The following is a 72089-nucleotide window of genomic DNA, read 5'->3' as shown; positions in this document are numbered from 1 at the left end:
TGATTTAAGGCCTAACTGCATGATTGCTAGCGCAGACCCAAAGATCAGCTCTCATTTTTCTTTCATGCAGACGCTTTAGATAAACGTCATCGATTGTTTTTCCCCGTTGGAATTTTATAAATGCCTTCAATGATCTTTCTCTTACGTAATCGCCATATTACCCCTCATCCTCGTGACCGCGTAATGACACTCAGCAGATATTAGATTCCCGTGTGGTTTTAGATTTTTTTTCTCGGCTTTTCGGTGGCCTGTTTACTTCTTCCGAGCTGTCTTTTTTATCAGTTCAGGGAAGAGATCGAATTTCCCTCTCACGAAATTCACGCAGGCATTCCAGGCAATCATTCTCCATGTCATATAAAGCCATTCCTATATAGCTATATAGCTCGCTGCTCATAAGCTATGGGTCCTCATGTTTCACTAAGAAACCACAGTTTTACACATGACCACATGCACAAAGCAATGCCCCCCTCAAACTGGGTAGCAGATGCTTGGGGACTGGTTATGAAGTTGATGACCTTTCTATTGCTTGAGGATCACACGAGTCGCAGATTCAAACCCGACCTTGGGCAGGGAATTTGTAAATTCCCCCGCTCTTACTGTCCTTGGGGTCTTGATGACAGCAAGCGGGTGACTTGTGTAGCCGTTTGCACAACGTCCATTAATTAAGGCCACTTTTACCAATGTGCATTTGCTGAGCACATCTGTGTACGTCACATGTGGAAAAATTCGTCTATATCGTGCCCAAGGTCGGTGGTTTACCCAGGCCCACCGCATTTCTCTACCCTTGAAGCTCACCGCCATCGTATAAGTGAAAAATTCTTGGAAAAGGGTCTTTTCTGTGCACACAGAAAGAACCCTACTCCATGGAAATTAGCCTACTTCATACAGTTAGTATACTTATGAAGAAAGAACCATGTTCAACTTGGAAAGCATATAAAGAACCCTACTCCACGTGGACAGTGTATAAAGAGCCCTACTTCATATAGAAAACAGTCTAGTTCATGCATAAAGAAGGAATCCTACATATACGTCATGAGGTCAATCTCATTCTAGCTTACATCGATCACATTTGGATGAAGCCCTTTTGAAACAGCCTCCAAATCTAGTTAGAATCAAGAGAGAACATGAAGATGCAGTCTTGTTCGGTGAATATGACCCTGCCTTCGCTCCGATTTGGATCTGTGTAGATTGCATTACAATCGAACAGGTTGTTGAAGGACTGCAGCTATAGCTATCGACATAAAATTCGCCTCATAAAACTACATGTATCTTGTTCAAGGCAGTTTTGGTGTCTCGAACACGAATTGCACAACCACTTGTTGACAAACGCCCGTCAAATTAACTCACGGACCGATGTGACCCTGTTCACAGAATATAACTCAGCTAAGTCCCTTTTAATCAACAGTGCGATGTAACACTCACCATATGGGGTTGTTTAGTCACGTGGTGTTCTGGGGATTCCTCAGCTGGTTTTCATTTACAACTTACCCATCGACCGGACGCTCTCGCAAATCACGTGACTTCTCCCCATTACGTCATATCACCATTCCGGATTTCTTGACTTAGTGTTTCTTGAATAAGTGTTGGATTACCCAAGATTGTTCTCGTTTTCAAAGTGTAAACTATAAACATGGTTCAAGGAGAGGGAGGACGGAGGGGCGGGGTCTTATGGGGTTGATATGGGGGCGGTGGTTGGAGGAGGGATTTATGCGATATTGCATTACGACAATGTGAGTGTAACCATCACTATAGCAACAGATTTACAGTGCAGACCCTGTTATCCGAGAGTTAACATTTACCGCTGGCCAGTAAGAAGATATAACTCATCATACAATATGATTTCTTTGCATATATTGCTCATGGCATCATAATGTCTCTGCTTTTAACGCCCAGCCATTAGGTGATGAGTATATTGGTAGGCCTAGTTCCCATATTCTGTGACTAGATCAGGTGTTGTCTGATGTTTTCAGTGAGGCAGCATTATACATCTGACGGCAATGAGGCAGCACTATAAACGTGACGACCTTGAAGCCGCATTATAATGTGAAAACAGTGAGGCATCATTGTAATGTGACGACAGTGAGGCAGCATTGTAAATATGACGACAGTGAGGCAGCATTATAAATGTGACGACAGTGGAGCAGCAAATTGCTACGACAGTGAGACAGCATTGTAAATGTGACGACAGTAAAGCAGCAAATTGCCACGACAGTGAGGCAGCATTATAAATGTGACGACAGTTAGGAACATTATAGATGTGATGACAGGCATCATTATGAAGGTGACGTCAGTGAGGCAACATTATAAAGGTGACGACAGTGAGGCAGCAAGTTGCCATGATGGTGAGGCAGCATTATAAATGTGATGACAGTGAGGCACATTATAAATGTGATGACAGGCAACATTATAAAGGTGACGTCAGTGAGGCAACTTTATAAAGGTGACGACAGTGAGGCAGCATTATGTGAGGATAGTAAGGCAGCATTAAAAATTGCGACGAGAGTGAGAGCATTATAAATATTACAGCAGTGAGGAAGCATTAAAATGTGACGACAGTGAGGCAGCATTATAAATGTGATGACAGTGAGGCGGCATTTACAATTTGACGACAGTGGGGCAACATTATAAATGCGGCTACAGTGAGGAAGCATTTGTATGTGTGACCATAGTGGGACAGCATTATAAGTTTGATAATAGTGAGGTAGCATTATGACTTGCGACGACAGTGCGGCATCATTATAAATGTGACGATTGTGACGCAGCATTATACTGAGAGAACAGTGAGGCAGCATTATAAATGTGACGACAGCTTGGCATTATTATGCATGTGAAGACTGTGGAGCGGCAATGTAAATGTGACCATACTGAAGAAGCATGGTAAATATGACGATACTGACGCAGTATTATAAGTGAGGTAAGTGACGACAGTGAGGTAACATTATAATTTGAGAACGGTTAGGCGGCATTATAAATGTGCCAATAGAGAGGCAGCATTATAAATGTGACGACAATGAAGCAGAATCATGATTGTGCGGGAGTGATGCAGTTAATGGTCCGTATAGTTCTAGCTTAGAATTTACCCCCAGTGAATATGAAGATATAAGAAACACGCGTAACGTGTTGTAAAACTATGTAACGAAAAGAAAAAGGTCATAGAAAAGGTTCCAGGCCAGGATGCTTTCTCATTAAAATTCCTCGAAACCATCCACAGTGATTTCTGAGGATCACAAAAACTTGTGGCCACGTTACTTTCCTGGTTTAATTGAACGCAACTGGATCGTGCTTAGTACTCGAATTAATCACTGACTGTATTCGCCTGGGGAACTTGGTAGCTATAGACCATCACTCTTTCCCAAAACAGTTCAGGCTACCCCAAGCGAAATCAGTTTCCTCAGGTTTAATCAGGCGAGTTTAACATCCTCTTATGGCCGGCCAAACCTGACCCTAATTACAAAGCTCAGAACACATCCTCTGGAGCCACAGCGTTACTTTGGCCACACAATCACATCTGTGACGTCGGAAATGTTGAACGTTCTTCACTCCTCATACTAGCATACACTTACATCGTCAATTAACGTGACAAAAACAAAAACACTTTAAGCTAAACTTCAGTTTCATGTAATCAAGAATTCACATCATGCACTTTTCTGTTTCTAATGGTACCATTTAGCTGTGGATATTATATAGACGAATAATGATTTGAATGTGGAACAGGGGCCTCCGTGGCTCAGTCGGTTAAAGCGCTAGCGCAGCGTAATGACCCAGGAGTCTCTCACCAATGCGGTCGCTGTGAGTTCAAGTCCAGCTCATGCTGGCTTCCTCTCCGGCTGTGCCCGGTTTCCACCCTGTAAGCGAGCTTAGGAAACGCTGGTAATTCGCTATAGGGGCATGCATGGCACGCATCATACTCTCATATCCATTCGAAAAGGTCGACCGAGACATCAGCTTGTGAACTTATCCAATTTTATAAGTAGGCGGTTGCCTTTTTAATATATTAAATATTTTTTAATATATATCTGTCCATACAACTCTTCTGGGACATCATAGATTTCTGTTCATAGTTGTTACTCTGTATACATGAGTGTTTGAAGGTTGATTGCCATAAACATTTTAGTATCTGTATCTGATTTGCATATAGCTGATCGGTCAGAGATTATTCGAGCAGGTGTAAATGAAAATAACTATCCCTAGATAAGGTTGAATCGGATGTGAATGTGGAGAAGGTACCGTCGGGTTGCTGGCATTTCGTGCCATACGTTACCAGTAATCATCGGTTGTTTATGCCTTTAAAAGTTTTCATGCCTTTGCCTATCACGCAAAGCTAACAAGTCTCTCCATTCAAAATGGCCGAACTGAACGTCAACAAGGAAAAACCATCTGCGGCCGATAAGCGCTGGGATTCATTCTTAGTACTTCGTCACCTATATAGGATGTTAAAATGGCATCTTTCTTTTCTAGGAGTATTAGCCGGAGCAAGGCTCCACAAGGAATTAATCATTGCAAACGAAAGTGATACATCTGACGTAAACCGACTCATCTGCTGACGACCTAGAAGCTACTGTAAGGAATAAGCATGTCGAGGACAGGGAGAAGAGTAGCTAAAGGCTATTGCAAACTGAATGCTAAATCAATTATTTCCAGACTTGTTTGCCCGAAGGAAGACACGGATTCTCAGCGGGCCGGCGATGTTACTGGACATAAATACACGGCTTCTATCCATACCCGTTTAGCCTCACGGAGCTACTGATTTTTATTGCTCATTTATGGCTGGAAACGAATTATATATAGCTTAAATCGACAGGGGACAGTTATTTTCTGTGGACTCCATTAGGCGTCTTTAAAACAAAATTGATAGGATATCGACTCACGCCATTAATTTAACCGAGGTTCCTTTGCACCGACCCAGCTATATCAAAGTAAGGCGTCTCCAGTAAGGAAGCTCGTTGTTACCAAATCTGTTTCTTGAAGTTTTTTTTTCCGAATGCGCAGATTTACTCCAAATGGTGTTTCTCGAACAGAAATGGAACAAAAACAAACGAAAGTGATTACCGAAGGCTGGGGTGCTTTATACAAAATTCCTTAGCTTTGCAATTTCACGCAAAATGAAAGCCACGAAAATGCGCAAATAGGATTATTATGAACATGTAATGGCACATTTTTTACATTATCGAGATATTACATCTCTCTAATAACCATTTTAATTATAAAATAAAGAATGACGAAGACCAAAGACTGTTTAAATACCACCATAAAGCGTTTTAATATTTCATATTATTCATTTCTCTTTCCGGCTTAAAAACGATTACAGATTTTAACCCTTATGTCATGGTCCCAATTTTTCAGTTAAATCCAATTTGAGTCAAACCACAATGTAAATAATTCAGATGTCGACGTCTTTTTTTTCATCGTACAATTTATGTATTATCCCATCACAACAATTTTCTTTGTCTTTAGGTAACGAATATACAACCAATGACACGCTCGCTCACATTGATACCCAGACGAAGCTCTACCACAAGCTTATGGATGGCTATGAAGAGCATGTGCGGCCCGCCGCCAATCAATCGAGTCCGGTTTTAGTAGGATTCGGTCTTAGCCTCTTGAGGCTAGTGGATCTAGTGAGTTGGCTTACTTACCTTTTGAGAGCGCTTGATAAAGGTTCTTGTCTTTTAATTACTAGGTCACCCAAGACGTCAGTTCAAATCCCAGGGAATTTTCAAGATTTTCCCGCTTCCATTGTTCTAGATGTCTTAATTGATGCTTCGAATCGGTTGACCTGGTTTTCTTCATTGGATTTACATATTCGCTGACATATATCAATCCAAAACATTCTGTAAATTTGATTACTGGACTTATGACAATTGTCAATGTGGTCCGTAAAACGCATATCTGTGGAACAGAAATTCAAGAGAAAAATATAGTTTTTTTGTGTTGCATTAGATGAATATTCCATTTTTTCTTTTTCACTGAACGAAGTAAGAGTTTGAAAAGAGGGTTATAATTGTAGTAGTTTGTCCTTGTGATGTCTGATAACAACTTTTGATTTGACTGTTGGTTAAACACACAAACTCAGTACATGTTACAGTTATCATCGTGTAGCAAATTTGACGTCACATTGTTTCTAAGGCACAAACTTAATACATGTGACATTTATCTTGGTGTAGCAAATTTGACGTCACCTTGTTTCTAAGGCACAAACTTAATACATGTGACATTTATCTTGGTGTATCAAATTTGACCTCAAAATGTTTCTCTCATTTTTCAGAACGAGCACCTCCAGGAATTGGTACTTGACGTAATGCTTAGAAAGGTGAGATATGTCATTAGTGATTACGTAAGAATGTGGACATTTTTTGATACAATTCAACTGACTTCTGGTTTCATTTCCATGCAGTGTTTCCATATACAAAGTATATAGTGCTAGTCTTTCACATATATACACAACAGAATTCTGTGTTGTGTCTATAATTGTCGCTTAAGCTAATCTTCTACAAACCTTATTATAAAGCTAGATGCCTTTCATTGGGCTTTCACTGTGAGGCTCTCTCGGTGATACATTTTAATCATTTTGATGAACAGTTAGAATAAAATAATAACTGAAATCAGACAAGATAGATAGCCATGGCTCACACCCATTAAGTATGTCCATCGCCCGACGCTTCACCTCCACACACACACAGGTTGTCCTTGTATTATGACAAACCGTGTACCAAAATAACGTCCCAAATAATAAGAAAATGGCCCATGTGCAAATCTTACAAAACGTAAGGCAACAGCCGAGTTAGCGAGAAGCGGATACGACCAAGCAACCGCGCAAGCCAAAGACTAATGCTCTGAGTGTAAATGTGACCGATTTTACACTTCAGCTTGAGGAGCTGACATAACGATTCGCTCCAGTCCGTCTCCCCATTCCTTTCACTTGTTTCACTCTTTCTCCTGAACGCTCTTAACAGGTTTTACGTCACATGCATATTTACTTTGCCATTGCAAAGAACTCGATTAATCAGAAATGAGCATGATAAATTTCTTCTTTTGAATTAAATTTTGCGTCAGTCCGTTTACACGATACCTCTTAAGGTCCTTGAGCAATTTCTTCAAAATTTTACCATATTTTCTAGGTCGTTTGGACTGTGCCTAAATTATCTTGTTATCGCGTGCCTTTGCCTGACCTGTATAACAGTCCACTCCAGTCTGTCTCTGGTGCATTACTCGAATAATAGGATCTCAAGAGACCTCATTATCTGCCACAGAATTCTGCTAAGTCCATAATTGTCTGGACAGTTAGCGTCGCTTTTTGACCAGGGTAATCTCGGACCAAGTACGCATGGGTGGTCGGAGACAAAGTGGTTTCCGGTGTGTCAGACAAGATCCCTCGAGCTATGTCAGTAATAACGCCAATAAATACAAAATAAAGAGTCGCGACCTTTCAAATGGGGCTGGTATATTACTGACTTCTAGATGGATTCCAGATATTTCATGCTTGTTTGTTTGCATGCTATAGCTATATGTAATGTTTGAATATATACAAACACAAAATAACGGTATATTTTTTTACCATTGTTGTCCACTCTGATTTCCAACCCTTTGAAAATTTCGTCAGCCTTTACTGACAAATATTCAGAAGATGTATTTAATATCCAAGTGACTAGATCGCTTCAAGGCTGCTTCAAATCTTGGAAAGCCAGTGTGATTGGGTGTGACCATAACTTTTCCAGTAAAGCTTACATGTTCCATTTATTTCATTTAATGTGTTGTGTTGTGTGCAGTTTTGTAACGATTGGGTAACCTTTTGATAATTTTCGCGTGCAAACTGCTCTTTATGACTGGCGCCACCATAAATTATGGTACATGGTTTGAATACTGATTTCATTCAGTCGCCTAGAACATACCTACAGATCTTCCTACATCATTGAAACTTAGTCACTGCTTCTCTCTTTATGATTCCATCCTATTTTCGCACTTTATACGTTTTTTAAATTCTATGACAGTTTGCGTTAAACCTCGTTTTGGGAATTGGCCTGGAAACTATTGACGTGAAACGCTCATCTTGGTGGGCGCCTGGGATACGAATGTCTGTTTTGACACATAGATTATGACGCTGTAACACAGTGAGCGCATATTTGCTAAGATCAAAAAAATTCTATACGAAGTTTCCTGAGTTTACGATGCTTCATATGCGAAATTTCCTGGAAGTGATCCCAGAAGCGTATCTGTTGTTCACACACTCAAGATGTTTCCTTGCCAGACCTTCAAGGTACTCCCTAAATAGAGTTCTTCTAGCTTTTGTAATTGACAGCCTCTTGACAAATTGCCTAACTTTTTGTCCGTGTAGTAAAAAAAAACCTGCCCCCAAGTCGATTGGATGAATTATTTTCCTCTGGTGAATCAAATTGCCGTCATTATCTCTTTTTTCTCCTTGTTTGAGTAGGCGCCCATGTTACCTAAGGATGTGTATCATTACGTTTTTTTAAATCAATGAACTTTTGTGCAAAGGCTTAACAATCCCTGTTCTTGGACTATAAATGCAACCAGGCCATCACAGTATGAAGTTTTACGTTCGGCTGTTTTGGTAAAGCTGTTCACGTTTGAGTACTCTTTCGATTCGTTTTCTGTCATAAAAGAGTTGTCCCCTGACTTTGTAATTCCTCTAACTTTTTCTCGTTTCCCTTGATTTAAATATTTTATCAGGTTCTTCTGGAAAACAAGTGAATTTTTGTTTCGTCGTTGAAAATTTTTCTGTCGTCATTGTGAAGGTTCTTTGCATCTTTGTTTTGCTGAAAGATGTATGAATGCCTTTATTTTCTCAAACAGGGTCTCATGAAGGCGTGGATTTATTTTACGTAATAATGTCTCATAAAGCAATGCTTTATTAGGGTGAATGATGTCTGACAAAACAATATCTTAAAATATAATTAAGACGTATAGCACAGAGAGTAAGATCGAGCATTGGCGTTCCGTCGTGCTGTCTTAATTTTCATGACTGATGTCTAATGAAGTTGTGTCTTCTCTTTGAATCAAAGCCTTGTCGTTTGTGTGATTGCCTTTTATTTTAGAAAACACCGCTGAATCTTTCACTGTGGCTCTTTCACAATTATTCTACCGAGTAATTGTTATCTCTTGTGCTACAATCTGTCTTTCATCAGTTATCTTTGACCGCCATTCTCCTAATATCTGGAGAACCTGAAAAATGCTACAAGGTTGTAAATCGATGCACACTCTCATACCAGCAATGTTTTTCTTCATCCAGACGTGGGCTGATCCCCGGCTGGCTTGGGAACCCGACGACTTTGACGGCATCGAACAGATGAGAGTGCCCGTACAGAAATTATGGAAGCCAGATATTGTCCTTTACAACAAGTGAGTCCAATGGAGAAGTGCATGTTATTCATTACGTTAACCAATGTTACGTTAGTGAGTGGTAGGTTCTGTCTTTATTGTAGCATTGGAATGGTTGTGGAAGACGTGGGTGGTGGTTGAGCGGTACTTGTTCCTCTGTCGCTGGGACAGGTGAAGTGTTGGTATAATCCCCAAATTGGACAAATAATTGTTAATATTCCATTCTCTTTATGCATTATGTGAGTCTTGGCGGCGATGAGTTGTTTGACTGAACTTTTTAGAAGGTCGTACATGAAGTTCATTTGAAATCATATCCCTCAAGGTGGGAAACACATTTTACTTGTTCTGTGAGTCGCAATCTGTATCTCACATGTCCGTCGATCACTTATTCGCCAAAAGCCGGTGGTTTACTCTAGGCACTCCGGTGTCCTCCGTCCATGTTACTATTATTTATCGCTGTGTAAGCTGTATTTTGAATAATAAGGTGTCAAACCCCAATCAGTCAATCAATGTCTTTTGTCATTTGAGATATCAACCATATATTCTGTGAACTCCACCCAGAAGATTTGTTTCTGTATGTATTCATCCGTTTCATTGAACTAAACTTATTTTTTCTCTTAATTTTTGATCCTTAAGTGCAATGATACATGCATCCACTAAAACTTTTCAAACCGCTGTCTTTATCCATGTACATGTACGAGTATAATCTTTATAAAGCCAAATTTGTCCATGCCTTATCATTTTGCATCCATTTCCTTTGTACCTAACCCTTACCAACTCGTCTATCCATGTGCCCTCCTACCTATAAATGTTGGGATTCACCTATGACCCACTGACCTATATTACAGCGCTGCGGATGACTACAGCCTGATGTACGACCCCTTCGCCACGGTGTACCACACAGGGGTCATCAACTGGATACCAAAGGCTTTGATCAGGAGTCATTGTGCTATGGACATGACCAATTTCCCTTTTGACGTCCAGCAGTGTTACCTGATGTTCGGGACGTGGGCTTACACAGGCAAGGAAGTCAACTTGACCTACAACCCAACGCGGGAGGAATCCGTGGACGTGGAGGACTATACCTACAGTAAAGAATGGCAGTTCATCGACCATTCCTGGACCATCAACAATAAGAAGTACAGCTGCTGTGTGGAAACTTTCCCAGACTTCAGCATACAGATGGTCTTCAAACGTAACCCGACATTTTACACACATATGTACCTGATGCCGGCCCTCTTGCTCGCCTTCATTGCACCGTGTGTCTTCATCCTACCACCGGAGTCCAAAGAGAAAGTCACACTGGGTAGCGCTTTGTATTATTTTAACGTTTGTATATTAAATGTGATCATAACTCAGCTTTTACTAAGTTCAAATCTTATCGATCGAGACTCACAGTCTACAGCCAGAAAATTACGTAAAGAATGCCACTGAATGTAAAGACAGTTAAACTCAAGCTCCTCAAGTGTTGTCGTGACTGCTGTGGACGATGTTGGTTCTGCAAAACTGTGTGATTATAAATTATAAAAGCTTCCCTTATCCAGCCGTAAGTGAGATGGTCTGCCAGCAGCCCGCATATGGTGGTGGGTTTCCACCACCATATTCTGCCCGGTTTCTCTCACCATAATGCTGGCCGCCGTCGTATAATTGAAATATTCTTGAGTACGGTGTAAACACCAATCAAAGAAACAAACAAATATAAAGGTTTCCTTTTGAATACTAAGTGTCAACTGCAGGTCTTTCATATTATCCGCCTCTTTCTGGCAATACTTTGGCGAGATGCACCGGTTTCCAGCTGCGGGCAGTGCCCTACAAGGGTAGTACCTTTAAGACTAACTATTCTTTCTAGAGCATATGCTTTCAGCTGTAAAACAACCTTCGTCAGATTCGTCACTTGTCTGACGAAGGCTGTTACATACATCTGAAAGCTTATGTTCTGGAAGGAATAGTTAATCTTCAAGGTACAACCCTTATATATTTATTTATTATTACATCTGTTAATATACGAGCATGAATTAATAAGCTAATTAAAGTAAACTAAACGTTCTTTTCAGGAGGAATTATCCTTCTTTGTCTTACTGTTTCCATGACGTCACTGGAAGAAATTCTGCCGAGTGAACAGTTCAACATGCCTATCATCGGTAAGTACATTTAGGTTCGGAATCTTCTAAAGAGTTCTTCGTTTTAAGAAGAAACCAGACCAGTTAACTCTCATCACTTACAAGCAGAATATCTACGCTCTGAGAATCTTCAAGCAAACTGTAGAATTACTTAATCTCTTGATAGGTATGTATAACTGAGGAATATTTCACTTACGGTCTTTTTGCCAATGGCCTAGCGGTAGACGAACAATTTCAGCTTGTTGAAATTGGACGGACTTTTTCCAGGCGATGGAGTTAACTTGACGGTGTTAACAACTGAGACCGTGCATGACTTAACCTTAGAATATATAGTCAAGTCAGAAGAAATGTCGTGGCTGAATGCCCGAAACATTAACATTTAACTTCATTGAGCATAAGTGAAAATATTGGCTGCTCCTCTTGGCATGATTTCGTCCTAATTTCGTACTTTATATACTTTCCTAGTTCTTTAATGGAATTGGCTTTACGATTATTGGCCTAGGGTGTCCATATTGTTTGACGGCTGCTATAGGAATATCTGTTTCGACGCATAGATTTAAATATTATTGACTCAGTTTCGGAGTATAAGTCATCAATTACTCAACGGATAATATATAAACGTGTGCATATGATGTCTGATAAAGAGCAAAATCATTGGACACCGAATGTTCCATAGTTTTCGGCTGGTTCACAAGGGTAACGTCTAAGGTATCCATAGATGACGAGAGCGTGTCTGTTTAGAGGTGTTTGGACCCAACTGAAGAACACCTTTTTGTTATTTATAGAGACTGGATGTTAAAGTTGTACAGTTCTAAACAAGAGGTAGCCTCCATGCTGATTGATTGATTGAAGTTTTAATGGAAATCTGAGGACGTATTCTTTTTCTACTGAAATATTTACAGTTCCGTGGACAGTTGGAAGTGCAATAGTATTCAGAATATTCCCTAGGGACATACATTATTCACAGAGTCTAGTCACACACGCACTTTACTTGACTCCGGCGGTGAATATTTATTAGGTCTACGCTTCCCCTTTCTTGCTACTTTTTTGTTTATAGTGCAGCACGCAACTCTCTTGTTTTGCGTAATCAATACATTTTTAGTATCAGTCCGTACTTGTCAATCAATCAACTAACCAACGGATCAGTTAACATACGGGTCAGACAGTAAATGACTGAGTGAATTGATGAATAGAACAACAAATAAATCTATCAACTGATACTAGGAAATTAATAATCTGTGCATCCATTCATGAAATAATCTGTCAGTCAATAATTGAAAGATTCAGTTAATCAGTCAGCCAGTAATGAGTCAATCGATCCATGAAACAATCAGTCGTTGAGCCAGTCAAGAAACTAGCCGTCGAATGAATGAAAGAAGTGAATGTATCAATCAGTCAGTCTAACAAATAATCCATCAATTTTGTCTTTCAGCCCTGTACGAGGCCATCACTATGGTTCTAGTGGCCGTGTCCATTATCCTGTGCGTAATCATCACCAATCTGCACAGCCGGGGACCACGGAAGAAGAAGGTACCTAACATTATTCGACAGGTAGACAATTTTTTATACATCACCATTTATACACGCACTGACACCCGCCTTTCGATCCCCCTACTATATGCATGGACCATCTCTCTTAAAGAATGCACGGACAAAAGATGGCAGAACGGTAAACAACCTCCGAGAAATCTAATCCGAGAATACGTTATTTTCAAGGCATGGAACATGACTCGCTTTTGCCAAGCCACGATTTAGAATAACTTTATATCAGATTTCAGTTTAACTTCTACCACGGCAGTTAGAGTTATATGTGGTGTTTTATGAAGCCGTAATACCCGGAGAACCCACGGCCCTTCGCGACGCACATGACAAATCTCCTGACTCCTTGCTGCAGTGTAACCAACAAGAGCTACCTTCAAGATTGTGACCTCATTGATGCCGATCAACTGCCGCCAGAACAACGTCAGACGTTTCTGTGAAAAAGTAATCTGTTAAGTTTAACACAAAGTTTGTAGCCTGACTGATGTTAAAATGTATATTCTGTAATTGCAGCAGATAATTTTGTTGAATATAGCGCAGTAGTCTATTCATTGTATTAAACTAAGAGGATATTGTGTTGTATATGAAACAGCATTATGTTAAGACATCAGAATACATTCTAGTATTGCTTAGACAGCAGATTTCCTGTTAAAATGAACAGATTATTATTTTGAGTGTATGACCGTATATAGTGGAGTATATAATGGAACATATTTGATCGTCAAATACAGTGTTCATATACATGTATTTACAAAGCGTGTAAACGGTTGAAATCGTTAGATTTCAAGCTTCAGCCTTTGAAATTCCATTTGACTGTTCGTTCCAGAACTCGGCATTGAAAAAATGAGCAGATTCTTTGTGATTTGATGAGCTAGATATAGATTGATTGAAAAGACATGTCGAGGCAATCGTGGTGGGGAACAGCATTTTCCACTATAATGTCAGTGGCATGTCACATTTACATTAATTAATTAACTGCAGTAATCTTATATGCCATCATTAGTACTAGATAATCAGCATGCACCTCAAACCCACCCCTGCAATGAAAACCTCTACTCCATGCAGCTAACATTACTGTTGATATCTAAATTACAATCTAACTTCTATTCCTGTCAAATATTTCGTTTTTTTTTTCTGAAAATGTTTTGAAGGTAAGCGACACTAATGCCGTAATGGGTCTTCGAAGAACTGTATGTATTAGTAGTTCTCTCGACCATTCGCCCTGAAAAAACATTAACGGTCATCTCCATGGAACCTTCCATTTTTGGAATGGACCTGTGCACTGTCAGGCAAAATAAAGATCTAAGCTTCGAGTCGTGAATCACGAATGCCTGAAAAAGTCCATCGTGACATTGTTGGAGCTATGGAGAACCATTGTGCGTGGTCGGCAATGCCAAAAAAAAAAAATCCCTGATAATCCGATGAACCTAAATATAGAAACTCCAAGAACTATTGTCCAAAAAATTAGTTGGCTTCGCTCTTATTGATGTGAAACCTTTCTATGCTCTTCTCTTTTAAAAAAAAAGAGCCCAAATGACGTAATAATTCGTGGAACGAATGGAAAATTCCAAGCTTCAAATTTAATAACGTACACTGTATGGCCAGAATTGGATCCTATTTCAATCTTCTCCGTTGATGTCATAATTCGGCTGCAAAGTGAAACGGATCGTGTACTACGCGCAGAACGACTCCCTAATTTCTGCGTAATAAGTTAAGCATGTTTTCTTTTTTCGATATCGAAGTTTGTTACACTTCTTTAAAGAATTAAAATATAATACTTGCGTATTCTTTTTTTGTTTGTTTTTTGTTGTTTGTTTTTGTTGTTTGTTTTTCTTTTCTTTTTTTTTTGTTCTGTTTTCTTTTTTTTACTTTTCACCTTTTTCTGTTCTATTTTCTAACAGATATTCCTTCAAGGCCTAAAGCGAGTCGCATGTTTTGGAGAGGACACATATTACCCTCTGGATGAAATGGAGACGATAAGCATGCGCGGATTGGACCGTCACATGACGGAGGCAGAATCCAATCAGAAGGCCAGCGAGACGTCCTCCTCCTCCAAAATGGAAAAGGACGTGGAACAAATCCTCAAGCACATGCGTGGGGTTGCCATCCGCAATTCGGTTTCCGATGCGCGTGCGGACATACGAAGCGAGTGGCAGCTGGTTGCTATGGTAATTGACCGGCTGCTGTTTGGGCTGTACGTGTTGATGATATTCATCACGACAGTTGGTGTTTTTGCTTAACTTTTCAAGACATTGAACACAAGGTGAACTGTTGTTATTTTGTCTGTGGTGGACACGATAATCCTATTACCATTTGTACTGATGAACTTGTTCTCTAATACGGAATAGTGAATGACCATGCCAAAACTGCCTGAGTACTCGCGACAACTGATGAGAATAGTAGTTGGAAGGCTTTCGGTACATGTTCTTCAGGGGACTCCTCTCCTGACAACTATTCCCAAGAAAAGAGCCCTGGGGAATTGTCAGACCCAGTTGTAATGACTTCCAGGAGATACTTCCCCCCAAATCAATTTGAGTTTTCCACGCAGACAGTTATCAATTACTTACGCCCGCAAGCTTGTGCACATTTTACAGAATTTCCTATTCAAATCCTAGGCGGCGTGTCATCAACCAATCAGATCGATCAGTATTTAAACATTGCCGAAAAGTCAGTTTGATGGTGAGTGGAGACGCCATGGAGTTGTTCCAAAACAGCTTCAAATTACATGCGGCTTTCCACATCGACCCAGTCGAGCAGGGAGTGAAAACTAACTGTCTACAAGCGAAGACGTTGCACGTATGCTTTCCCGACAGCCTCCAGATACGGATACATGGACTGGCGGTAATGCAAGGCTCAGCGGATAGATTTGAGCACGTCTGAAGATGGACGCATTGCACTGGAGACAATTTACAAAACACTATGAGATTTCCCTAGGATAAATTGTTTGAACAGCCTTAACCCACTGTCAAGAAATGAGTACGTAAGACGAGACAAATGGTTTTATTGTGTTCGATGTTCAGTATCACCTATGTCGTCGATGGGCTATTCCACATTTGTGCTAGAAATTTTGACAAAGGAAAAAGACATAATCGTTCTGACATTTTAAGAAATTAAAAACAGACTAGTTTTTATAAAGATCACTTCGTATCTATTGTTTGAATTAATGATTGCCTTTATAGTCAAGGAACATATTGACCTTAAAAATATCCATTTTATTAAGGAAAAATTAAGGATGAAGTTATGATGAATTGTAATTAAATATTAAAGATAGAGTACTGAGGCGTATGAATTGTTTTGTGTTATGTGGGTATATTTCTGTTCAACAGCTTCCACTTTTAATTAGGTGCTCAGTTTAGAAGCCCTTTACTCCAAAACGCTGACTTCACCTGCCATGTAATTGTCTCGTGTCTTCCAGATTATCCTTAATGCTTATGATAAACAATGGCGATAAGCCCGGAACTACGGACATTTGGGACTCTGTCATCCACGTAATGGTAGATGAATTGCTCACCCCATGTGGCCTCGCGAGATAGGCGTATAGGAGATCAATCCATATATTGTAAACTTTCCTGTCGAGTCGTAGGTTTTATTCTTAAAAGGGGTTTTATCGGTCATGTATGTAAGTGATGCATATTCCTACGTTTACCACCATGTATTCTGTGCCGTCTTAATTCAACATATTTTTTGCAAATATCGTAACATATATAGGTAAGTATATACTGTCCATAATTATCCATTTTATAAAAACGACGAATTCTGCACATTATATAAACGTAATATATTGCAACGCAGTGTGTGAATGTTGTCAATGTTTAGCTGTGTCAACAGAATGTTCTATATACTTGTAGATTTCTTGTATTATATATGTGTTGACGTATGTGAGAAACGTTTATTCATGGATGAGTTATGTATATCCCACATAAGTGTATGCGCGCTGACAAAAATTACATTAACCTAAGGTAAACTGAGATTGCTGCAGTTTCTGCAGAGCAATAGTTTCTATCAAATGCTGTCTTGTCAGTTTTTGCTATTACTTTGGATTGAACAAGCATGTGGCCTACATTTCTTTCCTTCACCTGTAGTTTTTAAAAACGTATCAGAAAATCAAAATTAGAATTGAAGAATGAAACTTAAAAAACTTTATTGCTTCTGAAGAACTTTTTTCTGTTTTGGAAGAATATACATTTATAAACTGCCAAAGGGGCCTACTCACTACTGGGATGTTAAAGTTGACCTTTCTTCAGCTTTACCTTCTAAAATACTAAAGATTGCCTTAGTCGATCGTAGGGAGGTAGTCGGATACGGTACACCCAATTTCCTTACCCAGCTGATAAGAAGGCAATACCTTGGAGAAAGATTTTTAAATACGTTGAGGAGAGATTTTAATGGGGATAAAGTTAAGACGATTTAGCGGGGAATCTTGGTCGACTTTAACTCTCGTGTCTGTAGAATGGCCATTACTGATTCACTTTCTGATCGAAGTCTCTCTATGGTGTCATTTCTAGCCCATGGCTTTTGCTGTCACGTACATTTCACCTTGCACAATCAGTTGAATATTCGTTAACCCAACAACCTGCAAAAGGTCGGGTTTTCCCACCAGGTAATACTAGTACTCGGTTTCCTCCCACCATAATGTTGGGTGTCATCGTAAAACTGAGTATTCTTGACGAACGGCACGGAAAAGAGCTATCAGAACTCGTTTTCACAGTTGCCACACATTGTTACAGCCAATCTTTATGTCACGAATGCACGTGTCATATTGATATACATATATATTGGTGTAATGGACATGCTTTTAAAACGCCCTCTAATTCAGAAATGTGTTCTCGAAATTGTTGACATCTGGACGTTGTCCAATAACTAATGTAAGCCACACAACTTATATATTTGCCTACATTGATTACCTAAGGATGGACTAAGGATATAGCCACTTAAATTGTATCTGGAATGTGACCTATGATCGAGCTGTATATGTGGTACGATTGTTTACAGATGACCGTGTAGCGGTTACTTAAACTCTAGTCATAACGGTAAGATTAGCATTGGGTTAGACCGACCTTTATCCAATGGTAATGACATACAGACGTTAAGTTTACAGCCATTCGGCTGTAAATCTCCTCGAGAACATTTTCATGCAGACACGTGTAGAGAAGTGTTTTTTTGTTTGTTTTATTTTTATCTTAAAAACTAAGTGGAAATGTAAGCCAGAAAGAATATTAGCTGCGGGAAATAACATGTATATGTGCTGTTTAGTCAATTGTTCAACTTGAATTTTTTTAACATCACCAGGTCTCATTTTATATCTATAAGTAGACATGTAGGCTGTTTGTTGATTAAACTTAAATGGAGAAATTGTTTTAGTGTTATATAAAAATATATCACGGTGTATGGCAACCGTTTCAAATCCATTTTACACGTAAATTGCATAACTATATATATACATTTCTTCCAGTCTCGATGCATGCATGGAAATGTATCTACCTTTGGACTTCCTGGCGGCGCGTGTATTTTTTGTACGTTTAAAAAAATATATGTATATTGTTGTTGTTGACGTGATGCTGTTTACTGATGAATTACACTGTTATAGAGATGCATAGAAATGTACTCATTTATCACTGTTTCTGTCATATTTTAATAAAATAATCGAAAATGCTGCATTTGCTGTTCTGTTTATAGCTTCAGTCTGCTAATTTACTCTTGGTTTCGTTCTTACAATATTTCAGGGAGGACTTGATTGATAAGTCAAACTGTCAATTGACTGTCATAAAACAAATAACTGTTTTAAACAATCAGTTTGTATGTTCCACTAGCTGCGTTCATATACGGAGAAGAGTGTTGAAATTGTCTATTATGTTTGTGACTGTATCTGGCCATATCTGCGAGTCTTACATATGTAGGCATAGAAATTCGGAAAGAACGTAAAACTATATAATAGATGCAAGCTTTTTGTTTGCGCTTAAATTGGGTAATGCTTGAGGGAAAACGCAATTACAGCTTTGATTGATTGAGTGATTCGTATGTAACAACATACTCAGACAAGAGTATTTGACCGTTCATCCTCTCTTAAAACTATACTGTTTAAGCGTGAAACACAATGTGGCTGCCAAAAAGCACACTCGCATAAATTTGAGTACTAGTTCAAAATTGTGTACAATTTTCAATATTAAGAGTAGACTAATTGCGTATTGCTTATAGATCTTTTCAAATTACCGATTTACTAATTAGTTATCTTATGGATTCATTTGTTTATTTACCGCGTTCTGTGGCCTTTTAAAATATTTATTTATTTATTTGATTAGTGTTTTACGCCGTTCTTGAGTACGGCTTAAAACACAAATCAAGTATAAAAGCTTATGCAATGGCGGCCAGAATGGTGGGAGGAAACCGGGTATAGCCCGAGGGAAACAGACGACCATTGGCAGCTGGCAGACCCATTTTAAAATATCCTTGAACACAAAGATAATGTCATTATAGGCTTATATGTCGGTTTGAATTAAGGCTATAGACTACCCTGGAAAATACAGAGAAATGTCACATCTGAGTCTACAGATGTTGCAGCCATTTGTATGACGTATAGAATTTTAAAATTATTTAATTATTGTCAGCATTTAAACCGGAAAGAAAAAGACAAATTCTCAAGTATTAATCCTAGCATTAATCCCACCATCCAGGCTGATAGTATAGGAGTATAGAATTTTCCCACAATGGTGTTTTTCCACAAAATTTTTCCCACAATGGTGTTTTAAATATGTAAATATGTGGGTGACACAGCATAGCATGCCAAGGAGCCTGTGTCTGTTATATATTATTTACTTATTTATTTGACTGGTGTTTTTGGTACTCAAGAATATTTCACTTATATACACGACGGCGGCCAGCAATATGGTGGGAGGAAACTGATCCTCTGTAGGTTGCTGCCAGACCTTTCCACTGGAGAGGACACCAAAAAGAGCTGAGCTCACAGCGAACGCATTGGTGAGGGGCTCCTTGGTCATTGAGCCATGTTAACCACTTGTATATTTTAAAATTTATTTTACCTGTATTTATTTGATTTAATTATCACAGTATACTGCATAAATTATACTTATATATGATAGAGGCTAGGTTAATATGTATGGAAGAAAATTGTAAGACCAGGAGTAAACCACCGTTATTTGCATGTAAACTCCTCGAATCTGTGAGCCCCATTTAGACGGCATGAGTATGGTTCCTGATAAACCCCTATTGAATTCAATCTGGACTTAAACACACTGGCCTGGCAGTTACAGTGCAAGATCGCTTTTGACTATCTGAATCAGCGAAGGATCCTTTCTTTATTATATATGTTTATTTCATTGATGTAACATCGACGATTTCAGTCTACATCATAAAACATTGCTGATGAAACTTCTTCGTTAAGGCTACGATCAAGTGCCTTTCCTGTCAAAAATGCATTAAATTTTGTCACATGGACACGACAGTCATTAATCACACCTTGCAATCATAATGTGCATGCAAGATTAATGACGCTATACTTCCAAATTCTAGATCAGTGACATCTAATAAATTTGTGCTGTATTATTTATTTGATTGGTGTTTTACGCCGTACTCAAGAATATTTCACTTATACGGCGGCGGCCAGCAATATGGTGGGAGGAAACCGGGCAGCATGAGCTGGACTTGAATTCACAGCTATCGCATTAGTGAAAGGCTCCTGGGTCACTGTGCAGTGCTGGCCTGGTAATGAGGGCCCAATTGGTGCTATAGGGGGCCTCTATAAGTTACCATACTATTTAAGCATTTGCTGTAAAAATTATAGAATAAAAACCTAACTGAGGCAAATTGACAAGAGTCAGAATTTCACCGGTTACGTGTGACCATTTACCATCAATCATAGTATCGTCGCTACTATGGATTTACTCTATGCGCTGTGTAGTCTTTGATATTGTAAGTTTATTTATTCATTTATTTGATTGGTGTTTTACGCCGTACTCAAGAATATTTCGCTTATACGACGGCGGCCAGCATTATGGCGTGTGGAAACCGGGCAGAGCCCGGGGGAAACCCACGACCATCCGCAGATAGTGGCAGACCTTTCCACACACGGTCGGAGAAGAAATTGTAGGTAGGTACTTTATTTCGCTTTATCTGGGGATACGAAGACGTATAAACATGAAAGTGTAACTGAGATAGATTTATACCTTTTCTCGTTTCATAGCAGGATATTGTGTATAAATACAAATATAAGTACCCTTCGAATCATAAAGTGTTGTGGGCTTCGTACTGGCCTCTTCGATATCAGTCTCAGCTGTTGATTAGTTTTACTTCCAGATATCTGCTGTTCACTTTATGTACATTTTAAAGAGATCGTGATGCTAATTTTGTTAATGAAGCTGGTGTTTGGGAGTTTGACTTTGGATACTGTATATTGCTATCGTACTGAAGCAGAATTTAAAGGTCGACAACTCTAGTCTTGGACAGAAAAGTTTGCCAAAGCACAAGGGTTACTTCCCCTGGATACAGCTGCCACCAGGGGAAAAGAGGAAGAAGCTGTCTGCAAATTTTGTCACCTTGAGAGCCGAGAACGAACAAATCTATCGATAACGGAGGTGATATTTATCTGGGAGAAAGTATGTCATCTGTAAGGTCAGCGGTCTCCACGGCCTTGTACAAATGTCTACAAAGGCATGATTTCCACAGGTAAGGATGCTGGTCTGACAAATTACTGACGGAGGCCTCAGTTTGTGTGCGATTTTCACTGAATTAATTAGGTTTGTGCTTGGAACCCCCGGTGAAGGGATTCTTTACCGATTGGTAGAGCACTTCGACCTTTCTCTTTTGAGATTATACTTTCACCTAGAACATATCGAATTTCACCCTAAAATAACTCCAGTCCCTGCGGACGTGCCCGAAGGCAGAGTAAACAGGTAGTGATTGATTACCCTACCGCAGTGCTTTGAGCACTGCAGTAGGCACTATATGTAAGTCTGAAAATGTCTTTTGTTACTTAATTAATGTCCCCATCTGTACGGTATAATTTACTTATATTTACTTTGAGGAATTCATACACACTGTTCGCCAAAATATGTTCCAGCATAATTCTTCTTTATCTTGCTGAACGAGAAGCTGCGAGCTCGAATCCCGCTGTTGACTGCTGGATTGGCGAAGCGAAAATTTCTTGAGTACAGTGTTTAACAGCAATTAAATTTAACAGCAATTAAGACCGTCAGAATAACTCGATAAGGCAGTTGCCCATAAATAGGTCATATAATCAACAATACCTAGGCCCTGAACCAATGAATGGAGATAAATATATATATTTTTAACACATGCTTACAATGGAAAAAGAAATCTAAGATGCAGCAAACACTTGTATTTCCTGGAATGTCCAAGCTGAAGCTCAACTCAGCTGTGTTACTGACCTCTGTTGTCTTCTTCACTGACATTGAACTGTAACAATTATCACTTACACAAAGTAGAGCAGTTACATGTACATATGGATTTCTTTTTATCAGTTTTTGCCAGTCTGATCCAGATAACTTACTTTGGTCAGCTGTGTGATAAGTTCACATGTAAGGCATTAACTTCAGTTACCTGGTACAGCAGAAAGGCTTGAAAATGGCAGAACAAGATAATTCAAGGTACAAATTTACATAGTGCAGACTTGTATTTTATTATATTAATCATGCTACATGTACATGTTTTATGTCATGCTAAATTTCAATCAAAGCCTGTGACATTTAATATTTTGCTTAATTTGACTGTGAAATACACTTAGGTTAAGTGAAAACTTGTAGATACTAAAATAAATTTACATGGATTTAAAGCAACTTTTGATGCTGAATTCACCGGACTCATGAATTCAACTGATACAGCATGTATTGTAATCTTAGATTTTTCTCTTCAAATGTTATCTGCAAGTTATTGTTGATTACTCAAGGTGAATGAGTGTTGATATGAAAAATATACAATAGCATTTACATGTATGGATATTTGATTAGTAGTGTCTTTGATCATGATCATAATGCTTTGCGTTTCACTGCTGCAATATAAAACACCAAAAATATATATGCTCTACCTAAAACAAGGAGGTGTGTTATTTAGATGCAAAGGTTGTATCTTGTCACCATGATAGGCACACTGGTGTTATTTCACTGATCTGTACTTATTTTATTTGGTCACACCTGTGAATTAATATCTCACCTTTTAACCCTTTGAGTATAATCTTATAAATGCCTGCCAGGTAAACCGATACTTTAGCCTGCTTTATAATTAAGCTTATGAAAGTAGGTCTAACGGCGTCACCCTTATATGCTGGGGAGTAGATCCTTGAAAAGCTTACAAGTATGTACTTTGCACTGGCTGTTATGTTTGTGGTCAGGCTGAAATACTTAAACCCTATAAAGCGTACATGGGTAAGCCAGCTTTGCAAGATGTTCTACATTTCTGCTTTTTAAGCCTTCTTGACTTCTGGTGACAATGTAATATACGGGACACTAATGTATCCTTTCTAAATTAAAACCAAGAAAATTTTGGGGGAATTTTGTATGGATACGACAAGAAAAAATTTATCAAAACTTGTGAGAATTGGGAAGGCATTAAGCTATTATCATAAGTGGAAGTTGTAAAACTTCATATTTAGTGCACAGAAAGGTTGGATAATGTTTAAACTGCTGTGTTGCAGGACACTGTTTTTTAGTTAAACAATTTTTGGACAACATTATTTTCAAGTGAAACCCCTCTTATATAAAGGGATGAAACCTAGATCGGGACTGCTCTGTCGTCACATTTGGCAAAGTTTTGTTCAGCCATGGATGGCCCCAGAAGCAGCTGCATCTGGTTTTTAAATGGAGCGGGCTTTGACATTGGTTTGGGACAATCCATGGCCCAACAAAAGTTTGCCAAACCAAATGTCAGAGCAATTTAGGACTAGGTGAAACAATACCAGACTGTCGTGTAATAGTATTAATTTTGTGGTTTTCAGACAACCCTTTGTCATTGCAACAACTGCCCTTCATACATCCAGTGTCAACAATGCAGCAAAAACAAAGACCGGTAAATCTTCAAAAGAACTTGTTAATCATTCACGTGTCAGGGGTGTTGACATCATCAGAAACCCCAGGATGAATAAGGTAAAGTATGTGTGAACACACACTCCTTTCACCAAAGACACCCTTCTATTGACCTTGTGACCTGTATTACTATATTCTTGTATTTAAAGGGTAACATGTTAAAGAAAAACTCAAGAAGCCATTCTGAAATTTAGGAAATGATGCTAAAATAGAAAACATGTATTCTTATTTATGTTTTGCAGAGAAACTTCTTAGTCCTCCCCAAAGTCATCTGCATTTTTTTGAACCATTAAATTATCTTTTCTAATTCATAAAAGATTGTTTTAAAAAATTGCATGAATCTAATATACAGGGAAGGAAATGGTCTCTAGCATGTCTAGATTAGTATCAATAGTTTTTTGTGTGTTTATGTGTATTTACATGTGTATTTACTTTATTACAAAATGTACAGGAACTTTAGATGCATTCTTTCATAATAAGACTGACATTTTTCTGTATTGATGCTATTGTAATCATTCCACCTTCCAGGGCCAGGCATTTACTCTCAGAGAGAGACAGCTGATGGGCATCCATGGCCTCCTCACTCCCTGCATTATATCACAAGATCAACAAGCTTACAGAGTCATGCAGAACTTTTACAAACGTCCCTCGGACCTGGACCGTTATGTTTACCTAGTCGCATTGCAGGACAGAAATGAGAAGCTGTTCTACAGAGTACTAGTGGAACATGTGGAGGAGATGATGCCCATTGTTTACACACCCACAGTGGGACTGGCTTGTCAACAGTATGGCCTGATTTTCAGGAGACCCAGGTAAAGCCAGGGAACACAAATTAGGCAGCATATTTTTATACCCATATCAGCAACTTGAACTTTTTGCATAGTGCCTTTTTTTATGCATGTTATTAAAGTAGGGTTTAAATGAGTGGATTAAGGAAAAGAGTTAGAGACAATTCACAGAGTATGACATGTCTTGTCAATTATTATACTACACGTAGTTATGTAAAGGAGACAAACTGAATGGAAACAGTTTTTCAAATTATTGGTTTATTACAATAATTCTGTTAAAACTATTGCATAGTAATGCCTTTACGTTAAAAAAAACCCATCATGATAATGAATTTGTGATATTTTTTTTAGTAAAAACCACATTACCCTATATTGAAACAGAGGTTTTGTGTGTTTTTTGCTGCCAATGATTACATGTATGTCATATACGTATACTCTGACTTTTTCTTTTATTCAGGGGACTTTTCATATCCATCAATGATGCAGGAAATATTTATGAGATGCTATGTAACTGGCCAGAAAGTGATATACGGGTAAAACTCTTGTGAATGGATTTTGATTTCTTTCTTTTATTAAATTGGTCTTTTTTTTTTTCTTAATTGTTGGGACGGACACCAGTATTCTGATCTTACAAGACCATCAGGAGTGACACTCATTCTCATCTGACTCTATATATCAGGATTGTTACCACAATTCTCAATTGACAGGATTGACACGACAATTCCCAATGTCAGGATTGACACCACGATTCTCAGGGTCAAGACTGACACTATGATTCTGTCAAAAAATATTCTTTCTGTGATTATTTGCAGGCTATAGTAGTGACGGATGGTGAAAGGATCCTGGGTCTGGGTGACCTAGGCTCGTACGGTATGGGGATTCCTGTGGGTAAGCTGGCCCTGTACACTGCCCTTGGGGGTATCTCACCTCATCAGTGTCTACCCATACTCCTAGATGTGGGTACAAACAATGAGGTGAGCCTTTTATATGCATTGTTAAGTTTGGTAACCCATATTACCTGTTACCTGTTTTAGGTAACATATATCTTATTTTTTTAAATGTGTATAACATACAATTACTGCTCCATACTTCATAGTTTTTCTTGACATGAAAAAACAGCCTTTTGGTTAACGGCTGCCATTTTTTTTTTTTTTTTTTCAGAAAATAAGGGATGACCCATTGTATATTGGGTTACCACAAGAGCGAGTCAGGGGTCAGAAGTATGATGATTTTATAGATGAGTTCATGGAAGCAGTTGTAAGGCGGTATGTGATATAATGTAGACATGTCAGCCTTTGGTCATTACAGGCTGACTTCTTCTCAAAACTAAGCAAATTGAAAATTGTAGTGTAATCATAGTGTATAAGCTACAGAAGTGCATTAAATGAATTAGATTGGTCTTTTTTGTTATCTTTCTAATCTTTGAGTTTGGAGAAATTTAGCTGAATATTTTTTTTAAAAAGTCATATCAATTTAAATTTGATAGTAGGTTAAATAAGATATCTAATAGATCAGGTGGAAAAGGCATATATATTGGGTGGGCATAAAAAAATGGGCCATGCTTTGATGCTACATTGCTCCATTATCCTTCGTTCAAATCCATTCAAACTTTAGACGTTCAAATGGCATGATTTTGTTAATATACTGACCAATTTTCAAGGTCATAACTTGAGTAGCCTGTACACAGGGTTAAAACGAAAACATAGCCTCAAAAATGCACATTCTAGTAACCCACATTGCATCACCTGTCAGGTGTCATGAGTAGAGGGCACGCTGCACCTGTGTGACACGCGTCAATCAAGTGTCATCTGGAAAAATTGTCTGGCTGTAGTGTCAGAGAAACCCTTCTGCCAGATAGGTACAAGTTTTGCTGAATCAAGATGGTTTTCCCTGCGGTGGACAAGGAATTGATCACCTTTTCAAGTAAAACAATGTAGAACATCATTTTGAAATGTCCGGAACATGCATTTTTGACTCTTTGAAATTTGGTCTGTATACTTAAAACATAATTTGCTTTTGAGTGTGTAAATTTTTAGAAGCCAACGTAAGAGGGTTTCAGAGATATTGAGTGTCAAAGTACTGCCCATTTTTGTATGCCCACTCGATATATATCACATTTTACAATTATAACCATATGAGCCTATAAACTTTATTACATGTGCATTGTTTTCTAATGAACTCACATTAAAGAATTTGTAACTTATCAACATTTTAATAACTTACTTCTAAATCAAAAACAGCAAGAGGCTTGAATGCTTAACATATACTCTGCCCATGATATTATTTATACAAGCGTTACAAACATTAAACATTAAACATAAACATTCACTGTTTCAACATTAACGTTATTGGTATTCTAATTTACAGGTTTGGCCAACACACACTTATACAGTTTGAAGACTTTGGCAATCAGAATGCTTTCAGATTTTTGGAGAAGTACAGAGATAGGTACTGCACATTCAATGATGACATACAAGGTCAGCATTCTGAATCTGCTATCACATCAGCGATTGTTAAATCTTTTGTTGTGCTGTTATATATTTTAGCAGGGTGTTTTAATAATGACTCAGTCCCCGAATGCCTTTGCTTGATAACTTTTTGCCAACATACATAAACCCAGAGAGCTTTTAAGGTGCTTGGATAAAACATACACTTTTTCTTTTAATTAAATATAAGCTTAATTGCTGGCCCATAATTGTACTGCGGTACAGAAGACTTTTCACATATGATTCAGTGCGATTTATGCACCTTTTTAATTTGATTTTGGAGCCAAAACTTCATTGCTTGTTTTTTTAGGGCTTCACAAATAGTGTAATTTTATCAGTCTGCATAGAACACTTCCCACATAATATGCTTGAATTAACTCCCTGTAAACATGTGAAGAAAAAAATTAATATGCATTATTCTCTCACAAACTGGGGATCCCTTTAACTGAGCCTGACGCCTGCTTTTCCTGGTATTCAGGTACTGCTGCTGTGGCTGCAGCTGGGGTCTTTGCTTCACTGCGCATCACTGGGAAGAAGCTATCAGATAATGTGTTCCTTTTCCAAGGTGCAGGGGAGGTAATCAAAACCTATCACTCTATAGAATACAGTACAAGCCAGGATGAAGGCTGTAAAACGTTATTAGCTCGCTACAAGCTCACCTCTAGCATTCCACTAGTTTTTTCTGCTAATGGGTAATATTGAATGTAGTGGTTGATGGATTTTGTGAAGAACTAACCATAAACTTACAGTCCACCATCATTCTGCAAGTTTCCCCACAGGCACATGGCTGGTTAGTAGTATATAAACATCAATGGTAGGTTTTTACAGCCCTGAACTGGCACACCCACGTGTAAGTTTCATTCTGGCTTGTGCTGTAGGATGCTACATATGCAGATTTCTTGTGTCTAAGCTAAAGTTCCTGGAGGTGTAGCATTTTACTTTGCACCAATTTTACTGATCGAGGATCTCATGACTGGTGATGAATAAATTACTCTCTGGGGGATTCATATAGAAATTAATTTGTTCTTTTTTCCATCATGCGTTATCACACCTACAAATGATCTTCTTTTTAATCTATCATATCTGTTTGTTCATAATATAAGTCCGGTGTGGGGAGATTTCTCTGTACGTAAAATGGCAAATATGGTTGCTAATTTATAAATATAATGTATATTGAAGCAAGCTTTTAGACATATGCTATCGGCTACTTATTGAATTATTACTGTGTGAATCCTAGGCCTCTATAGGTATAGCAAGTCTGCTGGCCTTAGCCATGGAGGAGGAAGGGACCCCAAAAGAAGAAGCCCTCAGTAAGATCTGGATGGTGGACTCCAGAGGGTTGATCACCAAGGTAATGTTATTGTAACATTTAGTGTTAACTCTTGGTCTGAGTTATGTCAGTATAATTATCATTATGAGCTTTATTAAATTTTCATTTATAAAAAAAGATTTGGAATGACACAGTGTGCAGAATTCCAAACATAAGTGCAGAGAATTATTGTCAAATATTACTAAACTGAGCCATCTTTGTCATGAAATAAAGAATAAATGAGTGCTTATCATGGCAAAATGCCACATTGGCAGTATTTCAGCCGTGTTGTGATTACATGAAGTGTCAAGTCTTTGACCGGTCCGGATAGCACAGTTGGTAGAGCGTCCGCTTCGGGACCGGTAGATCCAGGATCAATCCTTGATCGAGTCACACCTAAGACTTTAAAAGAGGAAGTTGTAACTTCCTCGCTTGGCGTTCAGCATGAAGGGGATAGTGCAACGACTGGTTGACCCGTATCAGTATAATGGCTGGGGCGGGGCGGCTTACTTGCCTTCGGTAAGTCGTCTCAGTGAGGCAGCACTAAATAAAAGAGCGGTGGAAATCCGTCCTGCAACAAGGAGGCACATTACACGTACATGCATCCTAATGATTCCTTCGTCGTCATATGACTGAAAAATTGTTGAGAACGACGTTAAACCCCAAGCACTCACTCACTCACTCAAGTCTTTGAGGTGTCATTATGTATTTATCTGTCATCTTAACGGCTTGTCCGGCAGTGTCCTTGTGATTTGTAATTGGATAATCAATACTAAACATCTTGTTTACATTACTTACTGTAATTTTGTAGTAATAAAATACTATACCTTTTTTGACGAATTCTGTGTTTTATAAAACATTTTATTCAACAATTTATTTTTACTGTATGAAGACAATGAACATGTTCATTTCACAGAATCGACCTTCTGGCGGGATCTCGCATCATAAAGCACCCTTCGCTAAAGACTTCAAAGACATTAAGGCTCTAGGGGACATAGTCCGGGAAATTAAACCAACTGCTCTTATCGGTAAGGAAGATTTCAGTTATCTTCGATCTCATTGATAAATCTAGTGTCTGACACATACCACAAATAGGATACACACAAAATCAGAAGATTATGTTTTCAAAAAATTTCAGTGTTTTTTTTTGTTTTCACGAAAACGAATTAAATATCTCAAAATTTAAGATTTCCAGGACCTACAATGTACCAGCTTTAATTTTGGCTCACCTCTACAAAGTACAGTGGGAGCCAATGTCATACTGTGCCCTGATAGGCAGTGTCAGTATTCAGTAACAATTATAGGCATGTTAAGATAAATGTTTAGAATGGTATCTCAAAAACTACTGCATGTATTAATATGTGGTTTTGCACACGTGTAAAGCACAATAACACAAGGGGCATGTTCCATTGTTGGCAATTGGTTGTGTGTTAATTGCTGTAAATTACACTATTCATGACAATCTTAGATTTTATGTATTAGAATCAGTGTTACGGTAAATATTAAGGTGATATCCGAAAAAATACACAGTTGGTAGAGCGTCTGCTTCGGGAGCGGTTGATCCAGGGTCAATCCTGGGTTGACTCACACCTAAGACTTTAAAAGAGGAAGTTGCAGCTTCCTCACTTGGCGTTCAGCATGAAGGGGATAGTGCAACTACAGGTTGACCCGTATCAGTATATTGCCTTGGGTGGGGCGACTTACTTTCCTTCAGTAAGGCATTTCAGTGAAGCAGTACTGGATAAAAGAGCGGTGGAAATCCGTCCTATAACTTTCACTTACTCACTCTGAAAAAGTACTTTATACTTTTGGATTGTACATTGATGTGTCTCCTACCGACAAGCTCTGTTATTCTGAATAAGGACATACAGTGTGGGCACAGATTCCTGATATTAAACTATGCACTTTATTTTTGCCCACTTGTAGTATAAACATATTGAAATTTTTGGGGTCCTTTTAGTCAGGCTGCCCAGCTTTGCAATGGAGGTTACATTTTCAAATGTAGATCTGGTTGACATGGAAGATTTGTCTAACCCTTGGATGGAGCCTTACTCTTAAATCATACTGCCAGCACTAACAGTAACATTTCTTTAAAAGCATAGCAGAATTTAAATGAAAAGGGTGCAGAGTAATTTGAATATAAATAGGGTTTTTCAAATTTTTACAGCAGCAGAAATCAAGTCAAAAGATTTGTTTTTTTAATTTTTGTTAGCTGGAGTCTCTTGCATGCCCGTAGTGAGGTGGCATGTTGGATTATGATTTTGTATCCTGCTTTATCATTTATTGTTTCTCCATTGTGACTTATGGATCTGAAATTTTTCCTTGTACTTCAGGGGCGGCCGCTGTTCCAGGCGTGTTCACTGAGGAAATCATCCGAGACATGGCCTCCTTCAATGACAGACCAATCATCTTCTCCCTGAGCAATCCTACCAGTATGTCTGAGTGCACAGCAGAAGAGGCCTACAAATTTTCAGACGTATGTGTAGAGCAGTAGCTTCAAAGAAACTTCTATCAAGTCATCACAATAGAAAGATTGAAATCGTTACAGTGAATTTTCAGGGTTACATTGTTGACGTTTTTGGATTGGCTGTTCAGTAGATCAGCTAAAGCAGCTCATACTAATATGTGTCTGAAGCTCATGTTGAATTGGGGCTCAGGCCATGTTTACAAACAAACACTGAGTTAGGGACAAGTGTAACAGTTATTTTAGTCACAGAGAGTATTAAGGTCATGATTGTGGATGAACTTACTGTTTTATAATTTGTTCTCTTGCGTGTTCTGATTCCAACAGAAGCAAATCAATTTGCATTTGAAAACCAATAATCCATCCAGAACTTCTTGACTATTATGGGGGCTGTAAAAATTATTCTTGGCTTTGAAGCTCTGCCAGGTTTTGAATTTACCTAATCTGTAGCTGCCTCAAGGCAGTACATATTGTTTTGTGAGAACACTACTTGTACATCAAGCAGGGGTCAAAGTGGTTGGCATCTCAAGCTCTTTAAATCATATTGGATGACCAAAAATGATGATTTAATGGTATGATATATACTAGTATTACATTCCATATATAGAATCACTAAACAGCATGAAAGTGGATAAATTACATTATTTATATATCTGAAAGTCTGAATAATTATGTGATACAAAGTCATCTATGAGCTAACAATATTTTGAGCTCTTATAAATGAGTGAATGAAAGCCTGTTAGATATGACATGAATGTACTCCCGAACTCTCTGCTTTTGAAATTTTTATTATGGTGGGGAATGGGGACATTAATTTAAGGCCTTTCATTAATCTATGTCAGTCACACATAGAATAAGTCTACAAGATTGCTCCTTTACTTTACACTCCTGTTTGCCTAAAGGGTATTTTTGGCGTCTCCTTTGTACATTGAAAGGAATCTGTTTTCAGCAAGAAAGCCACAAAATTATAGTACATTATCTAAAGGTATTTAAACTACTGGCGGTTTAGAACTGTGCATAGGTAACTGTGCGTAGGTGTCCTTTCTAACTTTCTGTGCCCCCCCACCCCCCAACCAACTACACACACACACACACAACTGCATTCCAAAATATACACCATACCTTTTTTCATGAATTAGAAATACCTATTCCCTATATGTTACATTTTAAGTAGTTTACTATAAAGAGATTGTTGCTGACTGTGATTTCTGTTGTCAGGGACGTTGTGTGTTTGCCAGTGGCAGCCCATTCAACCCAGTTGAGTATAACGGGAAGACATATTATCCAGGACAGGGAAATAACTCCTACATCTTCCCAGGGGTGGCTTTAGGAGTGATTCTCTTCAAGGCTAATCATATTCCGGAGAAGATTTTCTTACGCTCTGCACAGGTAATTAATATCATTGTTATCAGGTGTGTTTTTTTGTCATACATGTAGATTACTCCTGGGCTCAAACAGAACATGAATGGTGGGATGGTGAGATGACGCCAGACAAATTTACAAGTAAAAATTTTTAAAATGTTAGTGTATTAAGTGCTGAGTTAATTTATTTAGCTATTATATATTGCTCATAAATGCAAATATTTAAAGGGGAAAGACTCTGAACTCTCCCTCACTGGCTCATTTAAGGTGCTGGCTCTGATGATTGAAAGGCTGGCTCTGATGGTTGAAAGGCTGGCTCAGATGGTTAAAGTGCTGATTTTGATGGTTGAAGTGCTGGCTCTGATGGTTGAGGGCTGGCTCAGATGGTTAAGGTGCTGGCTCTGATGGTTGAAAGGCAGGCTCTGATGGTTGAAAGGGTGGCTGAGATGGTTAAAGTGCTGATTTTGATGGTTGAAAGGGTGGCTCTGATGGTTAAAGTGCTGGCTGAGATGGTTGAAAGGCTGGCTCTGATGGTTGAAAGGCTGGCTCTGATGGTTGAAAGGCAGGCTCTGATGGTTGAAAGGGTGGCTGAGATGGTTAAAGTGCTGGCTCTGATGGTTGAAAGGCTGGCTCTGATGGTTGAAGTGCTGGCTCAGATGGTTGAAGTGCTGGCTCTGATGGTTAAAGTGCTGGCTCAGATGGTTGAAAGGCTGGCTGTGATGGTTAAAATGCTGGCTCAGATGGTTGAAGTGCTGGCTGTGATGGTTTAAGTGCTGGCTCTGATGGTTTAAGTGCTGGCTCAGATGGTTGAAAGAGTGGCTGAGATGGTTAAAGTGCTGGCTCAGGTGGTTGCAATGCTGGCTCAGATGGTTAAAGTGCTGATTTTGATGGTTGAAAGGCTGGCTCTGATGGTTGAAGTGCTGGCTCTGATGGTTGAAAGGGTGGCTGAGATGGTTAAAGTGCTGATTTTGATGGTTGAAAGGCTGGCTCTGATGGTTGAAGTGCTGGCTCTGATGGTTGAAAGGGTGGCTGAGATGGTTAAAGTGCTGATTTTGATGGTTGAAAGGCTGGCTCTGATGGTTAAAGTGCTGGCTCAGATGGTTGAAGTGCTGGCTCAGATGGTTAAAGTGCTGGCTCAGATGGTTACGATGCTGGCTCTGCGTCCATGTTTGAATCCAGACTTCCGCTGTGGTCTTAAGTCAACAAGCTTGTCAGGTACCAGTCAAAGGTTGGTTGTTTATTCCGGGGGCTTCCATGCATGAACAAGACTGTCGTCAGTAATGAGAACTGACAGCTCTAAACACCAACCAAATCAATAAACAAATCTGAACTCCTCCACACCCATTTTCTACCCGCAGGCCCTTGCTGAGTTGGTGACAGATGCAGACTTGCAGGAGGGCCGTGTGTACCCACCTCTGAGTAAGATCGGAGAAGTCTCCGTACAGATTGCCACAAAGATTGCAGAGGAGGTGTATGAAGGCAAGCTGTCCTCTCTGTATCCAGAGCCAGAGAACAAGGATGAATTTATCCGCTCGAGATTGTACAGCACAGCGTATGAGAGTTTTGAACCCGCAACCTGGGACTGGCCCACTAAGTAAATAGAGTAAATAGTTTTCTTGTATCAGCACGAAATCATTGTTGTCAGAAAGAGAATTTTTACAGCTCCCATAATGTAGATGGGGAAAACTATTTATGAGATGGGATGTGGTAACAAAGGAAGAAAGCTGTTTTACGTTTTGGATGAACTGATAATTGTGACCAGTCGTAATCCATTTCCCGTAACATTTCCAGGTGTTTATATCATGATGGTAGATATTTTTAATAATTGTTAGTGAATATTTTTAAACTATGATTTACCCTTGTTTTATCTTGTTTTAGGCTTTTGTTAAACATCTGTACTATTTGGCCAAAATTAAAGTATCAAGTGAGAATAGAATAGACCTTTCATACGTTTCGTTAATGCTCAACGTTTCGATTGTTAGGAACAGATGGTATTACACCATCAGATCTTAAGTTTCGTCAAAATTTCACTTCACTTAAAACTTAAAACTTGTTTTATATCAAAATCATTGCAGAGGTACAAAATCAAAGTTGCTAATGGTTTTTTGACTATTCCAAAATTTCATATGTTTATATATGGGATCGTTTTTTTCACGATAGGGTGATAGCTTTAATGTCTAAGCATAGGACGAAAATGGCCTATGGCCTTGAAATGGCCTATGCTGGACTATTATCTGTAGTATTTAATGTTAATATTATAAGAATCGCCATGCCATCTTTTTCATTTTCATCATCTTTCAGCTCTAGTTAAACCATGCATATCCTTTTGTATGCCAAATGTCCTGCACATCTCTTAAATTGAGTGTATGCTATTTAGAAAGAGGTGGAAAGAGGATCTTCCTGTTCTTGCATTTGTTGTTCACTTTTTGTGTTTCGTTGTTTTTGTTTTTTTTTGTTTGTTTGTTTTTGAAACATTGGGTTGTTTTTTAGCTTCAAGCGCAGTTGGTTGTGGAAAAGAAGTACGTTTCAGTATTTCATATTCATGACATCCTTTTAATTTATTTATTTCAACATTTATAGTAATAAGTATCTTTAGTTCATAAAACTGATATTTAAATTTTTTTTAAGAAACAAAATGTTTTAGACTTTAAGGGACGATTCTTGTTGACAGTTTAGCTCCCTTATTAATGGTATAGAAGATAAGTGGTCTGTGGAACATAAATCCTCATATTGTCTAATATAAATCTGGTTTGGAAAATCCACTCTAGAGTGCTCTTGGTTGTGCACGTTTTAAGGAGAGAAATGGCCATAGTGCTTATGAAATTTATATTCCTTTTAAGTTATTTATTGAAAGGCTGTGCTTGATAAACGTATCCAACAAAAGTCCCACTCTTTGGAATTTAGAAGTAAACCATTGTTACCCTACGTCCGTGTTGTTGTTTTATGTGGATATTCGTGGGTTTGTTTGCGGAATATGCATTGTTTCCTGTTAGGCATTTATTCCACTAGTCCTATAAGACTAGACAGGTAAATCAGTATTCATATTGGCAAATTTACAAAAAGCAGTAAGACAATTGTGACAACTGTTGCGTATAACAGTTTTATTTTTTACGTTTAATAGTATAGGTAATATTTGCACAATGTATGCTAGGTCTACATATATCTTCTGTTGACGAAAACATATTCCTACAAGTGCATAGAAATGCTATATATGAACATTGAAACCTCGCATCACAAATAGGCCGATCCAGTTACAATATGGGCGTATATAAGGCCTATTTAGTTTTTCTAACAAAACTTCTGAAAGAGGCCATCCCGGTAATTTTTGGAAGTCCAGCTTACATTTGACAAGCGTGAGCCATGGTGGCCAGTAACTGTAATCGTCTGGTTTCCGACTCGTAGACAAACATCTTAACCAATTATTAATTTTACTAATTGGAAATATGTAACCACTTAATTGAAGGTTATGTATAAAGCTATTTCCTTAGTGATTACTGTCGCCCAAATTGATTTAAACCAAAGCGGTGTGATGGGCGAACCTTATTTTTTTTTATTACAGAACGATAAGCCGCTGACTGATGTCTTAACGGTTTTATCTAAGGTCATTTTCTGCACAGCGCCGGAAGATTTCAAACGGCTTCCTGTATGAGTTAATTAAATGACAATGAACCCACAACTACCATGAACTACAAATGCTAATAAATAAATGATAGAATAATTATATCATTTAAAACCTTTGTCAACATATTTTAGAAGGATCGGTTATGTGACAGACTCATAACATTTTTACTGCAGCAGTTGCAAACAGACGTGCAAATTGACCATGTATCTTAAAGATTACAATTTAACGGCATCTTGATTGTTGTAGAGCACAACTCAATTATAATTCCTATAAGTATGGGAAAACGATTGTGTAGTTTCTGTAAACCACATATATTTATCTTAATTTATTTTAGAAAAGGCTGTTAACACACACTTCTTTTCTTTGTCCGTCTTCGTATAAAGCTCCTCATCGCTAAGAGCCCTACAAGAATGATGGTGCAAGGCGGCATATTTTTTTTATCCCGTAAGGTGGCGCTAGTGTGAAGCAGGGCCTTGTTCTATTGTTCGGTCAAAATTTACTGTTATGCAACGTCTAACACATTGCAGTGTATTAGTTTCTTCTGAAACGTCGTTCTGTCTGTATTGTGACGGCATAACGATGAGCTGGAAAACGAACGTTTGACATTATTAAAATGGTCCCCATAACTTAACAAACGTCTTTGGGTATCCTATTAGATTTTAATATGTCATGATTGAAAACTAACAAAACTCCTTCCTAACTGTGCTTCAAAACTATGAACTCTTTTGCGCTTTCCTGTATTACATCACATTTATGTGTGCTCACAAAACATCCAGGTAATGCGTTCGAGTGGGATTTGGGTACTTTTGTGTAGCTCGTCCGCGAGTCTTTCATTGTTTAAAACGTCAAGAGATTTTATGTATGGCTGAGACGTGATATTCTAAAATGCCACTAGCTGCCAAAGCATAAATCCGAAGTTCACTGGCAACATCTAGCTCTAATTCTAAAGTTCTAATCGCTCAATATATAGATGCGACACATGTCAGTATGTCTTGGGTAAACGATATATCCTGGTTTACGGTAATGACATTATAAGAATACACTGAAAGTCATATTGTTTCCCTTGATTTACATAAACATATACATGTATGGCATTTATTTTTTATATGGGTTTCCCCGAACTTAATGCTACTAGAAAAAAATATTCCATAGTAGGGCGTAAAAAACCAACCAAACAAATAAATAAGTAAATAAATATCATTACATTTGTATAAAGATCTGTGGTCTGATCGCAGGTTGTCTTTCGGGAATACGGCACACACGTGACTGGTCATTTTTATCAATTTCGTCTAATAAGGTTTAGGTTAGTAAGCCATTAAATTATCACTAACTACGTCGCATTAATATACGCCTATATAGTATTCCAATGTGCATGTCAGAATGCATTTACACATTTGCCCTCAAACTTGTCAATTTTCTTTGTATTTCGCTTAAAACAAGACTAAAACCCGTCCGTATAGTGTTTACTTCACCAGATATATACTTATTAGAAAGAAACTAGAATCCGTGGGTTTAAATGGGGTCTGGTTGGCGTGAGGTGCAGATGCAGGATTATAAAACATTAGTAGGTTAACTGATTTAACGATGCACTGACTTGTGGTATTAAACGGAAGGCCAAATGGATTTGTGACCATCGGCTGCAAGACATAAGTTTTTAAACGTTGTCATAGATAGATTTTGGGACCTACATTCGTACTATGAAGATAAATGTGCTGTAACTGAGCAGTTGAAATCAATTTTTCTTCAGACAACGACGAGAGCAAACCTGTAATACTTATCCTAAATCTGGTAAATCGGAGCAGCGCAGTGGTTTATGTTCTCACATTTACCGAAAAAAAAAAAAAAAAAAAAAAACTGAGACTGCGATTTAAAGGTTTCACCTCACCAGCCAGGTAGGGCTAGTGATGTTCAAACGTTTCTAACCCTCATCAAATTTCAATAGCCCAAAATCCCACTTCGCTTTATACACCATAGCACTTGTGATGCAATTTTGAATTATTTTTTTTGGCAATGAACAATTTTGATCACTCAGGGATAGAACTATGTTCAAAATATAACGTTAAAATTTTAAAAAACATTATTTGACCGGTATTTAGAAAAAAATATGCATGCCTGGAAAGAAAGTTTCGCCGGCATCCGCCTGTAGAGTTTTGTCAATACCACTGCTCATTAGATTCTGCATGTTTGTAAACGTGACACCTGACTTGGATAGCGGTTGTTACCTTGGATACTTTCATAACCTTGTGCAGTCGCTCTGCCGCATGACAAGTTAAATGCCACGACTACGGATGCTACGGATTAAAGGGAGATAACTTTTCATCTAGTAAGTATTTATTTTTATAGCCTTTGATAGATATTTTACTTCGTTTCCAAGAACATTTCCTGTATAACTGTGTATTACTTTGTTTCAATAAATAAACAAATAAAAAAAATTAATAAATTAAAAATAAATAAATATTAGACTAGCCTAGGGTCAAATTCATGGGCGGATGAAATCGGGCATAAGGTAAAGAGAAAATCAGATCGCACCATACCCAGCACATACTAAACCCCTCGAAATAAAGCTGTGCAACATGCCACTAACAAAGCCACAGCTGGATTCGAACACATGACTGTCTTGTTAATCGTTACATACAATCAAGGAGACAACATCAAATTCTGGTTATTACATTTTATTCAAGAGAGAGAAAATCGTGAACACAGTATACATAAGCTAGTATATACTCTGTGTTCGTATATGTACTTTATATACAATGGTGTTTTTTCAAAGCGTCAGTTTACCTCTTAACAACATGTAGCCAGACAAATACATGTACCAGTCGTCGTATAAACATAACAGAAGGCAATACCTGACAGCATTCCAACCAGTATGTGCCACCGTTTGCTCTTTTCACTTTTTGTAACGTACACCAAAAAAAAAAAAAAAAAAAAAAAATCAGCTCAAACTAATCAAAAACAGATCACAGAAAGAATGATTTCATTTGAGCCTATATACTGTCAAATACATGAGTGCATATATGCACGAACTACAACCTCTTTTGCATCCACCAGTAACAAATAAATATATTGTTGTGAGTGTCTTTGTCCATAACCGTCACACTGATAGCATTGATAATTAATGAACAAATTTATTTATTTAAGAATGAAGTTATCTCACTATTGATAATGTATAGTGTTTTGGTGAGGTACATGATAACACTTGGATAATACTTGGTGTTTATTGAGCTTCAGTTGGTGGATTTATCTCATCACCAGGGGCACCAGTAGCTATTATCCAGTGGTTCACATCCATTTCTGCTTTGTGTGAATCTTTGAACGTATGAGCCGATATTTCGTACTCTCTTCCAAAAGGTGTCCTTACACACTGTTTCTCTTCCACTGCTAAATTCTGGTTGGTTTTAACATGATTGATGACAACCCTCTCATTTGCCGGCACTGGTGTACCTTCAAACTCCATTCGAAGACGTGGATCGAAGTATAAGATTTGCCACTGTGTTAGAAATGAGGGCTGGCTGACCAGTGTGACCTCCTGATGACGTGAACGTTTGGCGCATTTCTGGAAGGAAGCTTTGTCACTGTGAAGAAGAGTCTGCAAAATAATAAAATATTAACTTAGTTATGTTTCAGTTTTACTCATTGTTATAGCTATCGATGGTACAGGCCCAAATTACCTTCACCCTCATGATGAAAGACAGAATGGACATTTCAAGGGCCCACTGCACTAAAACCAGACAGAGCTACACATAACACATGAAGGACTGGAGAGTCAAAATTTCAGCACTTTCAGAGAGTGCAACTAAGGGCGCTTAAGATTATACAGAAAGACTGATGTCACCAGCCTAGTCTAGCCAATTGTGCGCCGTTTTTGTTACGTGATTGGTCAAAACAAGCTTGCGTCACTGGGGTTTGCACATAATCGTAAGCGCCCTAAATCTCTCAGAAGCTCAGTGAATTAAAAGCAGCATCACTTCAAAGATGTTTTACTTCTAGACATTCATCATTTCAACTGATAGGCTTCAAAAAGAAGCATTCTTGAAAAGACAACTGAAATATTGAATCGTGTGTTACCGTGACCTTATGTTGGAGTTGCCACTGTACACTATCTTTAGACACTTAGTTACACATAGGATTTTTTTACGTATAACTATATATAATCGTGTTATGCTTTACTATATGATAGCAGCCTAAATAAAGTAATTACAATAATACACTGCAAATAAATGAGGTTTATTGTCACATGCAACGTTTTCGCCATATACTAGTCACTGTGTGTCAGTACTTACTCTAATTCAACAACCATAAATGTACCCTCTTCATATTTTATATTTCTGACATTCATATTCAGTCAGTTGACCGACAAGGTGTAAGTGTCAAAATGATGAATGAGGAGGGCTATCATTTAGTTCGCTGAATTAAACTTACTCCATCTCCAGATAGCATTTTTAAGTGGAAAGGTTGTCCAAATCTCAGAGGATGGCCGCTTGGAGAACCGTCAATACTGGTGATGACGAAGACACTTCTGGCAGAGGGCTGAGTTTGTTTGGCCCCAGACACACCGCATGGCCCTTCAACTTTTGTGCCCTCATATAACTGACTGGCAGGCATGTTAATGGCTAACACACAGTCATCTCTAGGCAGCTCCTCTGCACTCGTTCTCTCTCGGCAAACAGCTCCCGGACAGCGTAATAAGACAGCGTCACCAAAATGCAGATAACCATCTCTGCTCACACTGAGAGCAATCTGACTCGTCATCGACGTCAAGTTCGACGATCTTTGTATCTGAAGCTGTCCCTTTTCCCGTTTCTCCAGGAAGTCTTTCAAAAGGTCCTCTTCCAGCTGGATATCTTCATTCCAGTTGCCTACGCGAACAGACGGATTGTATGTCCTGACACTCATGGTTATGGTTGTGGGAGTCAATGCACTAACACGACGTGTTTTCCTCGAAGTCAACTTGAGATTATGATTTTGTTACACGGGGTTGAGCCTCAACTTGGATTGTTTACCTTGACAACCACCACTCACGACAGGTCCGCACCAAACCCAGTCACGTGATCTACCTTTTAAATACTATGTAGCAATAAATCATTTATTATCAGGATAATTCGTAATATACATTTCCTCCAAATTCAGACACTTTCTGAATAAAAACAATCGAAAGCAATTATTTGGGATATTTTGACAAAAAGATTGCGGAAGAATGTTGTCAGCGAGAGTTATCTCCCTTCCAAAACAAGGGTGTGATCGGCTTGTCAGATTAGACAGTGAGAATGAATGCAAATCGTTTTAAAATATCGAATAATTTACGCTTCTTTGAAAATCATGGTCTGCTGTGGCGGCCCTCGCTAATGTCTCAATGGACTGTCAACTTTGTATATGAGGATTTTTATTGTAACTGTCACTGTGTAAGTAGGCCTATGTTCAACAGTTATCAAAGGGTCTAGTTTTCGTGCGTCACCGAACACCATGTTGCAATCGGCGTGAAATAACTATATAACTATTTCGTAACGTTGGGGCCAACTCAGGGTAAGAAATGCTATGCTAAGAACCAGCCAATAATTGTCAATAGTCAGCTTCTAGGTTTTATCGACCGCTTCGGTAGCTTGATGGATAGAGCACCCCGTCGAAGTCACGAGATCTGAGATCAAACGCAGGTCGGGACGTATCAAAAATTATATTTGTTGCTGCCTCCCTTAGTGCTCAGCACTGAGAGGTTAGAGCAAGGAAATAGGACTGGTTGGCACGGTGTCAGTGTAATGTGAGTGCATGGGGTGTCCTGTCTGGTGTCTTCGACATGATACTTCAGTGGCGGCAGCACTTTGACGGCATGGACTCCCAGGATGGACGTATATTAATATACGTTAATCTTAAAGGATAACGGACCGTCAGAGCTAAATATAGGTACACACATCTAATGACTCCTCGTCATCATACGATGTAAAACATACCCAAGCATTAATTTATTCATTCATGCTAAGTTTTGTCAAGACGCTTACATATAGTATTGGTGTACCTGTATTATGTTCAGGTTTATGGGTGGAGGAAACTGAAGTGTCCGAGTAAACCACTGCCAGGCATCTGTGGAGTCTTAAATTTGCAGTCATGCAGTGAGAGATGGATTTGAACTCGTTACCTATCCAACTCAAGGGCCTGAGTCTCAGCGAGCAAGTGCTTTACCATATGAGCCACAGAGAACCTGAAACTTTGTACCTCTGTTGTCAATATTTATTTTCCAGTTTTTCGTTGTCAGGTGTAATGCATTCTGTTTTACTCCAGGTTACCAGACTGACTGATGTATCCCAGGAGTGTATAGTGTCAACCTTGGTGGATCCGGGTTAGCTACATCTGCGCCAATAGCTACTGAACTAAGGTATGTATCATCATGACGAACATCCGGTCGAAAGCTGCAAGTTGACCCCTGCACCTTTCATTTTAGCCCTGGTTTCACAACAACTGCACTCCACACCAAGTAGAAATACTAGGGAAGTCTGCTCCCTTTTCATATTTTTCTTACATTGCTGCTTTGACAGGAAATGTCCCACTTGCTGACTTGAGTTTGTCACTGGCCGCATTGTTGTCACTTTTCTGTTGGAATCTTGGCGTTTTATGGAGTATTATGAGATGAAGTTGACTTGTGCAAAGGATTAGTAGTAGCGAGTGTTCAGGTGAACAAGCTGAAGATATTTCTTTCTTAGTCCGTCACAGTAGTAAAGTGTAGAAAATTGAATATCATTGTTGTGAGATATACTGTTGTTCTCAATTAGGCCAGCAACCTCTGGCTTAAAATGACACACACTATATGCAAACATTTAATATAACTGATTTCATTGTTATATTTTTTGCTCATTTGACTGATATGGTATGTTATATTTCTGAAATAGTGACTTTCATAGCAGATATGGGCTAATTAGTCATCCTGGTAATTCTGTTGATGGAAAAGAAGTTGTATATGTAAATGTAAATATGTATATTATAAGGAGTTGTATACATGTATGTAAATGAACATTTGCTGTAATGTTATCTTGTTTATTCCTATCAGATGTTCCATGAGTTATTTCATCGTAAATGAGTGTACCTATACTTACACTATAAAACAGCAAACTGCCTATTCTGGGGGAGTAACTCATTGACACCAAGCAAATTTGTTATGTATATATTTGTATGCTTCAGATTTTTACCATATTCAGTAATGCGCTTAGTTTTTATCTCTGCACATTTGTCACCATGTGTTAAAATAGACAGATATATAGCTAGGTTAACAGAAGTGAAAGTGTATTTTCTATGTACATGGAGGAAAATTCATTTTGTAGAAGAAAGTGTCATACCTTTGAAAATGAATTCATTTATAATTGAATGATGTAATGAATGAGACATTTAGAGTAGTTTTATCCATTTTTCTTTTTAGGAAAATGTTTATGGATACAGGAAGCCATAGATTAAAGAATGGTGAATTAGTGAAGCAAGATAATTTGGCTTAAAGGAATTAGCCTGACTCTGAAATGGAGAAGGCTGGTTCTGCTAGCCCATGATGTAACAAACACTGATATATGACAGAAATCGGGCTCATATGTTGGTACTTTGTCATGAAGGAAGAAGATGTTATGCCTTTTGTCTTAAGATGAGTCTGCTGTGTGCACACATGTTTACAGACCAGCAACTTACTTCAGAGTGGAAGAACGCCAGACAGAAGCCAACGACTGTCAGTTTGCATAAATCTTCCACCAGGCTGTTTATAAGCCCATGGTAAGAATACAATCATTACGCTAGAGTCAGTGATGAAGTTTGAAGTGTGTTACAATGTCAAGGTTGTTTCCATGGAGACAAATACAGAGAAATACTCTGACCTCTGAGTGATGATAATGACATAAGACATAAAGATTCTGTGAGTCATGTCTGCACCTCTGTTTGATGGTCTAATCCAGTGAATAAACAGTCATCTGTGAGTCATGTCTGCACCTCTGTTTGATGGTCCAATCCAGTAAATAAATAGTTATCTGTGAAGTTATGCCTGTACCTCTGTTTGATGGTCTAACCCAGTAAATAAACAGTCATCTCTGAAGTTACGCCTGTACCTCTGTTTGAGGGTCTAATCCAGTAAATAACCAATCATCTATGAAGTCATGTCTGTACCTCTGATGGTCTAATCCAGTGAATAAACAATCATCTATGAAGTTATGCCTGTACCTCTGTTTGATGGTCTAATCCAGTAACTGAACAGTCACCTGTGAAGTCATGTCTGTACCCCTGTTTGATGGTCTAATCCAGTAAATAAACAGTCATGGGTGAAGTCATATCTGTACCTCCGTCCAGACATGTACATGTATACTCATAATTTAAACAATGTAATCAAGTGAATAAAGACAGTGTTGTATGAAGCCATGTCTGTATCTCTGATCTTACATGTACACGTAAAGTTTGATGGTTTAATCCAGTAGATAAGCATGGTGTGGGAAGTCATGTCTGTCAATCTGTTCTTACATGTATATCTGTGAGTTTGATAGTCTAATCCTGTAGACAAACACAGTGCTGTGTGAAGTAATGTCTGTACACCTGTTCTTACCTGTACATCTGTGAGTTTGATAGTCTAATCCAGTAGATAAACACAATGCTGTGTGAAGTCATGTCTGTACTTCTGTTCTTACATGTACATCTGTGAGTTTGATAGTCTAATCCAGTAGATCAACACAGTGCTGTGTGAAGTCATGTCTGTACATCTATTCTTACATGTTCATTCTTTGCCCTTTAGTGTTGTTTCTTTTGAAACTACAGTTACCAACAGAAAATTGAGAGTTTCACTAGTTATAGATCTCAATTTTAACACTTGCTGTGTACCATGTTTTGCACCATAAGTTGCGTTTTAGGGTTTTTAAAACTTTTCTAGAAATAAAAAATGTCACAGTAATGTTTTTAATTAATTTCACCCTTAATTAGTTTTGATGGTTATATCAGAATTTTTGTCACTTTGTGTTTTAGGAAACAGAAGAAGATAATTTAACAACCAACATGGAGAGTAACTAGAGGTCATGGGTCAGTATTAGTCAGAGAATGAAGATAATGGTGAAACAGCACACGATCTGAAAATCTGACTTAAGAGAGAAACTGGAGAGTCTGAGTCAGCATCAGCCAGAGTATGTAAAGGAGATCAACTCAGCTAGGAGCAGTCTGAGAGTCGAGAGAACCAGGACTGTCTTTGACATCACGGAGCAGAGAATCCAGTGTTAACCTGAACTTGTTTACCAGTGAGTGTCTTGTCAGATGTGCTTTCCAACTTATATTTTTGGATATAAAAATTAACCAAAAAATTCATGATTAAGTTTTTTGTTGGTGTTATTTGTGTTATTTACATCCACAGGCGAGCATTTTGGATGACATAAAAGTTAATGACTAGATGTGTACGGATAGCTTGACTGATTTGTATATAATACTTTTAGCTGGTATACAATCAAAATTATGCCTGGATCTTTTCATTTCCTGTTACTTATTTGATTGGTGCCTGTGATGTTTTTTAGACAGAAGTGTGTCCGTTAGCATCCTTAACACATTCACGGACGCCTAAGGTATTCAGTTTTCGTATTCCATGCAGAAAGTGTATATAGCAAAATTTAATACTTAAAGGATTAGTGTCCAGATTTCTTATTTATTCATAAGTAACTACCCCTCTATATACTGATAAATTGAGTTCAGAAAATATTGAAGAAGGGTACATTAATCGGAGTAATATGGCACTTAAAACCACGACATATTGAGGCTGGTTTTATGCAATTTTTTTTTCGCCAACATTCGGTAATCTCCGCGGATTTCGTCATTACTAGTCCAGCCTTTACGAGCTGTGAGCTACAAGTGAAAACAGTCATATCGAATTTATCCACTAAATGGTTTGCTGTTCTGCATACCTTTGTGAAGGCAGGTCATCGAAGGACACTGGGGCTAGTTTTTTCAAGTTTACAGACGATTTGGCCACCAGGAAGCCGTGGATTTACAGCAAGGATGTTGGAAGGATTCTGTACCCACCAAACACTGTCGTGGTCTGCTCTAGCCATTTTACAGCTGAAATCTACGACAGGAATAGAGTCGAATTTCCATTTCCATGTTATATTGTACACGACAACAAGTCCGTGTAGGCATAGGCTTTTCCGGCAATACCGACAAGAACGTGTGCCGGTAGTTATCATCGTATATAGGTATGAGTTTAGAATTCCTTGGGGGAACAGAATGACGTTTATTGTGAAGCGGACAGAGAGAAAGAATAAAGAATAAATGTTAAATATGAAGAGAAACACACGTCATGTATATAGTGTAACATAAAGTGACGATAACGCCGTGGCTTACCAGTCCGTATTGCTAGTGCGGCTGGAAATGTCTGGACAAAGATCAAATTCAACGTCAGAAAATTCAGAATCTTAAAGTCTGGCGAGAGATTTCAGTGTCATAAGTCGGAACTTAACGTCGTCCAACATGGATTCAATTGATACTGCAGTATATATCCTTCTGTGTAGCTAGAATCCGTCTCGAAAATGACACCGAGATCTGAGGTTATCTCAGGTGACGATCGATGCTCCTGGGGTCATTTTAGTAGTCTAACGTTCGACGGTAAATTCTTAGCACTCACTCACTTGATGAAGACCACTTATTCATACCATTATATAGTATGAAATTCTGTAAGTCACATATTGGAAAGTTTGTCATTAAAACTGAAGAAAACATAAAAACTACATAAAGTCCAGATGAAATAGTGCGAAAAGTTAGTCGTAAATGTGGTCTTTATTTTTTTCGATTTTTCTTTAAAGACAAAAAGACGCTTGAAAATATTTTTCGTATGGTGGGTATTTGGGACCACCTTTGGTATATATTGTCTTCGTGTAATAATGTTATAAATGTAGATGTTACACATGGTTAGTAAATATATTTGCATCTAACACACTTGATGTACAGGATTGACGAGGGAAAATTGTGATCTGAAGAAGCTTTTCAAGAGGCTTTTATGACAGTGAGCGATCAACGTTGTTTGTATAGCCGTTCGCACAATCTAAGGTTTGTTGAAGCCTACTTGTCGTCCACCACAACACACTGCACCGTACATATTTATGCGTCATCTGTGGGAAAGTTGGTCAAAAACTTGCCAAACGTCAGTGGTTTACCCTGGGCTCTCCGGTTTCTTTGTCAGATGAAACTCGCCACCATTGTTTAAGATCGTTTACAAATTCATGAGGATGGCATTTAAACAACAACAAATTAAATGATTATATAAATGTTGTTTTAATAGGAAGAAAGAAATGTGATTTGTGATTTTTTTAGGGATATTCGGTTGATAAGTTTGATGTCAGTGTGACATTTTCAGTTTTGATTTATGAGGAGGTACATATTCTATAGACGCATGAATTATCAGACGGATGAACAGCATGAAAATGTCACCAGTGCCTTGTCTGGGGTATACTGTGGTTAATTTATAGTACCAGTAATTAAGATGTCTGTTTTGATGGATTTTCGAGAAGGGGGAATAGTGATGACGTAATGCGACTCGTCCATGATATAAATTATGTGGTGTGTTCCAATCTAGCAGCCCGTGTTCGACCCTGGCACCGACACAAGGCTGGTTAGGAATTATATATGTTGCTATGGCTCTCTGCCTTGGTTTTCTCGTGAAACATGGCCAATATCGTTCAAGTGAAATAGATTAATTTCTTTATTGATTTGACTGGTGGTTTGCACAGTACATGAGAATGTTTCAGCTATGCGACATCGGCCAGCATTAAGGTGGGAGGAAGCCGGACAGAGCTTCCCACATACCTATTGGAGGAGCCAGCATGAGTTGGACTTCAACTCAGAGCGATCGCATTGGGGAAATGGCGAGCACTCTAACTACTCGGACCTGGAGGTCCCCAGGTGAAACAGGGGAGAGGTTTTAAGCAAGTCGTATTTGTGCTAGGAGTAACAAGTGGCGAGAGAGAGAGAGAGAGAGAGAGAGAAACACACACGCGCACACACACACCTGTCGTATAGGCTTAAGTGAGGTAAAGAAAAATCAAACATAAACAAAATCAGATGTGAAATTTGGCCTGTTTGTACAAAATAATATCACGAAAGCTCTGCAGAAATACTCACATTGTCTGGAAAGCTGAGAATTAAAAAAATCCAACGAGATCGTTGACAGCGATTAAAAAAAGACATTTTCCTATGCAATAACGTTGGGAGGACCGTTTTTTTTTCACCCACGCCGTTTGTTACTCAAGAGATCACGTGGTCCCTAGCGTCCTATTCGTCTGGAGGTGTGGATGGAATGGAATGAGTGTCAAAATGGCTGGGCCCATTTTCATCAAAAGCCTGAACCCAAAAAACATTAAGTCAAAAATACAGTTAAAAATAAAATGTTATGCTTTAAGATGTTTAAAATTTGTGCACTGATTCTTTACTGCACACTAGTTTACTAGTCACATTCGAGCTTTCCCCTGTTCTGAGTCTGGCTTTTTAATCAGTTGAACTCTATGACTTAAGCCTGGCTTTATGATTATAAGCTCTGGCCACGGGATCACGAAGGGATCTTAAGCTAAAGTTTAAAATCACTTTAATGCTGTTATTTATTACAAAATAAGGTCAAAATATTACTTGATGGCGTGAATTCCGAAGAAGTTATTGTAAAACAAATTTCATCTAAAATAACGGAAAGGAACATGTCAAGTTTAAATATTGAAATTTTGACTTAAGTCTAAGATGGCTTGGTGATGCCGGGGTCAGGTATTATACATTTGTCCTTTCCGAGCATTGCTCCCAAACCTTCCAATTCTAACTGTGGTAGAAATCCAGCTGGTCAGTTACTTTACTATCTATAAATTGGTCTCCTCAGCACGTGACCGATTTTGACCATTGACACACAAGTTCTTCGCCATTACAATTATCTGATGGAAGGATTTAAAGTTTCAAGACGGAAATCGTTAATGCGTCAATGCTACAATGTCACAGCCAATGTTGCAAATCGTTTGTCACAATCAAACTTTCAAGTCGGGATATTTTGTGTAACGCAACATTACAAAACTATAAAGGTATGCTAAAGGTATAAAAAATATTTTATCGGCACGCATACACATTTGATATTGTGTAGTTTTTTGTATTTAACCTGAAAACGTTCTGGCAATTAATGTCATGCACAAATGAGAAATGTTATCACAAAAAGACCTAATTGATTCGTTAATTACTGTATTTGCCCCCCAAAACAATCGACCCAAAAGTTTATTTTTAGAGAAGAATGAAGGTAATTAAATATTATTTCCTATTAATTCCGTTGAAATAATTCGTGGGTACAGATGAAATCAAAGTTACACCCAGAAGAATATTTTCACTGAAAATTTGAAGTATATATTTCTGCTTGCTATCAATGTTTTGCTTGTCTTAATATGTAAAACATAAACGTCATTAAGTGACCAGTTTGTCATTTTTTGCCAAGTTTAAGTGCAAATTCATGACAAGTCAGCAAAGTTACCGTCGTGGTATAGTGTGTTTACGATGTCTCGGTGGAGAATAAGGAGCTTTTGGATGAGGAAATCGAATTCTAGTTTCACCAGATTTATTTGATTGGTGTTTTATGTGAAAAGAATATTTTACTTATACGACGGCGGCCAGAATTATGGTGGGAGGAAACCGGGTAGAGCGTGGGGGAACCCACGGCCACCCGCAGGTTGGTGCCAGACCTTCACACGTACAGCCGGAGAGGAAGCACGACTTGAACTTGAATTCAAAGCGACCGTATCGGTGAGAGCCGCCTGGGCCATTGTGCGCGCTGGCGTACTAACCACCTCGGTCACCAAATGTGTACATGTTTCGACAAAGTATCCCACGTAAAGTTAAAAAGGAATGTCTTTTTACTTTCATGATGTTGCATTGCCGAGATATGTCGCAGTTCAAATAAGCTAACTGGGGACTAGAGATTAGAGATTCAAAAGCGGCGCTATATTATTAATTTTAACCAACCGCTTATTTCTACAACCAAAGAACGTACCTTTTGCCGCTCTTGACGGTGGACACTGCTTTCCCTTTTGACAATACAAGACCCTGCAGTATACAGTCGACGTTTCCGTTGTTGGGATGACAGGATGACACAATGCAAGTATTCCACGGCACATTAAAATCTGACTTATCGAGCTATAGTTAGCATCTCAGAAAAATGGCTTTGGCCTCTTAGTTTGACTTCCATCCTTCTATTTCTACTTCTATTATTAAATCAACTATTTCTTGTCTTATCATTAAATGGTAAATGTGTAGCGGGATTTTAAGACTGTGCCCGGATAGCACAGTTGGTAGAGCGTCTGCTTCGGGACTGGTAGATCCAGGATCAATCCTTGATCGAGTCACACCTAAGACTTTAAAAGAGGAAGTTGTAACTTCCTCGCTTGACGTTCAGCATGAAGGGGATAGTGCAACTACTGGCTGACCCGTATCAGTATAATGGCTCGGGCGGGGCAGCTTACTTGCGTTCGGTAAGTCGTCTCAATGAAGCAGCACTAAATAAAAGAGCGGTGGAAATCTGTCCTGCAACAAGGAGGCACATTACATGTACATGCACCCTAAGGATTCCTTCGTCGTATCATATGACTGAAAAATTGTTGAGTACGACGTTAAACCCCAAGCACTCACTCATTCACTCACTCGGAATTTTAAGCTGTTATACATTTGCTGTTGGCTGTTTATTTGATGTTACACTGATTTCCCCTACTCCATAATGTTTGACACAGACAATACACATTTCATTGTGACGGGATTACACTTATTCGGCTTTATGACTTAAATTGCACAGCCCTAACACGGACATACTCTGGTTGTAGTGCATGTTTGGCGCTTCTTGGACAAGACGCTGGGTTATAAACAAGAAAGAAGGAGTAAAACAGAACTGCAAAAGGATATTGCTTTACAAGGGTGTCTCCAGTTGTCACTCACAGCTGTAGTTAGTTTCGCATTTCGCACTGGGCCAGTGACCTTTATGTCACCCCCGCCTTAATATACCTGTAAATTTTTCAGCAGGATATCATCTTATTTTACAAACAAAAATAAAACCAATGATGCTTAACATGCAGTCAGAGTGGGGTCACCCGAGCAGGACATTTATAGATTAAACATTTACAGGTCTACCCGCGAGTGAGCCACAGCTCACCGTATCTTATTTCTGTATTTACCTACAGTGAACGCTTCCCACTAGCTCCTATATACACTATGTTCAATTAGTTGATTAAGAAGGGCCTCGAGATATTTTCGTCGCCCCTCTTCATAATTAATTATTTATATTATGAGTCTGTGGATTAGGGTGGAGCAGAAAATAGCCGTCGATGATCTATATTTGCTTTCAACATAACTGACTGTTATTTTACAGTTATCTCAAAAGTTCCTGCATAAGCTTTAAGGTAAAAGAAAGCTAAAAATGTGATTTAAGGTTCATCATACAGACATTTGAAAACTATGCATAAAAATACTTTCATTTAATTTTTCAGATTTTTTAAGTGTTGAAAGGCATTTAAATTTTTGAATATGATGGTGGACTTTATGAGCCGTACTGACTGTGTCTAGGAACTCTGACGTTACATGTTTCCTGATGTTCACGAGAGGGAAGGAACTTTTGGGAATCTTCTGTGGTGGAAGGGTTATTTCCCTTTCATGGAATACCGTGATTGTTTACTTGATTTCCTTTTTTTAGAGTTGTTTACATGCGTTTGGTGACTAAGCAATGTGATTAGAAACCTTGTGTAACTAAGATTTGTGGAATGGCTCTAACTTCCGAAGTTGAAGTGACCTAGATCAATGTGTCGGCCGTCTGGCATTTTGGTTGTTTAGCGACACTTGGGGTCCTTACTTACGAATCTGGGTAGGCCGAGGAAGACAACATCTTCTACTCATGGGTAAAAAGGGTTATTCCAAATTCAGTGTCGTCATTACAGTTTGAAAAAAGTTCCCGTGAGTTCGGAATTCATAAACTATGGTAGTATGGTTCATAAAGCGCACCTTAGAATTCAAATGTTCGAACGCCTTTAAATATCTTCACAAAAATCTAAAAAAATGAATGAAAGTATATTTATGTATAGTTTTAAATAGTCATTTTAGTGAGTCCTACTTTGATTTTTAGAAATCTTTTCCTTTAAACGACGTTTGTTAACTGAAGACCGCTATTCTTCCATTAATACGGTGCTAAAAACAAATTTCACCGATTGCTTTATTTTTTAATACAGAGGGAAAGCTATAACAAATCTTTCAACAGAATAATGATTCATTCAGATGAACGTCGATGGAAAGACTTTTGCATTCCAATTAATGACCCATTTGTCATTATTCTTTATCCGAAGATTTCACTGATGTACATTTCATACGAGGTATAAGCATCAAAGACATGTTGTAAACTACCAGGCAAAAGAAAGGTTTTACCCACTTTTTGAGCCCATAAAACAAAAACAAATGCAGATATAAGAATTAAGAAGATTGGTTTATAAACAGGAATCATTGTGAAATATTCTCTCAAAAAGGCTTTGAAATATTGGCATTCAATTGACCACAAAACACAATGAAAGAGACAAGGGGTCAGAAGAAAAAATTACACAAATGTAAAGTTAACTGGCAAGTGCATGTAAAGTCACAGTATCCACAGAAATGAAGGACTACAGTCATCAGTAGCGAGTGTGGCCACCCTGGGCATCAATGCAAGCAAGCACACGCCTCCGCATTGACGTCGTCAGTTGCCGGATGACGTCAACAGGGATAACGTTCCATAGGTTTAACAGATCTTGCTGAAGTTCCTGTTGGTTAGTTTGAAGGAGGCACCAGCTGTCTCAAACGGCGGTCAAGGTGATCCCAGAGATGCTCATTGGGGTTCATGTCTGGTGAGTTGGCTGGCCAGGGCAACACGATGACGTTTGCGGTCTCGAGGTAGTCTGTAACAATGCGGGCAGTGTGAGGTCTTGCGTTGTCGTGTTGCAAGATCGATCCACTTGGCTGTCGTTGGAGGAAAGGAACGACGACAGGTCTCAGTACCTCATCAACGTATCGCTGGCCAGACAGATTACCTCGCACAATAACCAGCTGCGTCTTCACTTGGTCACAAATCCCTCCCCAAACCATGACGCCTCCGCCTCCAAACGGATAAACCTCTCTTACGCAGTTTGGCGCGAGACGCTCGCCTCTTCATCGGAAAACTCGAACTCTGCCATCGTTCCTGAATAGACAGAACCTGCTCTCGTCTGTAAACAGCACTCTCGCCCAGTCACGTCGCTGCCACCGACGTACAATACGTGCCCATCGCAATCTGCGTTGACGGTGTAAAAGGGTCAAGGCCATCCTACGGAAGGGGCGGTAAGGTCGTAAACCAGCTGAACGAAGACGACGCAGTGTTGTTCTGGGGCTGATGACATGGCCTAGTGCCGTCGCCGCTGTTGACGTCGCCGTGACGAATCGGTTGCGGAGGTGGATCTGCCAGATGTAGCGATCTTCAGCCGCAGTTGTTACCCTGGGTCTTCCCGATCTTGGTCTGTGTTGGGTCTGGCCTGTATGCTAATAGCGTATCAACAACCTCCTGATGGTGGTTTGGCTGCAGTTGAACGTTCTTGCAATGTGACGTTGCGAGACTGCCATGGTGGACACACCGATGGCCTGGTCTCGTTGCGCTTGCGTAAGTCTTGGCATACTGTTGGTGTTTTTTCGGTCACTGAATGTCTGCTCTTTCGAGCAAGAGTATTTATGCAACATTACCGCACGTGCATCACGAGCCATGCCTCAAAAGGACGTTTTGCATGTGGTCGCAATTTCACAATTAAAATTGCTGCGTTCGTGACGATGCGTTCTGGTAGAGGGAACGATGCAGTCATACACTAAGTCCTGCTTAGAATCAAACCCGGAACCGCGCTTTTACTTTTTTATGACAAAAAATACGGTGAAACCTTTCTTTTGCCTGGTAGTTTAGAAAGCATATGGTGTGTCAGATTCAAATCTAGGGTCGAAACAGACATTCGTATATCAGTCTTCAAGCAAGATGGACGCTCCAGGCCAGTAATTTCAAGGTCAATTCCCAAAGCCAAGTGTAACATAAACTACCAAAGAATTAAGAAAATATATAAAGTACGAAAATAGAATGGAAGGTGTTTCCATGAAACTGATTTTGACCCGCTTATGGCCCATCAAGTAAATCTTAAATATTTGCAGATCCAGGCTTTTTTGTTTAAAAAGTACATTTCTAATCAATTTACGAACGACAACTGTATACATGTAACATTTTCTCTTATTTTTGTATGGTTAAATTTTAGTTATTGCACGGTAGGAACCTGGGGTAACGCTGTATCAAATATTTGAAGTTGCCGCTTTTCTCTGACAAGGTAGCAGCTAATTAATTCCTGGATATGTGACACGTGATGCAAGGTGATGGAAGACAGGGGGACAGTTTTTCTCTCAGAGACTGGGAGGTGACTCAGATGGCGAGAGGTTTATATTTCTCGGAGAACACTGAACAATATTGGCTGGAAAGAGAGAAACTTTCTTCCACTGTGAACAGAAGATTCATGTTGTGGCGAAAGTACTCATTGGTAGGCTGTTTTATTGAATTGAAAAGTGGAGCTTCAGCTGTGTTTAGAACTGTGTTTAAACAGTCAAACCTTTGGAAACTTACAGTTGCAGTGTGTCGCGGATGTTGTGTATCAGCTGGGGATGTGGTTCGCGACTTTCATGCATAAAATCGTTGGTACCGTGGTAACGTAATGAGGTAATGACGTGTGGAACAACTGAACTGATTATTTCGTGTAAACTTATTTCTGGATATACTGATTGTTGTCAAAAGCTATCTATTTGTATGCCACGAGTACCCTTGTCCCCACAGTTATCTTTACATAATAGTTATAACCTCAAAACGAAGCTCCTTAGCTTAATTGCTAGATTGTTTTACTGTTGACCATATTCAGATTTGGATTAAAACTGAATGTTTTTTTTTACCCGTTCTGGAGTCATATGAATTTGCGTCCACACATTGTATTTATCCCTAACAATTTATATTCATAATCAGCGAAAAAAATTGACCTATTTAGCTAGGGAACTGAAATCAAGGACTATAAAGACGGATCGCTTTAGGAGGTGAAAGATCGGATTCTGTAAACTGACACAATGGCATTTATATTTAGGTCGTTCATTTCTTGTGCCCAATTGAAATCAAAGATACAGTGATATACAGCGTAAATGAATATCTCTTAAGCATAATCCCACCATTTCTCATTATCTATAGTTGAATAATTTAGGATAAGGCGAAATATGCAGGCATTATTCACTTGTGCAAGGTCTTTTCTGTAATATATAGTCGTTGACCTGGAGGCTCTCATCAATACGTCCAGCTCTTGTTGGCTTTCTCTCGGGTGGTGGGGACATCTCCCAGCAACCTGTGGCGTTCGTGTGTTCTCCCTTGCTTGCTGCCATCGCATAAGTGAAATATTAAAACATCAATCAAATAAATACGAGTTGATACTAATTCAAAGCTATTAAACTCTTCCTGTGACGAAGTTTGTGGAAAGAGCAATAACTAAAACACATGCAACGAAAGGGAGAACTGTTACACGGTGTTATGTAATAATGCACCTTTAATGTAATGAAAATTTCCGTGTCGTTTAATATCACCGCGTAACGTAATAAAATCTGCCATGTCATTCTCCGAGTTATGTAATAAATAAAATACGTGTTATGTAATAACAGCGACCTGTGTGACTGAACTTGTCAGCAAGCTCTACCCAAAGTCCTTTGTTACTTGCAATGACTTTATAAACATTAATCCAGCTCCTGAATTGCTTGACATCGACAGCAACATGGAAAACAGCGGGAATAAGATTTTATAACCTTCATGATTCCCCGTTTTATTTTTCCAAGTTCCTGACAGTTCGGTACGGTCTTTCAAATAGCTCTGTATCCCGGCAATAATTCACATTATAGCAACAGAGTTACGGTGTAATAAGGAAAATTTGTGCATTTATTTTCTGGATTGTTGTCACTGAAGTAGAGTCCCGAGTGAGCCATTGAACGAGAAGCATGCAATCCCATTTAGGCAGGACAAGTGTCTTTAGACGCCTTTGCCAAATAATTGCTTTAGGCTGTGTCGTGAATAAGCCAAACATGCAAAAAGAGACGCCAGGTCACTACAAACTTAACCAAGATATGCAGGCTAACGTTATACAGTTAAAGCATCTCCATTTTAATGATCAGCCGTAAGATAATGTAGCAGTGTGTTGATCACAATCTTTCGTTCTTTTTTGGGGGGCCTCCGTGGCTGAGGTGGTTAGTGCGCTAGCGCAGTGTAATGACCCAGGGGGCTCTCATCAATGCCCTCGATGTGAGGAGCCTCTCATCAATGCCCTCGCTGTGAGAAGCCTCTCATCAATGCCCTCGCTGTGAGAAGCCTCTCATCAATGCCCTCGCTGTGAGAAGCCTCTCATCAATGCCCTCGCTGTGAGAAGCCTCTCATCAATGCCCTCGTTGTGAGAAGCCTCTCACCAATGCCCTCGCTTTGAGTTTAAGTCATGCTGGCTTCCTTTCCGGGCATAGGTGGGAAGGTTCTGCAGCAGCCTGCGGATGGTCGTGGGTTTCCACGAAAACAAGAAATATTCTTAAGTACGGAGTAAAACACTACCCAAATACATAAATAAAAATTCTTTTTGGTTCAAGATGGCCCTCTAATATGTTGCCATTACCGCCGTTTCCTGGGCTAAATAACCGTATAGCGCCATCTGTCTGTACTTCATGGATTTTATCGCCATGTGTATAGCTGCAAACAGCTATTTAATCACAGTGCTAAATCTATATCAGTGTAAAACTGGACATAAGATTGTCCATATCAAAATCGATCTGACAAATGTAACGGCTCGGTGTGTTTATAACACGCCGGCAGATACAAATATAGTCTTACTCTAACGGACAATTGCTGGGACAGGGAAGCTTCATATTCTCAAAGTATCTTATTCAAAATGTTGACTAAAACTGTTGCCATTATTCGTGTGATTAATAGGGAAATTGTCTATATGCATACATGAAAACCGACAGTCTATGTTATTGTCACAAACCGGAATACAGGCAGACATAATTGATTAATATTTGGTCAATATTTCACGAGCAGAGGGATTTGAGGGCGTTTTCGATTTGTCAACGTATGCCACAGCTGGGATTTCCAGGTATTAAGGAAATCTGAGACTTGCTAGTTTATTATGGAGAGCCTATGATGCAATATATAAATCACTCTTACTAAGGAATTACTCATATGCGTATTTCATTGCGGTACACTTAAATAATCTGTTCCATTCAAGACCACAAAAAACTGCCTTCCCTTTATCGTCTGTTTCATTAGTTTTGCTTTGCTTCAGGGCTTATTGCGAGCTTCATTTGTTTGGTGGTGCTTTGCCGTTTATTGCGCGTTTCATTAGTTTGTTGTGCTTGGTTGTGCTTCAGCCTTCTGCTTTAAACTCAAATTTTACCGTCACCGTACTGGATCATGTTTCTGCTTCAGGTATATTCAGGAAACAAAACCACTGGTAAGAAAACAACGTGCAGCCATGTAGATGACTGGTTTGGAAATGAAAAGGTGAAGGCGGAGATGTGTACAATATAGCTTTGGTGGTAGCGAAGTGGAAGATGTTTTCCCATGTATATGTATATGTGATAAGTATATGAAACTATCACGTTGGTAAAATGGCAAACACATGCACATGTGTGACACACTCGCGTATAAACTATTATTTGCCTTCACCTATATACATTCAAAACCGAAAAACAATCGAAAACCGGTCGATTTGAACATCAAAACGATTTTTGACGAAGTCGCATTATCGCACGTGTACCATCTTATCACAATCTTTCATTGAAAACAAAAATGCCTTTTTGGTCGAAGATTGTCCTCATTTTGTGTGTTTTGTGAAGATTTCAGTCAATCAATGTCACACGTTATTACTAAATCAAACACCAATCAAAATTTTTTAAAGTTTACAATGATTTTCGTTGCGTTATAAGTCTGTCTTTTTTACTTGAATCGATCAGTATAATGCTATATAGTGCCATTCGAAGTAAAACTTGTGAGTTCAGCTTCTAAACAGCTATGCTTATTTGGGTAAATGAGCTGGATGTGACATAGATGTGAGGATTGATGCCATGTAATAACGCAATTTGTAATAAAAACGCAGTTTGTAATGATTATTACAAAAGGCCACTTTAAGAGTGGCATTTCGTGATAAATTATTACAAATTGTCACTGCTTGGCTTTTTGTAATAACTTGTTCCTTTCAAGAATTTATGACAAAAGTCATGACAAAAGCTGAGTCTTTTTGTCATAATTAGTTTACAAATTGCTTTTTATTGCTAATTGTGTCTTTACAATACTTTTATTGACGCTCTCTGCTCACTTTCTGACATCCTTCTTCCTTTGTCTATTAGTCTACTAGTAAAATTGTAGTATCTAACCATGTAGGTCGACAAAGAATGCTTTGAGCTATTGGGCTATAAAGTCCATGGGCCAGACAAGATATTGGTACCACCTTAGATGGCCAAATCTAATCGGTAAATTATTTATGGTAAATTATTGTGGATTCTCAGTTTATAATATAATAAGACCAATTTAATAAGATGGTTCGATTGTTTACGAAGCAAAGAAAATTTAGCAGTCCATATTTTGTCTATATTTCACACACGCGATTAGCTGAATATTCAGTTGACCTGTACATTTACATGTAAGATTTGCAAGGTATTCAGCTGATAACAGTATATAAACAGTTTACAAGCCCATCTGTATACTTTTATTTACGTCCATTATTAAACTGAGTTAAGGACGATTAGTTCATGTAGGTAAAACGTTCGTGTTATTCCTTACCTGTGATCTACATGTCTGAAAACTACAATGTCAGAGCAAACCTTTGATCAGATTTTTTTACTTTCAATCAAGAATACTGTTAACTGAAAGTGTTGCCAAACACTAAGATTAAGGACTAAGTTTTTCCGTAATACTCTTTGTAGAGTGTAAATGTCTACTTTGAGGTTAAAGACAAAAAAAAAGAGAATAAAAACACTATTATGAAGTTTATATCAGACAACAAACTATTTTTTTTAACATTTTACAACCTGGTAAATTGCCTTTAAAACACTGGATACTTGTGGCCTTTTCTGACCATATTGTGAACAGTGACGTCAAATAGGGATGTATGAGTTGATAATTGCAGACCGCTAAAGCACTACATTAAAAGTGCACAGACATACTTCTGTGGAGCCATAAATTGACTGAATGAATCCTGAAACAAATTATTTCTTATCTAATATATTATATATATATATATAAGGTAAATACTCTGTTCTTGAGTTGACTTGGAGTTCAAATAGGGCTGTTATTGAATGAATGTTTGCAATATACCAGTTAGCCCACTGGACAATAAGTACGTTTCTTAAAGGGGGCATAACCGATACAAAATTACCCATTTGCGAGGGCTATCGTATCAAAACATGAACTAAAGATGTGTAGCAACTTAAAAACAGCAAGGAGATTTGGCCACCTTGGGTGGTATCAATGTGTGAAATTTTTGGTCTTGGGCCATGGACGAGTACAGCAATAAGTACATGGTATTCCCGTAACTAATCCCATACTCCAGATGTGAAAGATAGACTGCTCGCAGAAACACGCGTTCTGATTTATTGTGTCGACATAGAACGAAAACAGGACAAGTCTGTTTCATGCTGATCGAATTCAACGGGTCCATTCAACGATCGTGTCGTGTGAACGTGGCTTTGGCGATTGAAAGAACACTAGCGGTCGGGGTATAGCTATACAAAAACATCAAATCAAACCAATTTAGGCACTGGTATGTGTATGTTTCAGTTGGGAGGGCTTTAGCGCCTTACGGGGGGATATTTTCACGTATACGACGCGAGTCGGTTTTATGGTTGGAAGAAAGCATGTTAATTGAGCTCCAAGGAAACTACCGCACTTCGCCAGGTACAGGTCCAAACTTCCTGGACCAGCCGAAATAGTCGGTCTAGTTGAATAAACCCCTTAATAACTGACTATGAGACAATTATGCGCGGAAAATTTCACCTTGAATTTACAATGGTTTGCACCAATTACGTCACGTTGTGACGTGTTCATTTTGTATTTGAAGTATATTTTTGTATTTGAAGTACATATTTACAGAATAAACCTTGAAAAACATACACTCTGCATGGGATATACTTAAGACTTAAGCTGTACATCTTTAATTACATCGATCCGTCGCTGAACTGTACATCTATCTGACATAGGGGTAACTGGCCACCGCAGAGACCGTGCTTATAACTCAACTGCCTATAGCATCGAAGTAAAATAGCTGCAATCAAGGGCCTATATTTCCCACAGTAAATAAAGTTTTTTCAATGAAAATTCTTTAAAACGATACCCATAATTAAAACGATGCCGAATGTGTGGAAAGCTCGAATAGCTGTGAAATCTTTTGTTATAGTATAGTATAGTATACCAGAAGGTATATTATAACATGAAACGCGTTATGTGTATTTCGTCCGTGGAGGGGGTAACGTGATTATTTTACCTAGAAGCCTGACTATCCCGTGGGGCAAATGAAATAGTCTTGTGTACCTAACTTTAACCGATAATTTGATAATTTGATTATACCATGATGCAAATGAAATACCTATGGCCATGGTGTACATTAACAATCAAGTAAATAAATAAATAAATAAATAAATAAATATATACTTAAATACTTAAATAAATAAACCACCTTAAAATTACTTATATTAATTAAAAGCTGGCTATGCTGACAACTCATTTGCAGATACACGTCATGTACCGGTAGTTACAATGTAATAACCGGTGCTTAGTCAAACACGACTACTAGTACGACTAAGTAAATCCCAAGGTATAATTAAAACACCTACACAAAATAGACATGTTGAGTACGATATAATATGTAAGAGATTAACCAGTTTGGATTAGACAGACATGCTATTACGGAAATGATAACAGGCTTATCTAGTAGGGACTCTATTTGACCAGAATGATCTGAAGACGTAGACTTTAGTAACGCCTATGGCAAGGGAATTATTTTTTGACGTCGTAGACAGGCTAGATGCTGATAAACTGATAACGGATAAAAACGCACTGTTTGACGGCGTGGCTGATGAAATGGGAAAGAAAGGCATAATCCTTCACCAACGCCGGAAAGGAAACCTACCAGAGACCCCGATTATAGCTGATATGCTCCTTATCTGCTTCCTCTCATTTAGCTGTTTCAAAACTTGGATGTGATATTTTGTCCGACTAGACTCAAGAACGTATCTGTAGTGCGCACAATTTTTGATAAGGCCGAGATTGGGAGATGGACTTGACAATATCGGCTACCATGTAGAGCGCATTTGAGGCAAGGGTAATGGGAGAGTTGAATCTATACGTCGAATCAGACATTCGTATGCCAGCCGTCAACTAATAAGGACGTTCCAGGTCAATAACCACAAGGTCAATTCCCAAAGCGACTTATATTCAAAAGTTTTCAGTGAAGTTAGGATGAAACAAGGTGTGTTCTAGGTGAATGAGGGAAATCAGTATTCAAATCGTGTATCATGCTATACACCACTATCGACTTCCATAAAGCACAGCTAATTTGTTTGTTCATTTGATTGATGTTTTACACCGTACACACGAATGTTTCACTTATACTACGGCGGCCAGCATTATTGTGGGAGGAAACGTAGAGACCAATCTAGGCGGATGATGAGAGAGTCGATGGGAGTGTTGATGTTATCTGCTTCCAAACAGCACATATAGACACAGATGATGACAGAGTTGACACTGGAATTAAGACAGACGAAATTAAGATTTAAAATAGTGCTGGAGAAAATGTGAAGTGTGACTCGTGGGGCCAGCAATTATCATTTCTGGCACAAATGAGTGATATTAATGCTGAAAAAAATGTGATTTGTGGCCCAAAGAGATATGATTAGTTGGACAAAGAATTGTGATTGGTGATGCAAAGAAATAAGTTAGATTCCTAATAAGAGTCAATAAGGTGCTGGAAAAAAGTGTGACTGGTGATGTCTAAGGGTGTGATTAGTTAGATTCCTAATAAGAGTCAATAATGAAAAAAGTGTCGATGGTGTTACAACTATGAATGGGTATGTTAAGAAATTTGACTGGAGAGGATTAGTGCTAAGAAGGAAGTTCGTGGTGCTAGTGAGAAGTTTAACTGGCGATCTTGTCATGTGTAATTGGCATTGTTTCTGGTGTAATGGAAATGTGACTGGTGGGGGTGAGGAGTGTGATTAGTACTGCTGAGAAGTGTGATTAGGGCTGCTGAGATCTGTGACTGACAATACTAATGCGAAGTGTGACTGTCTTGATGAGAAGTTCGACTGGTTGTGTTGAGTAGAGTGATTAGTGCTGCTGAGAAGTGTGATTAGTGCTGCTGAGAAGTGTCATTAGTGTTGCTGAGAAATGTGACTGGCGATACTAACGCGAAGTGTGACTGTGTTGATAAGAAGTTTGACTGGTGGTGATGAGGAGAGTGATAAGTGCTGCTGAGATGTGTGACAGGTGGTGATGAGGGGAGAGATAGTGCTGCTGAGATGTGTGACTGGTGGTGATGAGGGAAGAGATAGTGCTGCTGAGATGTATGACTAGTGGTGATGAGGGAAGAGATAGTGCTGCTGAGAAGTGTGATTGGTGCTGCTGAAACGTGTAATTAGTGTTGCCGATATCTGTGACTGACGATCCCAATACGAAGTGTGACTGTGTTGATAAGAAGTTTGACTGGTTGTGATGAGGAGTGTGATTAGTGCTGCTGAGAAGTGTGATTAGTGCTGCTGAGAAGTGCGATTAGCTCCGCTGAGAAGTGTGACTGACGATGCTAAGAAGCATGATTACCTCCGCTGAGAAGTGTGACTGACGATACTAAGAAGCATGATTAGCCCCGCCGAGAAGTGTGACTGACGATACTAAAAAGCATGATTAGCCCCGCCGAGAAATGTGACTGACGATACTAAAAAGCATGATTAGCCCCGCCGAGAAGTGTGACTGACGATACTAAAAAGCATGATTAGCCCCGCTGAGAAGTGTGACTGACGATACTAAAAAGCATGATTAGCCCCGCTGAGAAGTGTGACTGACGATACTAAGAAACATGATTAGCCCCGCTGAGAAGTGTGACTGACGATACTAAGAAGCAGGATTAGCCCCGCCGAGAAGTGTGACTGACGATACTAAGAAGCATGATTAGCCCCGCTGAGAAGTGTGACTGACGATACTAAGAAGCATGATTAGCTCCGCCGAGAAGTGTGACTGACGGTACTAAGAAGCATGATTAGCTCCGCTGAGAAATGAGGCCTGTGCTGCTAATAAGAGTTAGTACTGCTGCCAGGGCTCGTAATTCGGGATGCTAATAAATTTCTATGTGTATGTGTAAGTGTAATAAATTCGTGAACAAAACAATCTGTTGTTAATTAGAGACATGCTTGGGCCGCTGCTTGGTACTGAGCAATTTTCAGTCATATGGTGATGAGGCGTCATTAGGTGCGAGTACATATACTATGTCTTCTAGTGGCAGCCAAGTTCATACAGCCAAAGTGCAGCAGCCACTGAAGTATCCGGCTGAAGACATCATGCATAACACGCCACCCAGTAACATTGTAATGACAAGGAGCTACCAGTCCTGTTTTCTTGCTCTAACCTCTCAGTTCTGAGTGCAAAGCATTGATTGTGTATCCACGAGCCGTGTATGAAAAAAAAAACCCATAAAGAACAAGCCTGAAGCCATTAATTACGATCGGACCCGGTGACAAAAGTAAGATTAAATATACTTTGTTTCTACGTCCTGACTCCACAACCACTCAGTCAGAAAAAAAATGGGACGCGCTTATTCCCCAGTGATGAAGGTGAATGGTATGATATAAAAGACTTACAGCATAGGGAGTAAATCCAGAGCAACGGTGACCGGTGTGATAAATACTCACACGAAACACAGTCTCTTGTCAATTCATCTAGTTACTCACTGAATACAAAGGCCACCAGTTTAGAAATGATAGGATTCACTGGAATGGAATTTTGTTCAGTGGTTCGCTCACAAATGCCAACGCTCGAGTCATTCAAACATAACACTATAATTTGTATACTAGTTCGTTTTCTCTGCACGTTTATACTTACAAACAGATCCGACAGATAAGGTTCGTGAGGTGTTCAGTACGTATGGGATGCTGCAGACAATAAACCTTCTAGTCAGCTGGAGAAAGGTCAAATAGGAAACCTTTTTACATACATATACAGACAGAAAGTCGATGATTTACATGTTTGCAGTGTAAAAGATTTACAGCACAGGTAGTAAAACCAGAGCAGCGACCTTAGTGTGATGCTTGGCAAATGTTCACACAGGTGAAACAGGGCCTCCTGTAAGTTTAGTTTTAGTTTTATGCTAATTGTTCATGTATATGCTGAAATATTAGCTAATTATTCGCTTTCTATTGCACAATTGCTTGATTGCTCCATGGAGTCATGTTCCTTGTAATTTATTGGAAGTCAATGGTCTAGAATTACACAAAAAGAAGTGTTGTCATCAAATTGAGTAAACAATAACATGAACCAATGCCAAGGGACCTGGCTATGCGGGGATGCTTTGTCCACCAGAAGAATCCTGATTTATGCATGAATACAATATATAGACAACATCAAAGGATGGACACATCTCATTTCGGCGTGCGTATAGTTCATGCGGGTTTTGCGTTCCATTAGGTTGTAGCGTTAGACTCCTTATAAGTTCACAGTATGCCTCTGAGAATAACGTGCTTTCACAGCTAAGTATTTTCGATAAACCCCCATCAAATAAATAGAAAACTATATGTTTGTCGAACGCGTCACGCAGTTGTTACTGTCACCAGTGAAAATAACGACAATTAAAAATGTCCATTTTCTCCACCACATCATGAGGATGGCTCTGAACTTCATTTCGTTTGCTTCCTGGAACCACAATGAATTTTGGCGCCATAACGCTGGACCCCTCTTTTCAAATACGCCTAGGTCATTTTGTTTTTTTTAATCCATGCACTTTATTTCGTTTTGTTAATGGTTTTAGACCCATTTCCCTTAACAAAATATCACAGAACCTACCTTCTTACATGTGACAAAATGGTATTAAAATATATACGCTAATGATGTTCCCGCTGGCCGCCGTCGTATAAGTGAAATATTCTTGAGTGCGGGGTAACACACCAATGAAATAAATTAATAAATAAATACCGATGTTCTTCTTAGACGATAAATGTCGACGTGTGACAAACGTGATCTCGCTTTATTAAATTTCTAGTAGTTCAAAAGTTCCATTTCAAACCACATGCATGCAGAGGTTTCTTAAAAGGTTACGGATAAAAGAATAAAATAAATAAATAAATGGCGACAATAATGTTAACGGGGTAGGTGGAAGACATCTTTTTCTTTACGTGTGTTTACATTTGCTTAGAGTAAATGTCGTCCTTGTAATTTTAGATAGTGTTGGTTGGCCTTAGAGGATGACGGACCAATAAAGATGCCCGTTATACAACCAATCGCATCAACGCCACTAAATACTCAAATTGACATGTATCTGCATTTAGGCAGAGACAAGGCACAGAGGCGTTTTTGTGGAAGATATTGATTTCCGTGCCTTTAATAATTACCCTAGGCAAATGCTCAGGATGACAGAACGGTAGCGGACGGACGATTGAAGGATGCAGACAACACTTCGTCCGCATCACGATACTCCTATGCTATGGATAAAAGGAACATACAACACCTTTACGCGTCACTGAGTTCCAAAGAAAATTAACTCACGCACTGAAGTCCAGTTCGCTTACGTGCGCCGAAATCTTTTGGAACTGAGCATATTACGCAACAACCTTGGTCAATTCTGTGTCTAAGGAAGGATGTCCAATTCAACAGGTGGTCTTTTAGGGGGAATGTCCAACTCCTCTCAGAGCTCCGAAAACAACACAGTAACAACGCGAGAACCACTGACAACGGACAAAATTATCATATGTGTTGTTTTCTACATCATAGTGTTCGTCACAATCTTTGGCAATGTTTTGGTGCTGTTGGCAATCAAGGTAGAGAAGCGCTTGCAGACCCTGTTCAATTATTACATCATCAACCTGGCGGTGACGGACATCGCTGTAGCGGTTACGGCCATGTCGTTTTACACGCTGGACGTCACCCTGGGGTACTGGCCGTTCGGGGAGATCATGTGTGCCATCTGGATCTTTTGTGACTACGGCATGACATTCGCGTCCGTGTTCACCCTCATCGCTATCTCTCTGGACCGTTTCTGGTCTGTGACATGGAGTCTTCATTACCGGACTCACCACACCCGCAAAAAGTGCCTTATAATCATCGCTGTTATATGGTGAGTTTATTCCCGTTCTCTGTCACATTTATCGATATACACCTATTCGATTGTTCTTTTGTTCAATGGGGGCCTCCGTGTATCAGTTGGTTAGCGCGCTAGCGCAGCGTAATGACCCAGGAGTCTCTCACCAATGCGGTCGCTGTGAGTTCAAGTCCAGCTCATGCTGGCTTCCTCTCCGGCCGTACGTGGGAAGATCTCCCAGCAACCTGCGGATGGTCGTGGGTTTCCCCCGGGCTGTGCCCGGTTTTCACACACCATAAAGCTGGTCGCCGTCGTATAAGTGAAATATGAAATCAAATTTTGTTCAATGTTCAAGAAGTTTTGACTTCAGGTCAGTTTAATGGATGCAAGAAACTCGAGGGCATTTTACCAAGAATATCTTGCGACAAAGAATCGATGACATAATTAGGCTTTAGGGCTATTGCACATATAAAGTACAACCTTAACTTTCTTCTTATAACAAGGCATTTCCAAGACGAGCAAGATCCCATCAGCAGGCGGTCAGAAATGATTTTGTGCCGCACGCCACAGCTCTTCATATATAGGATACCTGTGCCAGGGTTTTTAGGAAGTGGGTGAGGTGTACAAATTACCTCGCCATGAAATACCTTACAGACTCTTTGAATTAAAACCAAAATCTTGGATTCATGGAGCCATTAGTCGACTTGACGATTATGACTTTAGGTCAGGAGGATTGACATCATCCCGGGAAATTGTGATGGTTTTCCCTATATTATCAAAGTCCCGTTTCCCTACATATAAAGATGACAGTCGACGCAGGAGTCAAACTATCACCGCATGGTACTGAGTAGTTATTATGCTACTGAACAGGAAGGTAAGCAGTACCTTACGTCGGTAGGCTATACACTGGGGAACGGAATCGGCACCTCTGCAGTAGCCGAACAATATCGTGTGACCGTTGCGGAGTACCGCAAGGTTCACAACTATACATACGACGCGAGAGTATATATGTTTGTGGTACATGGTTGGCTCTGGCCTTGGATCTTTCTGGTCAGTCGGGCATAGCTTACAACCCATTCAGTACAGTGAAAGCCGTGGGTAGCATAGATTGTGTGGAGTTGATTTGATTGCTGTTCAACGTTGAATACGTAAAAATCTTTCTTGACTCAAGTCAGGATTATGGAGGAAACCGGACTACCGAGAGGAAACCGGAGTACCAGGAGGAAATCACAGCACTTCATCGGGTACCTGTAGAACCTCCTGATTTAAAGTCGCAATCAAAGCAGAGAGAAATTTTGATTCTAATTCGCGGTCTCTGTTACAATAGGGCCTGCAAGTCAGCCCATTAGCTGTTCAAGCAAGCGATGACCCTATATCTGTTGAAAAATGAATGAATTAATTAAGTAATAACCATTCAATGATTTTAGCCCTATCGTGGCTCGTTGCGTCAATTTTAATTTAATGATTTATTGATTTATGGAGAATGGCTCACGAACAGTGCCCACTTTCTTCAACAAACGAATGATACAAAGACAAGTACATGCGATCAGGAAACCAAGGCCTAGTAAGCTATACATATCTCAGGCAATAGAAAATAAAGGTAATCCGAAGAGAGTCTTTTTTTATTGTGATTTATGCCATTGTTAGGAAATACAGGGCATAATTCAGACAACAATCACTGTATAGGCTAACTAGAACAAGTTGACAGCGTTTACAGCAGCTAAACCATTAAAGAAAACGAAGTGAACAGAAAGGCGCAAAAGGAGGGCGTGGGATATCTGAACAAAGTCGGTTCCTTCCTGGCTGTTGTTTCGTGATTCAGGCTGGAGGAGTGTCGTCTAATGATCAAGGCCTCTTTGAACAATAGCTCATTGCACCTTTTGCTAGAGTCCACAGGTTTGTAGTTTTGTAACAGGAAATAATGATGTGGACTGGGAGACTCCCTGTTCAACGTATTGGACAAGTGTACAAGATCTTTACAATATTAAAAGCTTTCACATAAGTGGATATGGAGCTAGTGGCATGCTTTCTGTATCTTTCAATGAGGCACTCTTCTGTTTTTCTTATATATACTGAGCATCACAACCTGTACAGGGGAACTGATAAACGATAAAACCTTTGTAGTCAATAGGCCTCTCCTTGTTATTCCACGGGTCTTATTGAAGGATGCAGCCCGCAGGCTAGATTATTTTTCAGTTGAAACCTGTCAGCATGGGTGTGCAGTCCAGTTTATGTACTTTTCCTGTACACTCATATATTTCATCCATTTATATTTAAGTCAAGGAAATGAACAGTCCTTTTGGCCTGTAAAAGCTTTGTGGGTAAAATTCAATTGTGGGTGGAAAGAGTTCAGTTTTTTTAGAATCAGGCTGGAGTCACAAAGTTTGGCCAACACGAGCGAGTCGTCGACATATCTAGCATTGAATTTAATGATTCCAGAGTTAGGGAGGTTGTCAGTCACTCATGTTCGCTAGAATTGGGACAATGGAAGGATATACTAAAACAGAATCTCCTGTAGATTCTATATAAGATAATATTTTCGGTTGAAAGCTTTTAAAATGTTCATTATTTCCTGTTACAATACTGCAAACCTGTAGAGTCCAGCAACGTCTAGAATGAGCTATTGTTCACAGAGGCCTTGCTCATTAGACGATATCCAGCAGCCTGAATCACGACAAATCACACAAAAGCAAGCAAGGAACTGGCTTTGTTCAACTAACCCTTGCCCTCCTTTTCATCTTTCTGTTTACTTGGTTTTCTTTTCATTGTTTCATTTCTGGTTTAGCTGCTGTGGACTCATTTAGCTTGTTCTTGTTAGCCTATAAAGTGATGTCTTTTTGCCTGAATTATGTTCTGTATTTCCTGACTTTGCCATAAATGTTTGTGGAAATATAGATCAACCACAATGAAAGCCTTGACATTCTTCGGAGTTACCTTTATTCTCTATTACCGGAAGCTAATCAGTGGATCCAACAGATGAATGTCTCCCTAATACATAGTCCTTCACAGAACTTAATATGATAGCACGAATATAATGATAAACTTACCAGGCGAATATATGTGTGTTTAGGATGTAATTAAGTATAAAACTAAAAAAAATGTATATTTTCAGCTATTTTCAAGTCTCTGGACCTAAATAGAAAAAACTTACATAAGTACTGGACACCAGTTTTATCAGCTAAAAAAATTGTAATGTATTCGTACTGCACTCACTCGCATGTGAAAACAGTGCAATCTGCAGTGACAAATGCGTCCAAAGATTTCAAATCTACATCCATCCATGTGGATGAATGCAACTCAACTACAGTCTCCGGAAACTAAGAGCGTTGCTATTATTGGTCTTTCCTCGGCTGGCGAAGTATCAAATTAAAACGTAGACTGTTGGCTTTTAATGAGGCTTTATCTTGCGAATTCATCACCTCCATTTCCTGCGGTAATGAAGCTTATAAGAGTGTCTTATTCACTGTCGCTCGAAGTTCATAGTATATATATATATATATACATGTATAAGCGAACGTTAGCCGTAGCCATGCACTGGACGAGAGCTATAAAATAACAGCCAAATCTACCATACACCATACAAAGTAAAAGCTTCGATCCTGCTCTATGGGAGATAATATGTCTTGTGTCTTTCCATGCTTGTGCGATGTTTTCTGTTCTTTGCCGTGGAGGTTGAGGGTAATTTGGCGTTTAACATAATTTTGATGATATCGCGCAGGAATCTTCTTGGATAAGATCGGTCTCAACGCTGACATGTATAATATGCTGCCTCACTACAATGTCATGCTGAAGGCACTTATCTTTACTGTGTAGTGACCGCAGATCTTACTCAAAAAGTTAATAAATGAAGATATATTTACCGTTGCACTCATTTCCTGGCATAAATGAGCAAAATTTTGCGAGCGATAATGAAACATTTTGATTAGTGTGTCAAATTTCGGTTTAAATTTCATGTCCACTTGACTTTGACCACGACGTTATGCGTTCGGACCTATTTGTAGGTCACACGTGGGACAGTTCTTCAGTATCTTGTCAAAGATCGATGATTTACCTCGGACTTTCCAAGTTCCTCCAGGCATAAAACTCAGTAAGGCGTTCTGCAACAATCAAGTCAAATAAATAAATTATTTCTTAACACTAAAGTTAAAACTAAATATAATAGCAGATGCTCCTTATGATTTTTCAAAATGTGTCCTGATTTTCTACTTTCAGGTTGTTCATGGTGATTCTATGGCTCCCGCCCTGTGTGCTGGACCGGATACAAAACAGCCAACCGGAAGTTTGTATTTGGGAACCGTCCCTGAACAGAGAGTTCGTCATCGTTATCGCCGCCGTCGGTCATCACGGAGCCTTTCTCCTCCTTATGTTTTGCTACATCCGGGTTCTGCTGTTCATGCGCAAACGCCAAGTCAACCCTGTCATCCCGCGCAACAAAAACATATCGGCCAGTCCAAGCGTGAGCGGTGTAGAAGACTCGGTGGTGGCAGCGACGTCGTTGTCGGTTGTAGCGTCAGATACTAAATCCAACAACCTACTGCAACCGCCGAAGAGCGGAAACGGACAAAGCAGCGCAAAGGCGCAGTCATCAGAAAATTCCTCTGGGATTAACAAGGAACGTAAAGTCTTCGTTACCTTGACCTATATAATAGTTGGCTATGTCATGTGTTGGCTTCCGTTTCACATTGTTTTCGATGTCAGCTCGATCGCGCCGGAGAAGGTGCCCAACACCGTTTACACAATAACGTTTTGGATGACCTACTTGAACTCCACGATCAATCCCTTCCTGTATAATTTCAGCAGCAAGGAATTCCGTCAGGCCTTTAAGAAGATATTAAGCTGTGCGTGGAGGACCACGTGAGAATAGTCATAGGCGAACTGAGCAATAACCCTTATAAAAAAAACAAAGCGTACATGTACATCGAAACTCATTTTCAATATTGTTATACATCTCCTTAGGTGCCCGTTTCTCTAAAAGCCTAAAGGCTTTAAGCTTTATAAAATCAGTTAGCCGACTAGCAATTTTGTCCAAACCGTTTCACAAAGACAGTATATGGCTATCGACTAAAACTTTTTGTCTTAGATTTCCAAAGTTAACCTAAAATCCATAGTAACGCCTGAACGTGGTTAGAAGAAAGCAAATTCGGCTTTAAAAGTGCGTTTTGCCCCGTTTTTTGAAAATTATGTATTGATTCAATAAAACTAGGAATAAACCAGTTTTTTCAGTACACGAAAGTCTTTTGAAAGCTCACAAACCACCAAAGTGAACCCGTTGTTATTGTTTCGCTTCGACTATAACCTTCTATTGTAAGCCGGTTAAGCATTAGACAGTTTTACTTGTGTAAAACGGCTTAGTCAGTTTTTTTCGCAGCCTGGCTAGAGCAGGTTTGTGACACAAGCTCCTGTGACCTAAATACACCAGGGTGTAGTGAGAGAGATCATCGTCCTCGTGAAGGCGACGGACCATGGCTGGATTACAACACCACCACCAGTGATGATGTATCGCCGGCGGTCCACACGGTCGACACGGGTGAAGTTGAAACGTGGTCAACATTCCCGGTCATACGCCGGATGTATGAGAGCCAAGGGTTAGAGTGTTTATAAGTTATTACTTTTTCTTTCATGAAGAGGTAGAAAAAAAAGCTCTCACTGGGGTAAATTGACAAGAGGTCAATTTCACCCG

The 72089-nt window shown here is 39.1% G+C and overlaps 4 protein-coding genes and 1 long non-coding RNA gene across 6 annotated transcripts in view; 4 read left to right on the top strand and 1 right to left on the bottom strand.

Moving 5' to 3' along the window:
- Positions 1-16460, top strand: part of LOC135472165 (neuronal acetylcholine receptor subunit alpha-3-like) — a 19736-nt gene extending 3276 nt beyond the window's left edge. Inside the window, exons 2-8 of one of the 2 annotated variants that reach the window (XM_064751545.1) lie at positions 5455-5618; positions 6266-6310; positions 9248-9357; positions 10185-10642; positions 11391-11477; positions 12889-12986; positions 14897-16460. In XM_064751545.1, the coding sequence (XP_064607615.1) occupies positions 5455-5618; positions 6266-6310; positions 9248-9357; positions 10185-10642; positions 11391-11477; positions 12889-12986; positions 14897-15235 (1301 nt within the window). In that variant the 3' untranslated portion in view covers positions 15236-16460. Of the gene's footprint in view, positions 1-5454; positions 5619-6265; positions 6311-9247; positions 9358-10184; positions 10643-11390; positions 11478-12888; positions 13008-14896 lie in introns of both variants that reach the window. The other variant, XM_064751536.1, reaches the window with a different exon arrangement.
- A 5052-nt stretch (positions 16461-21512) lies between these two features.
- On the top strand, positions 21513-34646 carry LOC135468929 (NADP-dependent malic enzyme-like). Its single transcript, XM_064747422.1, has 13 exons — positions 21513-21674; positions 23959-24106; positions 24575-24858; positions 25292-25367; positions 25647-25808; positions 25996-26099; positions 27202-27311; positions 27799-27896; positions 28558-28671; positions 29546-29657; positions 30963-31105; positions 32312-32482; positions 33814-34646. The coding sequence occupies exons 1-13, from the start codon at positions 21607-21609 to the stop codon at positions 34051-34053; spliced, it is 1830 nt and encodes a 609-aa protein (XP_064603492.1). The 5' UTR covers positions 21513-21606; the 3' UTR covers positions 34054-34646.
- Positions 34647-39068: 4422 nt separating this feature from the next.
- LOC135482055 (cilia- and flagella-associated protein 161-like) lies at positions 39069-41078 on the bottom strand. The gene is made up of 2 exons (XM_064761885.1): positions 40500-41078; positions 39069-39666 (listed from the first exon to the last, which is right to left on the bottom strand). The coding sequence occupies exons 1-2, from the start codon at positions 40971-40973 to the stop codon at positions 39295-39297; spliced, it is 846 nt and encodes a 281-aa protein (XP_064617955.1). The 5' UTR covers positions 40974-41078; the 3' UTR covers positions 39069-39294.
- A 232-nt stretch (positions 41079-41310) lies between these two features.
- Positions 41311-45363, top strand: LOC135482056 (uncharacterized). The gene is made up of 4 exons (XR_010446204.1): positions 41311-41479; positions 42351-42444; positions 43724-43817; positions 45048-45363. It is a non-coding gene; the product is annotated as an uncharacterized LOC135482056 (long non-coding RNA).
- Positions 45364-65969: 20606 nt separating this feature from the next.
- Positions 65970-71267, top strand: LOC135462804 (muscarinic acetylcholine receptor M3-like). The gene is made up of 2 exons (XM_064740078.1): positions 65970-66445; positions 70622-71267. Exons 1-2 carry the CDS (start codon positions 65970-65972, stop codon positions 71265-71267), a joined length of 1122 nt encoding a protein of 373 aa, XP_064596148.1.
- Positions 71268-72089: the final 822 nt, after the last annotated feature.

This window comes from Liolophura sinensis, chromosome 1 (genome assembly GCF_032854445.1).
Source record: "Liolophura sinensis isolate JHLJ2023 chromosome 1, CUHK_Ljap_v2, whole genome shotgun sequence".
Classification (NCBI taxonomy): domain Eukaryota; kingdom Metazoa; phylum Mollusca; class Polyplacophora; order Chitonida; family Chitonidae; genus Liolophura; species Liolophura sinensis.
The sequence above is the reverse complement of the archived record's forward strand: the minus strand, read 5'-3'. Positions and strand labels throughout refer to the sequence as shown.

What these genes read in the sequence shown, in the direction of transcription:
- LOC135468929 (XM_064747422.1), top strand. Translation starts at nt 21,607, where the DNA reads ATGTCATCTGTAAGGTCAGCGGTCTCCACGGCCTTGTACAAATGTCTA. An exon ending in TTTTCCAAGGTGCAGGGGAG is followed by an intron (nt 27,897 to 28,557) that starts GTAATCAAAACC and finishes TGTGAATCCTAG; the next exon opens with GCCTCTATAGGTATAGCAAG. An exon ending in TAAACCAACTGCTCTTATCG is followed by an intron (nt 29,658 to 30,962) that starts GTAAGGAAGATT and finishes CTTGTACTTCAG; the next exon opens with GGGCGGCCGCTGTTCCAGGC.
- LOC135482055 (XM_064761885.1), bottom strand. Translation starts at nt 40,973, where the DNA reads ATGAGTGTCAGGACATACAATCCGTCTGTTCGCGTAGGCAACTGGAAT. An exon ending in AAATGCTATCTGGAGATGGA is followed by an intron (nt 39,667 to 40,499) that starts GTAAGTTTAATT and finishes ATTATTTTGCAG; the next exon opens with ACTCTTCTTCACAGTGACAA.
- LOC135462804 (XM_064740078.1), top strand. Translation starts at nt 65,970, where the DNA reads ATGTCCAATTCAACAGGTGGTCTTTTAGGGGGAATGTCCAACTCCTCT. An exon ending in ATAATCATCGCTGTTATATG is followed by an intron (nt 66,446 to 70,621) that starts GTGAGTTTATTC and finishes TTCTACTTTCAG; the next exon opens with GTTGTTCATGGTGATTCTAT.